General features: G+C 38.8%; 1 protein-coding gene across 9 annotated transcripts; it reads right to left on the reverse strand.

Moving 5' to 3' along the window:
- Window positions 1-6801: 6801 nt before the first annotated feature.
- Window positions 6802-45737, reverse strand: PLEKHA1 (pleckstrin homology domain containing A1). 9 transcript variants are annotated; one of them, XM_042787207.1, is made up of 13 exons: window positions 45635-45720; window positions 45248-45359; window positions 29992-30152; window positions 27298-27354; window positions 25775-25820; window positions 23620-23717; window positions 20843-20974; window positions 19065-19208; window positions 17905-17973; window positions 14862-14926; window positions 13955-14018; window positions 12642-12731; window positions 6802-9293 (listed from the first exon to the last, which is right to left on the reverse strand). In XM_042787207.1, the coding sequence occupies exons 3-13, from the start codon at window positions 30130-30132 to the stop codon at window positions 8964-8966; spliced, it is 1236 nt and encodes a 411-aa protein (XP_042643141.1). In that variant the 5' UTR covers window positions 30133-30152; window positions 45248-45359; window positions 45635-45720; the 3' UTR covers window positions 6802-8963. The 9 variants fall into 9 exon arrangements, with proteins under 9 accessions (XP_042643141.1, XP_032844597.1, XP_032844596.1 ...); XM_032988706.2 differs by lacking the exon at window positions 45635-45720 and adding an exon at window positions 11466-11540 and having other exon boundaries at window positions 45248-45623; XM_032988705.2 differs by lacking the exon at window positions 45635-45720 and adding an exon at window positions 11466-11506 and having other exon boundaries at window positions 45248-45621.
- Window positions 45738-57522: the final 11785 nt, after the last annotated feature.

Below are 57522 nucleotides of genomic sequence, written 5' to 3' on the forward strand. Positions count from 1 at the left end.
GAACAGCCCGGTGCCCCCCCCCCAACAACGGCCGGTGCTCCCCAAGAACAGCCCGGTGCTCCCCAAGAACAGCCCGGTGCCCCCCGAACCGCCCCCGGGGTACCCGAAGGCAGCGGGCAGGAGAGGAATGCAGCTCCCGGGGCGATACTAGCAATTAAGCAGAAGGTTAATCAACCCAAATTTTGAAAAGAAAAAAAAAAAAAAAAAAAAAAACAAAACACCAACCAAAAAACAAACAAACAAACAAAACAATCAAACAAAACAAAACAAAACAAGCTACATACATAAGTTTTCCACATCCCACAAGCGGGCTGACCCAATTTATCTGGCAGCTGTGCAGCCGCCAGACCCCGCGGCCAGAGGCCTCGGCGCCATATGCTCCTCTCTTAGGGCATACGAGGCGGTTTGAAAGGCAGCTTGCTCACACACGAACACCTTCTGAGGGAAAAGACATAATTTCCAAAGCTAGCAGGGAAAGGCATAACAGGAACCAGTATCAGGAAATTGAGCACAGTCAATTTTTTAAATGTGAGCCGAATGAACTTTTGAACAGACTACCAATATGTAATTATTTATGTGTATATTGATCAGACACCCGATAACCAAGGGCCTAATGAACTTTACAAACCGTTACACAAGGTGAAATGCTACCAACTGTTAGATGAGCTGCGAGTAAAAAATGGTGAACGCCAGCAACTGCATCGGTACAGAAGAATATGAAGTCTTTTCTCCTACAAAAAACTGAATTATCTTTAGCAGCCAGCCACCTGCTCAGGTGGTAGCAGCATCCCAAGTGTTAGAATTCAAACCTAATTGTTCCAGGAAACATTATACAATCTTATCAAACTGTGACCACAAACCCACAAATGTGTAAAGCTTACTTAAGTGCTTTGCTAGTACCTGAAGGTAGGAAACCACATAGACTCCAACATTCCCATTAAAGCACCAATACAAACACCTTACACCTCCTGCTTTCCAAGAACTTCTACGCTGTGCAGAAAGAGACATTTCTGGAGAATTACTTGATTTCAGAAGCGATTAAAGTAGTCAAGTAGTAACCTGGAACAATTTACAGCAAAACTTCCTTAGTATTAAAATGATTACAGTGTTAAAAAGGCTAAGAAAAAGTTTGAAAGTGTTTAAAAGTTTAAATTTTTTAAAATTATGTATATATATATAAAAATATATAATATGGATAGAAGGGTAAATTATTTCCAAAGTATTGTTTATCCATTGCTTATTGGCTACTTTCAATAAGTGTTGGGGTTTGTTTTATGGTTTGTTGGTGTTTTGGTTTCGGTTTTTGTTTGGTTTTGTTTTTTTGGGGTGGGTTATTTTTTGTTTTGTTTTTAATAAAACCTGTTCATCTTTCCTTAAAGCCTTGTCTTTATTTAAATGTAAAGGGAAAAAACCCAAACCATACTACAACAACCAAAAAAACAAACCAAACAAACAAAACGCCCAAACATACAAGTTTAGAAAAGATCTTACAAGCTCCTATTTGGAAGCAGGAGCAAAATATTCCAAGACCAGTGAATTACTGTGGGCGTTAGCCCTCCCCTGCCCAGGAGGGCTATCTGCTTTTGTATCCCATTGCCTCTGTCAGATAACTTACTGCTTGAAGCCACTGGAGCCTTATCTCGGTAGGTAGGAAAAAATTGCATGCAGTGGGAAAGCAGCTTGTTCAGCCATCCTTTCTCCGTGGATGTTTTGTCCTTTTTAGCTCGGTATCCTTTGATAGCGGTCGTTCTAGGAGCAAAGGCAAGGCGTGAGCTGAGGCTCAAAATACATTAACAAAAGCCCCATTGACAGAAAGCCCCTTGGAATAGTTATAACTCAGTAAGTCAATCCCCTAGTTCAAAACCAAAGCAAAGCGAATGCAACCTTGCCTCAAGAAAGGAGCAATTAATCAATGAAAGTATAAAGCGTTTACTTAACTGTTCAGCTTAGAAAGTTTGCAAATCTTAAGCTAAATATTTAACTACTTCAAGAACTATTGCAAGTTCGCACAAAAAAGTTTGAAACATCAGTTGAGTATATTTATCTTTTCTGTGATGCATGATTTTTTTTATTTTTTTTTTTTGCACAATTCAGGCAGCACTAGCAGCTTCAATCTTTTTTACAGACTACTAAAGACCTATAATACACTGGCCATTTTTTGTTGTTTCTAAATAAATAGCACAGAAAAGGGACCTACATTTGTTGATAGTTAAACACTGCAAAGGAAATATATCCCAAGGCCTTATGTGAAAATCATTAATTAGCAATTTGCTTCCAAATAAGTGGACTAGTATTGAGGACCTACATGTCGTTTTGTTTTTTATTTCTTAAACCAGGTAAGGATGTGAATGTTAATGAGTGTTAAAATCTCAATTTTTTCATAATATGAATTTATAGGTTTCACATGGGCGCACACACAACTGAAAATAAACATCTCACTTCCCAGAATAACTGAGATAAGGCTTTGGGGGTTTAATAACTTACTTTACTGACCAATATGTTAATTACCCATCTAATCTGTGTAGAAGTGCCTGACACCTGAAAGGCACTATAAACCCAGGAGTTATTTTCTCCCCCATCGTAACATCAACACTCAGAGGGGCTGAAAACATGGTCTGAAAAACACTTGAGAGATTTACTAGTAAATCATTTCATCTCCCACTTTCCAAATGGAACTGGGTGACAGGAGGCTCCATCTAGAGATGGCATGCTAGAAGTTCTTCTAAAGGTAAGAAAGTTTGGGTACAGCTTGGGGGTGGGGGGGGATCCAGAATTTGCCAGATGTTCAGCCCCAGCCTCGCTCTCCACAGGGGCTAGGGCAGGAGGGGTCGGCCTTTCCTTTCCTGTGTTTTGTATTGCCTAATATGAAAGCACGTTTTCCTGGATGCCCGTGAAGAAATTGGATCATTCACTGTCTTCAAAAATCTCTGTTTTGGAAAACACCTTGCGTTCAGGGCTGCCACCTCCAGTGGTACCTCCCCGACCTTGCTGCTGAAGCACAGAGCCTGGGGAGGATGAGAAAGAGTACACTTGGCAGGAGAGAAAGGGGTTAACATCGGAGTCTGGGGCTTGAAGGGTCCAGGCCAGAAAAAAGAGGATGGGGAAAGTCTGAGATGACCAGAATGCCTATATTCTGAGCAAATTTAAACAGCTTGGACTTCGCAGAAAGCTTTTATGACTGTGTTATCATTTCGCTTTGTTCACTAATGGCTTTCTCCCAGATGTTCTATGGGAAAATTTATGCTGTCCTAAGTATTTCAGGCCAGAATGTAACACCCTTACCCCCAAAATTACTTTGTAGGACTTCTCTATTTTGTTAAAACAAATATTTACTTTTTTAATTAAAAAAAAAATTAAAAAGCATATGCTGGATTAATTTCTACATACAGAAAAAAATGCCATTACTTTGGAAGAGAATGGCTGCAAACCAGCGAGTTTAAAACCACATGTTCTTTTCCAGATGTGAATTCAGCCCTGGTGCTTGACAAGCATAGCTGTTGGCATCATTTACAAAATAAATGAATGATCAGGGTGTCTTTTGTAAAGAACCAAGCAACTTCCCTGAGAAACGATTGCCAATCTGAACAAATAAAATATGTATTTGTGTACACGTTTGGTTTTTTTTTTTTTTTTTTTTCTTGATGTCAGAGGGCAATGCTACAACTAGGAGTACCAGTATTACACTACAGGCAGGGACTGTAAAGCAAGTGTTGAAGCTTCAAAAATTACTTAATTTACAGAAGACAAACGCACTGCTATGAAAACATGCAGTTGACACCCACGGGTTGAGAACAGCCGTTGCACCTCGGTGTGCTGATGTGCTCAGTTTTCATTAGGAGATTGGGGGCAATAGGAATGTAGCGCAACAGAGTGGTTCAAATTCTTAAACCATGTGCTCACTATGCATATTGATATGCAAAATTACAGTCATTTTAAATGTAAATCCCTAATTACAGTGTCAAAGGCACCACTTTGAAGAGCAATATTCAACTACTACACCACCATTACATAGTGCCTGTACAAATAAGTACCAGTTTCTTCTTCTCGGAGAGGCTGCACAGAAAATCTGAAGTGAAAAAACAAGGCAGATATTTGGGACATGATTCAGAACAGGACTCACACTTAAAATTTTCCAGTGTAGCCTTTGTTACTTCCATGGAAGATCTCACAAGTACTTTAGCAGCTTACTGGCTTGGAGCATCCATAGTTATATACATTGTGGTCCAAAATATAGATGAGTATTAAGACATTAAATAAAACTGATAAAAGGTAAAACTATATACAACAGAGGGCTTTTTAAAAAGTATCTTAAACTTTTAGACTAAAAATGCCCCGTCCACATTTCTCCTTCTTTCATTTATTCCCCCTCTCCCACCTCAAATTACTATGGAATCTTTGTAACAGCAGCAATATTTCTGTCCCACACCTTCAGAGTGCACCTTTTTGGCACGCTCACCAGTTTCACCATCCATTATAATATAGACTTCCTATAAACCCTAAAAATATTAGCCTTTGAGTATCAACATTTTCTACTAACACAGCCATTTCTATGACAGGAGACAGTCAGTGATGTCGTGGGCACTTCTAACTCATATCTGTATAGAATTGTGACTTCTGAAACTACACATGCAATTGCAAAACCTCAGAGTCAAAAAGTACAATTATTAAAGCGGCAGCTCAGTTAGTAAAGAATGAAGTTTCAAACCGGTTTGGTCTCCTCCTCCAATCTGTAGGCCCAATCACCCTGGTCAACCTCCAAACTCGTATTTTTGTGCTGCACTGCTTTGCCTACCAAAAGCAGCAGAGATGCTTCCTTTCCAGTCCAGTAGTGGAAGAGACTGTTCTTGGACAACACATTTTCAAGGTCCTCCTGACCAGCTGCGTCACTCTAGATAAGCACTTTCCCAGGTGCATTCCAGAAATTTAAAACTGCAGTAATTGAAAGTCAACCAGCTCAGCTCATGGCCTCTTAGTACAGAAAGCTACTGCCTTACACTGCTGGACATACGCAAGTCTTTCAAGCCCCACACTTCCATTATTCACTGGACAAGTTAACAGATTACTCACTTTTTCCCTATAACATCACAGCTTCCTCAGGAGTAAACTAGTATTGTAAATAAAAGCAGCAGGGAAAACAGAATGTTTTGTCTTGTATTCAACCAATTTTCTACCATTGCAATTCAAAGTTCACACGGATCAAGATTTAAAACAAACAAACAAACCAAAACAAAAACAACCAACTTTAAGTAGTCCAGTGACTTAACAACTGCAGTGTCAAGATGGATTTTTAAGATTCAGAAACACACTTAGAAAGTAAATGCCTGACATGAATAATTTTTAAAGCTAGAGCATGACCTCTAGGTGGTGCTGACATCCTGTTATTCCATGAGGTTAATACGCCAGCTTATTAAACTATATTCTGGACCATTGCCCTTTGGCAGTTACCTTCAGGCACGTGGACTGCAGATCTAACAGTTACAATTTCTGTAAATTTCTCATTGTAACACAGTAGGTTTAAATCCATAAAGAGTAATTCCGTTCTTCAGTAAAGGGGCAGCAGCAAGTACACAGCAAATGAAAACATGCAAGATAGCACGTAGAAAGACAGAGCATCCAAGTCATCTCAGGGACAACAGTTCAGGTCTCAATGGGCTGTGAAAAGTAAATAAGACTTATGAAAATAATTAGAAGATTAAAAGTTGAAAGCTAAACAGCAGAGATTCATGCGAGAAGAGAGACGAGCTGTAAATGGCATTTTCAGTTCCTTCAAATGAGTTTGAGTTGCAGCCAGTAATTGCATTTTATTCTGACATTTATCACTAGGAAGAATAAGCTGCATTACTGTATACAGATTAGTATCTAACTTCGTATACCAAGGACTGAAACATCGGCTCCACACTGCTGCAACCACGCTGCATTCAGAACTTCGTGATGTTATGATAAAGCTGAAAACGTCTGGTTTCAATGGAGGTGGGCTACCAAAGGTACAATTACATACACATTTCATACCAACTCTGGCCTGTGGGGCGGCTGGTTACCATGGACAGTGACTGCTCCAGAAGCCGTATGTTAATGGAGTGAGATGCTGGGGGCAATAGCGTGAACATTTTGGTGCTACTGTAACCACAGATGTGTACGTGCCTGGAGTAATTCAGTCAGATGATGTCACAGTCAAACTGGAATTTAGGTAACTGTGTACAGCCTATATAAAAGACGTTATTCAATTACTATTCTTTACCTGAAGCTTGCCTACTGTTGCGACAGAGAGATTAAGTGTGTCATTTTACCAAAGGGAAAAATGGACTTGAGAAATGCAGTCAGTCAAGCCTGATGCTATTGTACTGTCTGCTGCACAGTGAGGTCCTTCCAGGTATCACACGCGTGCCGTTATTTCAGGAAAGCATTTTTGAGAGCGAATCTCTCTTATGCAACAGTATAAAGCCAGAAAAAAGCATGTCACATTTTGTTCTCCCTCCCCTTTCAGACAGTGCCCAAGTGTTTCCAAACGGTTAACCTGACATTGCTATCCATCATCTTTGCCTTCCCATTGATGCAAAAGAAACCTGACCCATTTCCCTTGTATAACGTGCAAAAATTTCATAAAATGAACTGAGAACAGTAAAAGAAAACCAGCTCATTCTGTTCAATCTCTTTCTTAGGCTGCACAGCCTGATCAGACTTGAAGAATTAAAAAGACATTATAGCCGGATAAAAGATAATCTGACCTCTTATACGCCATAAAGGAGTATACTGCTCTGATAAAACATTTAACATGGTGCAAGGAAACTCAGTCAGATCTTATTTTAAGTTACCCAAACTGATTTATTGACAATTTAAATGTGACATATTTACAGCACTGTTTCTAAAATAATTTAACAATTTTCATAGATTTATAAAAGTACTGATAAATAGGAGACCCTGACAGTTACCAACCACAAATATTTCCCTATGCTACTGAACTACAACAGTAGTTCGCTTTTTTCCTTCCCCCCCACCCCCCCTCTTTTTATAAGTCCCAAAATGGAGCTGCTTTACCTCCACCCAATGTGTAAAATTGCCGATACCAAAATATAATAAAATGAACATGCAGTGTGAAAGCTGTACCAGAGCAAGTGATTTCAGATGACAGACTACAGTAAAAATATTTCAATGCAAAGTGTCTTCCACACAGAATGTACTTATGAAAAAATAAGGTTTTTAAGAGCTATTGTTTTATAGAAGTTAAAACCTACAATACTAGTACAGACATTTACAGTAACTTCCAATTCTGTGGTAGTTTTCACATATACCTAGAGTCAAATAAAACCAGTAATTTACAAACACCGCTGTCTTAAGACAGTGGTTAGTTAGCTTATGGATAAAAAAAATGAAGGTGCTGATATAATTTAAGCTCTTGAAGTTAATTAGATTTCATTCTTATATGACACCAATTATTCTATCCTTGGATCAACAAATTCTTGTGGTAAAGCCATCCATATCTCTCAAGCAGGAAGTCAGTTTGGAAGTTGGAGAGACGATGGACTTGTATGATATGTATCCTAGGTTCCAGTAGACAAGAAAAAAAAGTATCGCAAAGCTGGACAATCTGAATCACAATAAGCAGCAGCATGAGATATTTGTGGGGTTTTGATTAAAGCAAACATTTTTCAGAACGACGAAAAGTACACAGTCAGTCCAATCCTTGAAATGTAAAGGTTCTTTTCATTTGCATCACTGAAGCCCCGTAACACAGTGTACACAAACAAATACTCATTTTTTAAAAACATATATTGCACAGCTAGTAGGTGCAATACCAGAACACTGGTATCCCTGGCGTAGTCTATTTTAAATAGCTGTTTTGAACTATGCTATTCAGAACAACTCTAAGCCAACGTTCAAAACCATTAAGAATGGTTTGTGTACATAACTAATCCAAAAGTGTTTCAACAGTGTGAGAAAAAACACAGGCACTTAAGATTATTAGTGCACCAAAAGTTATAGGCCACCACTGCATGACTATGAACAGTTCAGTACCAATAACGACAAAACTAAACGAGGAGGTTTTCCACTGATCCATATAGAAACAAGAACTGTTCACAAAGCACTGACAAGAATCAGTAATCTCAAAACAGTAATCAAATGATACATTTAGACATTTAAGAAAAATAACTGCTGCAAAGCCTAATGTAACACAATATAAACCCTTCTTTGTTCAAATGATCTAAAGTGTCCAAATTCAAAAGTCCAGTTTCTCTTCTCCCCCCTCCAAAACACCATTACACGCGGTCCGTTAAATCCAAATGTGCAAAAAGTTATAACACACTTTTAGGAGTGCATCAAAAATAGGCTGACTATTCAAAATATTATTTTAGTGGAAATTTTACAGCACCATAATTAGAATTCCAAGGGACTTCAGAATTCTTGTTCTGATAACAAATCAGTTGACACTGTTGATCCTAAAGAACAGAAGAAACATTTTGTGCATTTCCTGGTATCTGAAAGTCATGGAGAGAAACAATTCTCATCTACTGCTAAAATCTTACTGTAGTTAAAAATGAAATTAAGTAGTCACATTTGTTGGCAATAAGTTCTTCCCAATGTAGCATTAGTTGTAAATTTAGTAGATTTGCCAGATTAGGAATGAAAAGTTGCTGGTACCTTGCTTACTTGCAGAAGTACTTTTTTGTTTTTGTCTTCACCCCCCCCCCCCCCCCCCCCCTTCTACATTGTGCAGTTTGGCCCCTCCCTAGTACGTGATCTACTATCAGGCTTTGAGAAAATGCGAGAGGCCCGCTTCTGACCCCCCGCTGAAAGGCAATATACAAACACATTATATATACACACATGTGTGCACAGAAACACACATACATATATATAAAAATCAGTGTTCCTGTTCTCATTTCCTATAATTCTCTTTGGTTACAAGTCCAAGCAAGGAAATTAGAGGACCGAACAAATGGATCGTTCTCCAAACGCTTCCATCGCTACACATCGCTCACTGGAAGGCTTGCATCATCCAGATCCACAAGGCCAGGATCCTGTTCCTGAGTGCCATTTTTACTTTGAGGTTCCGAGAGGCCCCGTTCAGTCACTTTGGAAGCTGATTCTCTTGGAGCGACAACCTGGATCTTGCAGCTCCCTGGCTTGGCCTTGGTAAAAGATTCGTGAAATCCTCGCTTCTCCAAGGCAGGGTATTTGGCGTGAGGGTTTGGGACCAGAGGGCTGCTGTGAGTGGCGGTGGAATGTGAGGTGGCTGGGGCTGGGGTGGCAGAACGGAGAGCATGGTTGGGTTCGGAAGGAGACTCGGTATGCTCCTGGAAAAGAAGAGCACGTGTCAGATGAAGTCACTGACGTCATGTTGAAAAGATGCAGTTTCAGATTTCACTCTCAGAAAAAACAAAACAAAACAAAAAAAAAAAAAAGCAAAAACAAAAATCCAGACAGAAAATACACAAAGCGAAGCATCAGCCACAGCAGCAGGAGGCAGGTGCTCTCTCAAGGCAACGTATAATTAAATGTGAGCTTACAGCAGTATGTGACAGCAACATCAGTTTCTTCATTTGAGGAAATTAAATTTCTCAAATCAAGCTCAGCAGCTCCTCAGACTTTATAATACAGCCTAGCAAATTGAAACTGCTCATTTTACTAAGGTGTTAAGTAATCTTTTGAAGATACACGCTTTAAAGGCCACTGAAAGGAACGTCTTTTCAAGAGCAAAATGTATTCAAACGTATTCGTATGTATCAGGCACTTATATCTTAAATCCTGAAGTAATGCACATTTTACTGTTCCCTCTTCTTGGGCTACCAATCTCCACAATTTTTAACAGGGACCAAACGAAAACAGTATTTTATGCCATCAAGACTGTGTAGCAGTTTCCAAAGTTAATGGACCTAGAAAGGAAACTGATCTTTAAGCTATTACTTCTAACTGTCAAGTTATTTACTTGTGTTTATTGTGAGCTGCCATTCTGATGACCTTTACACAACTCTCTTCGATTGATACTGTGAAAATAATCTTCCACCATTTACTTACTGACAGAAACAAGTTCCCAGACTACCGAGGAATGATTTAGATGCCTAAAGCAAAAGCGCAGGGTGCCATTTTAGACATCCTAAGATATCCCTGGCTGACCTACAGCTCTATCTCCAGACCAAAAAGTTCTTCGGATTCTGCATCGTATCTGTCAGTTCTGTAAGGATGCCTCCAACACCGAGGGAGGTCTACAACAGCGCTGGATACAGTGTATGAAGATATGATCAAAATGCTGCGCGATGATGCAGCGCAAACTTCCCTCCGCGCGCTTGAGGAGCTGCAGCTGCTGCCACTTCTGCCACCGCCACTGTTAGTACATCAACTAAAGAAATCTGTGAGCCCGTGTGTGGACACAAGTCCCTTTTCAAGCACATTTGTTAGCAAAAAAACCCATCACAGATGTGTGTCCAAGATGCACATATACCGCCTAAATGAAATACTTTTTCACAGCAGTTTTCCAAGTTTCTTTTAGAATGCTACGACAAGAATTCATAAACTTAATCACAATGGAATCTGCCAAGTACTACTGTACTTCTTTTTATCAATTAACTAATATTATTGGGTGAAGGAGCTGTGCAACTTTTTTTGGACTTCAGTTCTATGTTCAATTGCAGTGAAGTATTTCACATTACTCACACTGCCTTATTTCATACCTGACTCAATACTCCACTTTAAAAAACCCCCTTTGCTTTAGGAAAACATACGATACAGTGATTCACCTACTATTCTTACCATTTTTAGTTCAACAAATAGGACAAAAGGAATATCTGGACAAGACCTCTATAATAAACTTTTTGCGAAGTTGAACTGAAGGATACTCAGATTTTACTACCCACACTGACTGTAATTTCACAGTTAAGAGCCTGTGCTGCTGTTTTACTCCCAAGGTGTACCGCTTTGAACAGTGTACCGATTATACGTTATAATGCTTCTACGTTTGAACTATTAATTTCATGCAGAGACTTATAAGCCATGCAAATCAGGCTACAATATTATCCTTCCAATTACTAGAGTTATGACGTGCATTTTTTGTGTGCACGCATCTGTATTAGTTTGTGGGTAGCTTAAATTGAATTTTGCTTTTGCGCAGTTTCAAAAAAAATGTAAAGTAAAACGGAAATATGAACTCTCATGCAAATTAGCTTTAATACTTTCCTATTAAAATGACACCACATAACCTATGTTTAAATATATATAGTATGCTTTGAACTATAAATACGTTTCTGCCATTTTTAATTTCCAATTGTTTTAAAAGTAAGAAAAAACAGTGCAAACCTGTAAGTGAACGATATAATTTATGAGTTAGTTTTCAGTAATGATAATGACAACAGGTAGCATTATTTTTAGTTTTTTATAGTGCAAATTAGTCTCTAGACCCAGCCCTCTGTTAAGAAGGCAAGTTTACATGAGAGCCCACATACGTGCTGCATTCACCAGTTCTTGATGTATACCTCTGTATACAAGGATTCGACAGCCTTCTGGCCTGCCGCATCTGGAACACAGTGCAAAGCTAAGATTAGAGTAACCTATACTTGGGGAAAGAAGAGAAGAGAGGGAAAAAGAAAGAAGTGATGCAGACAGTAACAGCTAAATTGCTCGGTTAGCCCCACAAAAAAAAGCATACACAAAGAAGAGTTATCTGCATATTTTCCTTCCCCCAAAAAGAAACAGAATTTAGCAAGGAAGTTTTATTTAAAAGCATGAAGCAGCTCCCAGCTGCAAAAAATAATTGAGAGCTTAGATTAACAGAAATGCAATATCAATGCAAACGGGTAGTCAAAAGCCAGATTTAAATTGTTAGATTTCAGACTGTGGGGGTAATGATATATTCAGCTTATTACAAAATATCCCATAGCCAGAAAGTGAAAACCATAGCTTGCAACATCTGAACTACGAAGTATTCCATTTGTTAAATCTGGACATACTTGGAGACACTGTGACACTACAGTAACCTTCACTATTCACAAGTTACTGTACTTTGTACTGATCACCTAATACAGTTTAAATGCAAGCGTGTATGATATGTTGGCATCCACATGGTTTCACAAATATTAAGATTTGTACCAGTGCCTCAGTTCAGTAAAGCTAGATGGTGTTCACACTACGTTTCCAACAGCAAAAATTAATTCATGCGAGCAGAGATCTCGTAAAGAAGTTACTTTAAATTTGAACCCGTATCTGCACATGTAATAAACTATCAACAACAGAAAATGACAATTTGGTAGAGTTGTCAAAACCAAATTAGGATATCGTAATTTGATTGCAAAATTCAGCAATTAGCAGAAACACCTCGCAGGAATTAGAAAGTTTCAATTTTACTTCCAAACTAGTAGCAGCATAGTGACAAAGATCATACTGAACTGAGAAGAATTTTTCTGGGTTAGCATTTGCATTATCTACTTGCTCAAGACAATACAACGCACGCAAAATTATATACATGTAAGACTAAGGTCAGTGTTCAATTAAAAACGCAAAGTATTTTATGCCAGTCTGTATGAAGGTTCATGCAAAGATGCCATGTTACTACAGGACAGGATAGAGGACAGGCAAAAGGAAGAAACTACAACTTCATGTGCACAAATGAACATCAACTAATCACGTTTTCTCTGAGGTTCAGAATAACATACGGAAGCTGCTGATCTTCCAGGTCCCCGCTGTGCTACAATGGCCCCAGATATTGCTTTTATCCAACTGTGCATGTCTTCTGGACTGTCCGCCTGGATCAAACAATATGCATTACATTTAACATTATCAACTCTCAACTTCCCCAGCACCCTGACCATCTGCATTAAAATGGGAGCCCTACCCTACTTTAGTAGTCTGTTATTTAAAGCCATAAGGACTTCCATTTCTTAACACAGATATTTCTTAAAGTCTCACCCTGCATTTACTATTATAACTACATGCATATAATAAGCAAGAAATCAGCGTTTTTATACTATTTGCATACTCTAGACTCAAACTTTTATTTTTCAGCAAACAAAAAAATAAAAGCTCCCACAAATTCTTACAGGAGATCTGCTGACTCCTCTTAGCAGACTTTGGCCAATGACATAACTTCTGTACTTTTCAGTCACTGTTGCACTGTACTTCTAGAGGTATTTACTGAAGAGTTACAGTAAAATAAAAATCAGTCTCTGTTGGGGGTCAGCTGTACAGCTACTTAGAACAACAGTCCAACAAAAATGCAATAGATTAACACCAAGGGTGTACATATCTGGGATACAGACAGATAAAAAGCTAAAGCTATCTGCTAATTAGGTTGCAGCTTTATTAAACTAGCACATCCACCCAGCAAGAAACATCTGCAACATGTCACTTAATTATGTTCAGCCACAGGACAGCTCATAACTCAGAATCTGGCACTACTGTCTGTATTAGACTATACAGGCCTTCATGATCCTACCTGAAAAACTCAAAAATTATTTTCAGTACTATAAGCTCCACATTAACAGAGCTGGAAAAAGCAAGTCTTTGTGATTTTCATTATATTCAAACATTTAAAAGGTAACATGGAGTGAATAAATCCATATGGATACGTATTACCAACTAGGTACTGAAATCTAAACATTTCTGTGCTTTGGTAGATATTTGAATGTGGCAACTAATTTGAATCTGAGAACTCAATTACTATACATAAAAATTCATTACTTCAAAATGTAAGATTTAAAATACTGAGCTGATTCTACAGAATTTGAAGACCCAAATGCCAACTAAATCACATTAGGATTGATTGTTTATTGCTTTCGCACACTACCAACATAACAGTTGCTGTTATGTGGAATATTTCTTGTATGTATCCTTCTGAAAGGTAGTGAAGATCACATTCCCTCTGAAAATCATGGCAGTTAAATACAACCAAGAAAGCAAAACTGCCCTGCTTCTTTGCTTTGACTATGGCAGTCTCAGAGTTTTGCCCAAAGGTTAAAATAGAAATTACCTGTACATAAAATGTTCGAGAGGTTGTTACAATTTCAAAGAGATTGTCTCTCATCATTATATCACTGTAAATGAAGCACACAAAAAATACTTCAACAGCATGTACAACTTTATTTTAAAAAGGCTCTAGGATCTGCAGAGAACCAGAACATTTGTTGTCTGAAGACCTTTGCATTTCTTTATCAAGCTACTGTGTTTTTTTTGGTAAATACTAAGTAGAAAAAGAAAACCAGCATCTCTTACTCATTTTAGTCCTAAAACTCTTTAGTTTCAGTGGCATGTGTGCTACTATATATACAGATTTTCAACTGGAACATTCTATACCATATCATGTTAAGCTTAAACATATTTATTGTTCTTGTCAACCTTCTGTAAAATTTCACATTTATATTTTGTTATGTCTTTGCAAAATATTAGTCCTAAGCAGTAGTCTGCTAAAAAAAAGAAAACTACTACAAAGATGATTAATTCCTTAGTATATTGCCATTCGGTGGGAGGGAAAGAGCAGGAGAAAGTGTTCTCATCTAAGTTCAGACATTTAACATAAGGTAATGTCCTCCAAAGGTTTAAAGATTAAATAAGCAGAATAGACACTCCTAAAATTGCTGCCTCAAATCAGACAGCACCCATGCATCTCTAACTCAGGATTGCATGATACTCCTTTGTTCCGCCCTTGCCCAATGCATTTACATTCTACTGAATGTTCCAAGTTTGAAACGCACGCTAGTGTGGAACCCTCAAAACCAGTTTTATGCACAAAACTACTTGCTGTCCTGTAAAGAGAGCATCACACATGCATACATCAACTGAAGTAATTAAAAAGATCTCCACTGTTTCAGTGAGCAGTCTAGCCATGACGAGGCAGTGTACTACATCCCATGTAACCACAGCAGTGCTTCCCTCCTCACCTTTGTTTGCATTCCTGAACTTTATGGACCTCCTTAAGTGGTATAACCCTGAGAGGTTCCTTTTCCTGAAAAAAGAAGGCAAAAGTATTTCAGCGGAGCATGTCTAACAACTAGAATACGTTCAAAAAGCCAGAGGTCAGGACAGTTGACAGCAGCAGCCTTATGGTAAATGTGACTTTCACGGCAGCCACCTACACTAAAGGTGATGTCAACCAAAATTTAATTTGCTTTTGTAACTATTAAACCAGCCATGGCACTTGCACCGAAGAGGAGGCAAAAACAAGAACTAAAAAAAACCCAAACCACATTCATTCACCTTACCATAATGGAGACAAGCACCCCTGTCCCCTTCCCCTAAGTAGATCAGAAAACTGAATCTGGCCTCAAGCAGCTTATTTCAGTAAAACCATGGTTATATTAATTTGCTATGAAATGCTACAATATGAGATGCTTTGTTAATTGTACTGCGTAACATGACTTTAAACAAGATTGTATCCTACTTTCAATAGAATAAAAATAAAGAAATCAGTCATACCAAAACCTGTAAAAGAGCAAGTATTCTTAAAGCATATGAAAATTCTGTTACCGTAACAAAAATAAGTGTTACAATTCTGTCAAAGTTTCACACAACAGGAAAAAAAGTGAGAAAATTCAACAGAAAGACTTTCACTTTTGCCATGGCAACATAATGTCACACATACTAGTATCTTCCTGTGGTTGTTGCAGTAAAACACAAACAAACAACTTATTTTACCTCCTGATGTGTTTTCTTTAAGCAATGTTACAATGGACTACTGCAGTTGGCTTCAGCTTATAGACAAAACAAAAGCTGCCAGCTCTGGAATGACTACTTTCCCTACAATTTCTATTACATATACTTAAGAGATTTATGTTGTTACAGTAAACAGCTAACATCATCCAAATGTAACCATCCTCAAATGTCAGTTTTTACGAGATCACTTGTGTCCATAGCAGATCAAATGTATTGAGTTTAAAACTCAATGTTTTCAGTTATTTTGTCCCTCTTCCCACCCTGTTCTTCCTAGGTTCCCTCAACCATTACAACAGAGTTCTCAAATACATCAAATGTGAACTGTAGGATCCTCCTTGGAGCAGACACCTGTTGCAGGGAAGACCTCAGCTCAGAGATTCTAATTTTCTGAGTCTGATATTGCCTGGATTCCACTATGCTCCACTTGAAGACTGACATAGGCTTTTCCTCAAACTGGAAAGGGGAGATCATTAAGAGGTGGGGGGAGACATGGACACATGACAACACCAAACAACCTTAACAAAAAAAATCCCCAGAATCTCCACATTTTTCAATCAACAAAAAGAAAAAAACCCAACACTTTTTCGCATTTTTGAGAGCTGAACACTCAGATATCTTTCTACAGATGTAAAACAACAGCACCTCAAGATATCCAGTCTGAGTCATTTGAGGTACTGGTGAAGAGGCTGGCTGTCAAGGCAAACTAATTTAAACAAAGAGCCATACTTGACTGAAGACTGCAGCTACTGGGAGGAATTGAAGTCCAACAGAAAGAAGTTTTCCAGAATTAGAAGTCTGATGCTACGCTAGCTGAACACGACCTCCATGCCATGGCCTTCTTAACCACAAAGACAAATAACTGCTATTGAACTTCTTTCTTATCTTTGTATTACTCTCATTAGGAACAGGAGATCCCACACATTACTGACAAGGCAGATCCTAATTGTTTAAAAAACTATATGAAACATGATTATCACAACTAGGTTTCCTAACCGTGGAATTCTTCGATTATCTTCTGTAGCTCAATTAAGGACACTACATTCTCTATCTACTCAGTACTTACTTCCCTGAAGAGGGATGACTCTTAAAATGTAAAAAAACCCTAATTTCAGTAAAAATTGTGAAGCGGTATCTACTTCCCTGTTATCTGACAGCTGGTCAGACAGCTTCCTCAAACAGCATCAAGGGGATACTAGCCTGAAGAATAGAGGACACTACAAGATCTTATTTTGTTCAAAACAGTGACGTTGGAAAGGAGCATGATGAAACACTAAATGCATATGCATTTCTACCATCTTTCTAGTATACTCTCACACAGTACAATTCTTCACTGAGAATTCGCTTGTGAGCAATCTGTACTCAGATTTTTTTTTTTTAACAAAAATAGAGCATTTATTATAGGCAATGAGTCAGAACCGTGTTATGCTGACAGTTTAACAAAGACAGTGATCCAACATCAAACTGCTGCTGCTGTTGTATACTCCCTCATTAAAAGTAAAGAAGTTCTCCTCAGAAATAGCCTGAAATTTGGGTTCTTGGCATTTTACATCTTACAGTTGGCCTGTAAACTCGATTTTCCTTAATTTACAATACTCTACAACTCAGACTTCTCTCCTTCGGTACAGATTTTCTCATGTTTAGTAAGTGTGAGATTCTTTTTTGAGGAGAACAGACTGTCTCCAGTACCAGCCACTTCATTTTTAAATGAAGCCTGAAGGCACTTAACATTTGGTTAAAATTGGTCAAAATGTTGAAGAGTGATGAGTGGAGAAAAAAAGGTCATGAAACCAAAACAGAAACTCTGTAAGCCTTGCTTCTGAGCAGCTGAGTTTTTTGCCTGTCTTGGCTGCCCTAGTGAAAGAAGTGTGTGGGAAAAGATCCCATCACTTGTATGATAAAACACCCCATAATTCTAACTTTAAGAATTGCAAGATTACAGTTTTATCTCTCCACATAATGATCAGCTGTTTCAAGAACACAATTATTTATGTGTGAGTACAGTGACATAAGGTACTAATAAAAAAATCAGGGTGATTGTACAGTATCTCATTACTGTTCTCCAGTGCCCTACAGAAGGATTCCCAAAGAGAAGACTGCAGTCTGAGTTAACAGTTACCCTATTCTTTTTTTGTTCTTCCCAATCATGAAAAATTATTACAGTACAGAGTTAAGAGTTGCAGGAGCAGCACAGTACATTTTTCAAATATAAGCATATTTCTTTATATTTTCTTGCAACTATCACTGGAAAATAATACATGTTTGGAAACTCACCAGTTCAGACTTGAAATATCCTATTGTGTTTTCATCTAACTGAAAGTATCTTCTCTTCCAGTTCTTCATCTATTAAAGGAAAACAAATAGATATTTATATATTTTAAATATAAAATGCAAATATACTTACATGTTATTCATATATTTGTAGTTCAACTTCATAGTGTATAGTTCATTTATAATTATTCATCTATAATTTTTGTATAAAACATTTATTTCTATGTGTGTTGGATATATATACGGTGCCCCCAAAATAATTTGGGCAGACTTGCACATTTTTTTTTTTTTTTAAACTGCAAAGATTAAAAATTCTGGAAGATACCATTTTCTATTATATGACTTTTTCAACAATCTCCACTAAAACTGTAGCAACTCAGCAGCACAAATACTCCGTAAGCAATGTTAAAAGGCAGTGCATTAAAGGTCTCTAGTTTATTTTTAACTAAAAATAAATGTTACAAAAAGAAGTTTCACAATCCAAGATAAAAATGAGTCTGAGAACTCACGAAGCATGCATATCCCGCTTAATCCGAATTATCTGTTGCTTCTTTTAGCAAGGCATGATATGAATAGTTCCACTCGTGTTAATCAGTCTGACAAGTTGTACAATTCTTCCTCTGAACTGAAAAAATTAGCTTTTTCTAAACATTTTAGTGGTTTAAAAAGCATGAAGACATTGGACTTCTGCCTTAATTTAGATGCTTCTACCAAGTGAAATAAGGATCTCTACATAACTGTAGAACAGAATTCCTAGCTGCACGCACTAACCATAATGTGGAAATCTCCGTGCACACAACTTTTCCTCTCCAAAACATCTCCAACAACATACACTGAAGAAAGTAATGAAAACAAGTAATACAGACATAAATTACATGCTATTGGAGAAGTAGTTTTATCTTTAGCCATCCTTAATATTATCAGTAGTGCTAAATTCACTGGTAAACACATTTTTTCTTTTTTTTTTTTTTTTTGTTTGGTTGGTTGGTTGTTTTTTGGCTGTTTGTTTGGTTTGGGTTTTTTTTGTTTGTTTGTTTTGTTTTTGTGGTTTTTTTGTTTTTGTTTTTGGTTTTTTTTTTGTAAGCGTCTACTTGGTAAGTATAACTACCACCTTCAGACCCGTGGTTCTTGATTAATAAAACACATTGATCTCAAATACTTACCACTGCTCCTTGTTTTACACAGTAGCCAGCTTTGATAATAGCGCTATCTGGGGGATGCTTAGCAGTAAAATAAGGAAGATGACTTTGTGATCGTTTCAAATAATTCCTATCACCCCCTTCACCGCACTCACTAGTTTCTTCTTTCTAGAAAAAAAGCAGGAAAATTCAGAATACTGTCATTTTTTTCCTAAAGGTCAAAAAATAGCTGTACTAGCTATAATAGGAAATAACTATATCATCCCATGCTCACAAATCTCATTTCCAATTTGTTTGAAAGGATAAAATATTTCAACTGATTTCTAGAGACAACTAATAAGACTCTCTAAGGGCTCTGGTTCAGTACTTGCAAGCTCCCTTTAGAAACTAAAACTGCTGAGTGTTCTCAAACAATATTGACAAACAGTCAATGAACAATGTTACAGGCCTAAACCCAAGATATATGCATGTTTCCAGTGCAAACTCATAACATGACTTTAAAGGGCAAAACACTAGAGGTGGTTACAGCAAAGGAAAAGCTATTTCTAGGATCACAGGACACAGTATTCACCAACTTTCCAAACGCAGTTCAGGTATGTCATTTCCATGGTATTAATCTACTCTGTATTTTCAGCTCAGGGAACTTCCAGAAACAGGTAGAGGTCTGTATCTTCAACAGTGCTTCCATGAGCTTGTCCAGTCTCTCAAACTGAGGAAAGTTTTTTGCATCCATGCCACATTTTGGCAAGGAACACCTTAGGTATTATTACTCACTGAAAGAACTCCTTCCCTTTATTTCACCTGGTTACACCATTAGCTTTATTTAAAAGCCCATAGCTGTCATATTGGAAAAGACAGCTTACACCATCCACTCCTGCCAATCATGATTTTGTAAAGCTCTTGCATCCTCATTTCGTTATTTCTTTTGCACATGGAAGAGTACTAGCCTACTCAATTGTTCCTCATATGGAGATCATTCCACATGGACTAATCACCCTTGAAATCTTTCTCTGAACCTTTCCAGTTATAGTTTTTAAGCTGAGAACAAAACTGGAAACGGTAATCAAGGTCTGGTCAAAGAGCAAAGATGTTTTCTGATCAAAGCAAAGATGTTTTCTGTTTTGCTCCTTACTCTTTTTCTAGTAACTCCTAATATTCGTGGCGTTTTTCCTCCACTGTAACTGATCATCAAGATGATGTTGTCATAGTGTGACTGTAACTCTTGCCTCTCACTCAAGTGGAAATGGTTATTTTACAGCCTAGTATTTTCTATAAAAACTAGGATTGTTTTTCCCAGGGTACCTTACATCATTTATTTTCACTGAATTTCACTTGCTATCTTCTTTGTCCACACATGCCATTTCATAAGGCCTTTCTGCAATAGTTTAATCTGCTGTCATCCTTACTACCTCTAATAACATAGTGTGTATATATAATCAGCTGACTTCATCACCTCCTTTTTTGCCTACTTTTCCTGGAAGTTAAAGACGGAACTTTGGCATTGTTAACAATTTATGTCACACACAAAGATGTTTTCAGCATACTAGCCAGTATCTGTGAGCAAAAATCAATACTTAAGTAATTCTCTATAGTCTTGTATAATTCTCTATAATCTTGTATAAAAGGAATAAAAATCTCAAAACACCCCCGTCAGTATCAATAAAAGGTGTACATCAAAAGTAGGAGTCCTCTGAGCAGGGGGAGAAGCTGACAGCTATATTGTCACACAGAACCTATTCTCACCTGTCAAACAACAAAGCCTCCTCTACCAAATAACAGCCCACTTGCTTTATGGGTATTACCTGGGTAGGTGTAATGATAGGAACACCGCCCACAATTTCTGTCCTGTAAGAGACTTGCTTCTTTCCACCTGGGCTTTCAGCTTGACGATTTGCATTATCCATTTGACACAGAGGATCGGACTGCTTTGGTACCTGAGTGGAATATGACAATTAGCATACAAGTGTCAGAAAGACATTAAAAAAAAAAAAAAAAGCCCTAATCATTATTCAAGCATTTTTAATTTATCTTCAGCAGCATTTAACAAATTTTCTCCAACTGTAAAAGGCTAAAAATAGTTTATACGAAAATTTGTTGGCTATGCTTTAGTTCTCAGAAGAAAACTGGTGCCAATAAAGACATTTCACCAGGTGTCCTGGAATCTAAAAATCAATTCCCAGCTTTGCCGTAAGTGCTATCTTCGAGAAACACTGCTGATTTGTAGAACTACTTCTTTATTTTTCACTTGCTTTCAGATTTAGTAATAAGTGCTTTTCCCTGAAGATGCCCCAGGGCCTGGAGAGCTAGCCCAGTGAGGCCAGAAACACAGGGCTACAGCATTGAGACTTTTGTCAGATAGGATGCCTGACCAGTATGACACTTGCACTCACGTTCCAATACCTGGCATGAAGACTGTGTACTGCCTCCATTAATCCTACATATATTGCTAAATTCTGTCCAAAACGACCCTAACTACCTATTTCTAACTCTGATTAACTACTAGGCAATGCACTGAAGTGTGGAACTGAAGCAATCAAAACACCACAGCAATTTAATTTCCCCAATAAGTGTTCTGATCTAAAACATTTACTCAAAGTCCTGAGTTTGTACAAGCAGTAAATATCTGTAACCGAAGAAATGCACTAACTTGCTACCTAAGACATTTTCATTTATAATCTCCTGTCACCCCTAATATTAATACAGTAAATTTGAAGTGACTTTAATAAGATATCAAGAGTCTCACATCAAAATATCCTAGCAAGCGACCTACTGGATCATTACATCGGACATCTACATTTCTTCAGAGAAGGAACATGCAAATTGTCTTTATACAGTGAATTATCACACAAGACTGGCACTTTCAAAACTTGGAAAAAAAAATTCAAAAAAAACTTTCAAAATTGAACTTATCTAGACAAAAACAAAGCTACTTTATAGTCTGCTGTGATTCTAGTTCCTATGCCCAGAACTGCTTATTTTACAAAAAAAACAGCCTGCAAATTACAAACACTCCTGAGAGCACGAGGGTCAGCCTAGGACAGGTTCCTCCTGGCCAAGCGGAGGTGGCACTCATCAGCTCGCTCAGCTCTGGCATCAGGTTCCTTCTCTCACTTCCACCGTCCCCTCAGTCTTGCACAACGCCCAGCTGTGCCAGCACAGGCAAAAGGTGACTCCAGTCACAGCCAAGCCTGGCGCTGAGGGGATGAGACATTCTCCTAGTGCACACAGATCACGGGTCTCAGCCTTTCAGGGGCTACAGCTTTACGGGTAAGTGCTTCAGCTGCCACAAACTCCTACTTAAAAAGTTACAGGCCAAACGCACAACCACCTACTCATCCGAAAGCATTTTCAAACAGTACTCAAATAGGTACACAACATGCTAGACTGCAAAGGTTCATAGTTATTTTGAAACTATCAGCATTCAGAGTACTAAAACCCACGACTCTTGAAGGATTACAATCTAGAGCAAGTAACGCTCATATGAAAATTAATAACTGAATGATCTTAACTATTTGACTAAATAATTGGCCATATTAAAGAACCTCTGAACAGAAAAACAGTTCAAAGGCTTGCTCCTTCAAAGACAAAAATACTAATGATTTCACCAGCCATTTAGAATGCAAATTAAACAAATGATAAACAGCTTTGAGACTAAACTCTAATTTGATACAATTAATTCTTTATTCACTCTATTTCTTGAGCTGGAAACAATTCAAGCCTTGTTGTAGTGTGTCCTCTTTATAAAAGACCCAAGTGGGAAGGTGTTGTTTCTGGGTTTTTTTTGTTTGTTTGAGTGGTTTTTTTTTTTTAATTATTATTTTTATTTTTTTATTTATTATTAGTAGTAGTATTTTTATAACTCCAAACAAAGGGCTACGTTAAAACAATGCAAACATTAAAACATCCTTAGATAACTTAAAAATGAGAAATCTACCAACAACAAATACAAATGTATGCACCCATGCTCAGAACCCCTTCTTTGTAAGGGTATGCTCTCAAGACAGTTCATGTCATCACAACCCCAAAACTGGAGAGCAAACAAAACCGTAACTTCTGCCCCTTGAAAAGCCTGGAGTAATATGTGCGGGTCCTGGTACAAACCAGAAAAGTAATTTAACACTAACCAGAAGAATGCATTAATGTTTCTTTGAATGGACGTTGCTTGAAAACAGAAGAGAGCATTTGGAACATGGCATGATGTGTTTGCTCGTTATTTTAGTGACACTAAGAAACACAAACTTTCTACACCAGGCAAATATATGTGTATCTTTGCTTGCAAGTGTCTTCTGGATACTGTGATTATATGTGTATGGCTAATTTTAAATTATTAGAAACCATCATATGAGGTAATGAAAAGGTTAATGACGTTTTTGTCCAATATCCAAAGCAAAAAGCAAAATAAACTTAAGTTTAGGGGGAGTTCTGTACAGTTTCTCCAAGTCTTGGAAAGTCAAGCCAAGACTTGTTTGTAGAGATAAAAGACTACTCTAGCAAAAAAACTGAAGGCAAAGGTTACGTTTCAGCACCTTGAGACAGTCACCATTTGAAAGCGTTGCTAAATATCAACTAAACCACTTACTGTGATTTTGGTAGCTTTGTTCAGAACATTTACCCATTCAACTAGGTCCTGCTGATCATTGGCTTGTAGAAAGTATTTTCTCATCCCTGCATTCATAACTGTCAAAAATCATTATGAGAAGTTAACAACACTGAAAATTAAGAGCAAACTTAACACCATCATAGTAAAATTGATTTGATTTCAGATGGAAAAATCCAGTTGATGTATTCAAGCTCCCTGCTGCATTTCTTTTTAGAAAGTCACCTTAAGATACATACATCCACTTAACAGGCTTGCTTTATTCTAAAAAACCCTATCTTTAAAATTTTAAGCTCTCTTTTTAAACAGCATCATGTAGAATTTGTCAAATATTTTTTATTACAAGGAAAAAGCCTTTAATTTTATCAGAATTTTCTACAGCTCCATTTCCCTTTTCTCAATTTCCCTAAGCAACAAAGTGTTATACTTGGGCAGTTCTATAATTTCTCCTTTTAATCCTCCAATGAGTATCTGTTATCCTTTGCAACAAACTCATTAACATGACTGTGATCACTGATATTTTATTTTTTTTTTTTATTTTTGTGTAAAAATCAGTATTGATTACTAGGTATATGATGGTCAGGACCAAATAGCTTTAAAATAGCCAGAACACAAAACTTTGTTTTACTTCTGTGACTTGGCAGAGAAAGCATATTTTTAGTAAGTTTATAAATCTACCTGGCAACACCTAGCATATCTTTATCCAAAAAAGACAAACATATTTCTGTGTAATAGTAAAAATCCATGGCTAGTTTTCTCACAAATTCTAAGACCTTATCTTGAAATCAGTTTTAAGGTGAACAGTGATTAAAATCTCGACAGAACTCTGAAGCATTGCAGCTAAAGCCTGAACAGATTTTGCTGCTCTACCTACGATGTAACAGTTCTTGAAGTTATTGCTAACAGCAAATACGCCAGAAAGATACTTTTTACTCTTCTACCATCTTTCTCCCTGAAGTGGATGGTTTGAAGCAAAGATTATTAGATGCAAATATAAATTCAAACTACAGAACTGTATAATGAGTTGACTGAAACAACAACTCCCAGTATTTAAATAAAAAGACAATAAATATAAGTTTTTCCTCTAAAAAGTATTAACAACGCTTTAATAGATCAGAAATATTAGAAGCTTGCATCATGAAGGCTTTCCAGAGCTGGCCCTCTGACAAAAGCAACTTTACAACTGATGGAGACAAACACCTCTACACGTGCATGTGCAGAGGAATCTGTAGATGGCACTGAACTGACACGCTCGGTACTAGTCTAGAATCCCTGAAACCTTACACACACACACAGGGGCGATTTACCAAGTGTTGCATGAGCTCCAACAGAGAGACTGCACAAATTCAATGCAGCTGCCTTCTCCGGGCCTGTACAACACTGCACATGGCAAAGGACACCTTAACTAATTGTCATAAAACCTTCAGGCATTCTCAGTACCTTCATCTGAGTTAAAACTCTTACGTGAATGCAGCCATAAAGAATTGTTACTCATAAACTGAGCAGAGGCTGATTCCAGTCCCTACACACACTTTTGTGAATGCCAATTGCTTGTCAAAAAGATCTGGAATTATGGTAAATTCTGGACAAATTACTTACAGAAAAATCTAAAAGCAGACCTTAAGGGGCTTTCATGATTATCTAAAGCTTTACTCAAGTTTAAGTTTAAGTATCAATAAACCAAGAAAGTACCCCAAACAAATTCTTTTTCTTTGGTGCAGCAATAGAGACTGAAATTTAATGTAAGAACACTGACTGACAGTATTTTTAGATCAATCAAATCAACTCTTCTATCAGTAATACAGATTAATACTGTTAAACTACTTGTCTTCTAGCTAACAGGCATATCGTGTTTCTGAAAACACCCATCATTTTTATTAGCTTATTAATGCCCCAAAAATTTCAAACGTCTGAAAACCAGCTCTCACCTACTCCTCATTAAGCTGCCATATGAAGCGCCACAAAAACATCTTATGAAGAAGTCAACATTTCCCTCACACTGAAGAAGAAACAGCGAATACAAACTACGTTTAAAAAATATACTACCTGCTGTATCTAGTAACAGAATTGCAGAACATTATCTTTGTTTCAAAATTCTGAAGAAAGTACCTGATGCACATCGCATGCAAGGACTTACCAAAACAGAATTCTGCCTTTGGCCTTAGCTTAGTTGCATCGCTAACCTAGTAATGAAATTAAGATATGAATATCACTGTCCATACAAAATATACAACAGATAGCACATTTTTTTATCTCTTTCAAGTGCCTAAATTTGAAGATTAGCAGCATAGCACACTTGTTAAAGACATAAAAACGTAACAAGAAATATTATATAAAATTCAGTTCAAAACATGAAACCTATGGTAAGCATATGTTCCTAGTCCTTAAATGTAAGGATTCATTACCAGACAAATGTTGAAATCTGAAAACATAAAACACTTCTACTTGCATTTGGAAGTTCTACATCTCAACTGAACTAAAAATTCAAGGACATTTCACACTGTCAAGGAAATCAGTTCTACTTTGGTTCGTTAACATAACAAGAATAATAGCCACTTCAGGAGTCTGTGAAAGGTTGCAGTGTTGGGGGAGGAGAGATGCAGCTGTCCTGTTTTGAGAGAGGCACTGACATGTCTACATTATAGAGCACTTCTTCCAAAGGTAGGGGAGAAGGCAAAGCAGTCTCTCACACCAAAGCCTTTTTTTTTTTGGCCAGAAACAAAACACACATACTACATGTCTAGAAGAATTATGGGAAGTTAGATGGAGCATCTGCACAAGAGGCACACTTGAGTTGCCTTCAAAGGCACAATCAGGTGCAAAGGCACAAGTGACCACCTCTGCTCCCATTAAGAGTGAGATACAAGATTTCAGATTTCTTAAAATACAGCTGTGAGGTTTGGGGCAAAGTAAGCCTAGAAGAAGAAAGCCAGGAAGGACATAAGGAGATCTCCACAGACATTTCTGTACTCATGATATACCAGCATCAATGACATCTTTACAAAACAAAACAAAAAACCAAAAAACAAAACACAACAAAACACAACAAGGAAGGTGAGAAGATGCAGTATGACAACAAGAAAAAGGAAGGATGAGAAATGAACAGAAGGTCAATCATTTTTCTCCACTTATTTGCAAGGCAGTATCTGCTACAAATTTAACTACAGAGACTTTCTCAGTTCACAGTTTTCTTTCTGACATATTTGGAAGTGAGTGTATACAGTGTGTCATGAAATAAGTATTTTCTGGAAATTTTTCTGTTCTATTAAAGATCACTATTGCTTGCAAACTATCACACCCAGAGGCTTATCTTCCACTTCCTAACTGGCCTGTCTTTTCTCCAAGACCAACTAGAATTCAAATACTCACAAAAAACTGAAACATACAGTTCAGAAATATTAATTATATGCAGCACAAAGAGCTGCCATTTCAAATCATGATACAAACCTAGACAACACAATAATTAGCCTGTTCTTATTTTAACCTGACACTACTGAAGTGTTTGTAACACTTCACTAAAATTCAGGAGTAGCACACAAGCAAAAAGCTTCATATGAGCTATGCAAGAGTCATTGAAAATTGTGTGAAATCGAGGCCTTCAGAAGCTGTTTTATTAGTCATCACCAAAAATTTAGCAACAAATGTCTAACATTATCTTACCTTTGAAATATAGGTAAGTTTAATGACTCCAACAGGTGGAGATCCAGAAGGAAGATTCTGAAACAAATCATACGTTACAAAGCAAAACTAGTATATTCTCCTATCACACCACAGTCAGTGTTTACACATAAAAAGCAAATAATTCCATAAACAAAAAGAAAATCCTACGTGTTTTTATAGACAATAGACAATGTATGCTTGACACAGGATCTAAACTACTTGTTTATTATACACACATCTGTTAATCAACTAAAAACAGAAAGACTGCTAGAAACAATACAAATAGTAATTGTTACAGAGGTTTATGTATTTTACTAGAGGAAAAAGGATTCTTGCAGGTCTGCATCCAGGAAATCCGGAAAGAATACTTTTTCCTTAACAGATGTTGGCATCTTATGTATTTTGACCAGGGCAGGCGGAAGGGACAAGAAGTGACATTCATCTATTATGTCAGATACTTCAAAGACCATCTCACGTATTTTCCAAAATGGATTGTAGAATCACAGTCTTATTTAATATTAAAGTTATTGCAGGGAAAGACCATAATACTTCATAAAGTTGCAGTTAAGCCTAAGTCTATTTACAATACAAAAAGGAGCCATCTGTTCCTTTTACATCCTCGTTTAGTAGACTGGTCTTAACATTTACATTACTATTCACAATCAGCTAGTAGCCTAGAAATACAACAATTTAAGAACTGAGCATCAGAAAACATGGTTAACCTTTTTATCAACTGTTTCTGATGAAACAGTCTTCCTAATTTTATTCCTTTAAATAAAGCATTGTTTTCCATATACTTTCTTCCATTACAATTTTTACTTTTAAAATGGCCCTTTATGTTACAGTATCATTCTCCCCACTACAAGCCTTCCTGGAAACCGTAAGAATGGTACTGCGTTTGCTCACTGATCCTTTCCTCAGCTGAAGTGCTCTTCATTATGCCGCAGTGCCTTATGACCTTCTACATCACAAAGAGGAGCTTAATGCTACCCACAGAGTCAGAAAGACAGACAAATAATTGGTTTATACTCCATTCATATTTCAAAGGTAGGAAGTAGGTTAGGTTTACTGTAGACTGGTAACACATTTCATAAAAAAAGTCCACCCATTCTTCCCAAATAAATAAATTTAAGTTTTACTTTATCAGTATGATTTTGATCCCAGCATACACCAGTGCTATAATCTTTATATTAGGATAATAATGTGTGATTAATGGTGGACTTAAAAACATTTCTTTGAACAGCTGAACCAATTTTCACAGATACACCTAGAGCATTTCTATCAGCAACAAAGGGTCTAGTGAAGTTCTGCACACGCCGTAAACTCATCCTATATGAAGAGTTTCATCACTTCAGGGATTATGAATGGTCTTCATACAGTGGCTTGATAAAAGCTCAGTACTTTAAAACTAAAGCAGCAGTGGAAGAAAATCCGGAAGCTTCAACTGGCCCCTTGGGAGGCACCCTTTCATTTGTGCATGAACTCTAACATTGAAAAAAACAGATAAGAAAGCCCGAACTAAAAACTTTGAGGTGTGCACTGCAAATATCCTTGGTCTTAAAACTTCTGATGAAATGCAATTTCTATGGCATTTCAAGTTTTTGCCCACATGCCCTTGTTATATCACAGAAGCAACTGAATAAAAGAACTGCTTCGTGTCACTCATTGAGATCAAACCTTTGAAGTCTCTTATTTCCAGAAATTATTTTTTTTCTTCTCAGTAAGAACTTCTGAATGCTTCAGTCACAAGTCACATTCATTGAACTACACATCATTAAATTACTTCTTTTCTGTTGGTTCCTTTGAACAGTAGACTTCTACTGCATTTTAACTGTGGTCTTCTTGCCAGAATGGTACACGAATATTCTTCTGGCAGACAGTTGTCAGCTGACCTAGATCCTACGCTTTCACTATCTCTGTACCTGAATCCTAAGCAATTATCTGTTCTCCCCAATGCTAGAAAACACATTGATGCATGTATATTGTAAAAGTAGCTTTTATATAAAGGATGTTCTCCACCACGATGGATACAAGCTTTTTGCAGTCACATACCATTCATGCTGTGTTGAAACTGCAACCATCATTAGAAACTGCTTTTCAGTGACTGATTCACTTGAAGTAACATAAAACTACTAACTGACCCATGCAACATAAAGCAAACTATGTACTTCCACATAGGATTAAAAATGATTTAAGAGACCTGAAATATTGAAGCTAGTATGTGATTCAGCTCATCCTGTTGTATTATACAGCACTACCTAGTGCCTGCAAGAACCTGCAGTGTGCTTCCAGGACACTTGATAGAAAACAAAATAAATATAGCGCATCATGATTCAAAACAAACAAGTGATTTACATGTGGTATCAAATTCAGATTCCTATCTGATCCTGTCAATACTTAAGACTTCATATATCGGCAATTCACTGATGTTTGAGCTGCTTTTAATGTTTTACTACTAGCTGCAATTGGTAATCTTTTAAACAGAAAGATGAATTGTATTTTTTCCATAAAATATTGCACATATCAGCAGAGACGAGACACTGATTTACAATGATTTTTACTTAGATAACTTTGCCCTCACCCCAGCTTCCAAGTCCATAAACTAATATTAAATTCCACTTTAAGTAAACTTGTTAAAAACCTGAAAAAGTTTAGATCTGTAGAAGCCAGATAACTCTTCCAAGAACATCTCACCTGTGGGTTATCCATGTACCACACCAGACTGTCTTCTCGTGTGTCCAGAATGAAGTACCGCCGCAGAAATTTTCCACTATTCTCATTTTCTTCAATATCTAGGAAACCACAAATGCGATTCTGACGATCCACATAAGGCATTTCTGACCCTGAACATCACACTGCAGGATGAAAAGCATAGAAATTAAGCAAAGTTCCTTGTTACTAATTTTAAAACTGTTCTGTGCCTACCCATGACATTTTGAGCAGTTTCAACTAGTAGCTTAAAGAAGTTTCTACAGCAGAGTAAGTGAAGTGTAGCTGTTTCCCCCCGTTACCATCACTGACTTTTTAGATAGGTCTTTCTTCCTTTTTTGAAGCATATACTTAGAATACCTAAAAACCCAAGCGCAAAGATACAAGTGGTAAAAAGTAAATGAACATCAATACTAGCTTTTACAAGATCACTAAAGAATAATCGAAGATTCTCCTTCACAACTTGCACAAAGTTGAGACAATGCTAGGTTTACACTTCCTTCTCTGACATTGCCTTTCATGGTCAAGAAAGGATCTTTGTCAGCAGCTCTACCGTCCAACGTTATTTTTCATATTTTGCTTAGGCAAATTCAACAGAAAGGCTTTTAGAAACACCGTTCACATTTTTCTTTTCTCATACAAGAAGGAACTTCATGCCTAACAATGTCCAAGAGAACAGCCATCTTTTCATCCTTATACATTAAACAGTCAAAATGAAGTTGTATCTGCAGTAACAGAGGTATGAACACACTTGCTAGTCCAAAACTGAAATCTGCAATATCCACGTGGTACTAAGTCAGAGGGTGGTAGGCTTTTTTATTTGGGGTTTGGGTTTTTTTCTTTTTTGCCTTTTTTTTTGTTTTGCTTTAAAAACAAAAAAAATCTGTACTGCTGACCACCTATTCCCATTTTGCCTGTTTCACCTTCTGTGGCTCTGTCTTGCTGCAGGCTATTGCATAATTTTTTTTTTGCTTCCTTTTATTTTACAGGACAGTCATTTTACCGTAAGAGCCAAAGATAAATTTGCCTACTCAACTAAAAATGGCAATAAACCAACATTTAAATATGATAAAAATCAGGTTAATGCTAATCTTTCCCAGAGCAAGAAAGAAACATCTTGGTCGTCTTTACATTTCATTAAAAACTCAGAAATAGTATGTATCCAAAATTATTAACATGGGACATAGGAGGCTGAAACTCTTCACACTTTCCATAACATCTTCCAGCCTTCACTATGTAATATAGAAGTTTCTTTTTAATATTTCTTGAAAATGTTTACCTTTGATTTAAATATATATACACACACACACACAGAGTCAGACACCTGATAGCTACATGTAGCTACCTATTGATACACCACAGTAAAACATGACATACAGTTAAGCACATTTTAAAGTGTTTATTTTGGGGAATCAGATATACAGATAAGCATACATTTATTTTGGCAAATTGGATTTACAAACATGTAGATATATGCATGTATTTACAGCCGTCATTTTATATGACTAATTAGAATACTAGTCAAATGTTGCTTCAACCACTCTGAGAAACAACTTAAAAAAAAAAAAATCTATGCTCATGATTTTGATACCATACTAGAAGAACTTCTAGTAATCAGTTTTAAGACATTTAACTCAATTTGTAAAATAACAAACCTTTTTTGTGCCCAACATCAAACTGATCCTCTGGTGCAAACTCAAGTCTGATACATTAAGTTTGGCATCAGGGACCAGATCTAACAACTGCAATTCAGTAACATTTGCAAAAAGTTGAAGAGATCGCAATGTCATAGTGATGACAGGCTATTAAAACTGTTAGTGGTTTGTTTTTGTTAATATAAGCTATTAAATTCTAAAGTTAAATGCACTTTTCTGTATAACAAACTTAACACACTTTTGTTTGAGATGCAGGACATTTCCTATATAGCTACAAGGTCATTAAATATGTATAACCCTTCCATTAAACGCCTGACTGATTTGTTTTTCTTTTTACCTCGAAAAGGTAAGAGTCTCCATATTTAAGATATGCCACAATGGTTTAAATCTTCAAAGGCATAGGTTTGTTCTTCAATAAAGTAACAAAATTTACTAAGGTAATCTAACTTCTATTGGTATGTTCCTCACAATTTAACTATCACAGATCCAAGGCAAGTCCTGTAACAAAGTTATAACTGTTGCAACAGCAAAAACAATCACTTGAGCACTCTTAAGACAATGTCATAATCATAATGAACATTCATCAGTAATTCACATGCCGGCTCTTGCAATCACTTTACACTGAAGCAACATCTCACTCTAAACACATGTGTAGCTAGGGGCAAGCTGTTCTCTAAACTATACCTCCAAGCTGGCAGAACTTGGCATCACACATTGTCTTCATTTAAATGAAAATAAAAATTGTCATTTACCAGTATTGCCCTACATTGTGCCAGGTGGTCCCTCAACAAAATACACAGCACTTCCGGGACACCGCTGCAGCTTAATATCAACAGTTTATGAAGCCCAGAAAAGCCTTGTGCCTAAAAAAAGCAAATATTGGTGGCTGGTTTCCTGTCTGAGCAGGCTTAAACTCCGTTCTCTGCAGATGTGAAGAAAATGAAACAAGGAAAACTTGTTTTTGAAACAAGATACAAATTGATTAAGAATCCTTGAATACAACCAACCGAATTTTCAAAGCACTTTTCCCTGTAAGAGAAACTATGCTTCAAAAAACCTTTTAAGAAAAATGAAAGGAGGATACTCATAATACTGCACTATGAGCATACAATTACCTAAAGTTTAACCACTCCAATACTTAATTTTTTTACCAGGGCAAAAGAAAATTCAGACTCTTGCTCTTATTTGTCAGTAAACTGATTTTCGCAGAAAATAAACCCCTAAATTCATAGATATTTTCTATTTCAAAGAACTACTAGCTAATTTCTAGCCTACAAAATTATAGTATTTGCAGTTTGTTTGTCCTCTGATGAAAATACAGGATAAACTATTATTAATTTAAAAACTTAAACTGTATAGCTGCTGTTTTCTTAAGATTAGTTAGAAATTCCTCATGGGATTACTAACATCTACCCAGCTGACACTCTTTAAGAGATAAAATACCCTTCTAACTTTATTATAAAAATTGAAATCAAACTTAAAATCATACAATTGTTTTCCAGTTTTAAAAGTCTGCTTCTACCATATTACACCTTGGCAAGATTCCACTGTAAATTAATACCAATTCTATTCAGCATTCATTAACGAACCACAATGTGTAGCACACAAAAAAAAATCAATTTGTGCCTTTCTTCCATTTACTAAAGCAACTGAACACACATGACAAAACCACCACTACGACACCCTTCCTGGCAACTCTACACAGATCAAAAAAGCAATAACGACTGAATTACCACATTACTTCTAAAGATTCATAAAAGGTATTGCAGAACTCCAACATTAAATCCTCAGAGCAGGAAATCTGGCTGGAAGACCACCCGCCTAACAACTCACCAGAACTTCAATTTAAAAGTGTCTGCAGAATACGGACCCTGTCTTACACAGATGTGATTTTTTTCATGAAATTATTATTTCAGGTGATTATAAAACAAAAATCTCCAATTCTGTGTATATCTTACAGCTCTTACTACATGCACACTTTGTTATTTTCTGCAGTGGAATCTGCAGCACAGAACAGTGTAATAACCCTTCTGCCCAGAACTAAATACTGTAAAAAAATGATGAGTTTTTAGCGAGAAAAGCTGAAGGCATCAAACCTGTAACAGATTACCTACAACTTCATTTTGCCTTCCCTCCCTGGAGTTGGAGGGGGAAGGGAGGAAGAAAGCAGGAGAGGGAGGAGACATGGGTCAATAACATAATGCTACTTCAGAAAAAATATCCCTGTGGCCCATTTCCTCTTCGTTCTCACCATAATCCATCAGAAGCTAAAATATTTTTGAAAACCCATTTTGTGGTATATATTGACACTTACATGTAAGAATTCAGAAAACTCTCAGCTCCTTAAAATACCTTCCTGGAGGGTTGTGTTATAACTCAAATGGGAAGTCTCACTTATTTTTGAAGTCTTACATCCCTCTCTCCAGTGGCGGTGTACTAATTTAAGTAGGTACATGCCTCATCAGCCCAGCTTCTCTCAGATTTCCCCTCTCACCACTCTCTTCCTCTTGGGTATTGCATATACCAACATTCCTCAACATTTGTATCACAAACTGAAGGCTGCCTGGCCTCCTGGGCACCACTATAAATAAAAATCACAGATCACCTTCTCCCAGCCTATAACTGTAACTGCATGACTGCACAACTAGAACCTGCAGAGGCACATAAGCATCTCGTTTTCACTATTTATAATGGACTGCTTAAACTCTCCTACATTAATTTCTATTTTTAGTTTCACACCAGCACCTGTTCTTGAGTTCACCTTCTATACAGTTTGGTTTCAGCCTCCACATCTTCCAGTACAAAGTCCATATAGGACTATGAAAGTGGCATACAAGGTAACGTTTCTATGGGCCAACCTCTCCTTTGACAGCTAATGCTTGATTTCCACAAGTAAGCATAAACCACGGACTGCTGGCTTACTAGAAAAAGTGGAACTTTGTATGAATAAAGAGACTGTGAAATAGGCTTTGCACTATCCACATGAAAGCTTAAAAATTACAGCAAGGTGACCACTGCTCCTTAGTACCTTTTAGCTTTATTTTACATGTGTTTTCTCCAAAGCTCTGTGTATAATTTTCTTATTATTTTTATTTCTTTAATTTAGAGTAACACTTCTACTTCCTGCTCTATTAGTGTATGGACATTTTGAACACTGGATTTAACTTACCACAGGAGATGACTTTGGGGTTCTTTTTCTATTAGCCAAGAAGATTAAGAAACATACATTACCTACTTAGTCATCTCTATGAAATGATGAACAACATTTCTAAAACTACACTTGATAAATGTAAAATGATGCCATGAGTCATGCCCATCCCTCCTCCCCACCTCCCTTTTTAAGCTCTACTATTTACGCCAGGCTCCATCACCACAAAGGGAAGGTAAGCAACAGCCCCAGCAATCTCCAGTCTTTCCTGCAGTTCCAGGGACAGCTTAATTATTGAGTGCTCTTGACTTTTGCCTAGGCAATTACTATCAGCTTCCTGCTGTAAATCAGCTACTCTCCAGTTGGTCATCTCTTTTACTGGCCATTTACTCCATTTACTGATTCCCAAGGGTAAGGGATGAGTTCAGACTGTCCTGCTTATACCCTGAAGAACACAGCAATGAAAGCTTTCCTTCTTGCATACATCCAGGACAAAAAAAGGGAAGGGGGAGGGAGGGGAACAAAAACACAAAAAACCAAAACAACCAAACAAAACCAACATGGAAACGATCAGCTCAGAACTGCCTCTGAAAACAAATCACATAAATCTTCCAGGGCAGTTGTTCAAACTTTTTCTTATTTTCGACCCCTTGAAAGCCTTCCAATAGAGGCACAACACCACAGAGATAATTTAAACTGAGAGACAACACTGCTCATCTTTCACAAACCCCTTAAAGCCACAATTTCATAAGTACCCAAAACATGACAGAAAAACACTAATCCATGAGCTGGAGTGATGACTTGGGTACAACTCTGATGGCAACCTAAGATAATTTAGGATTGACTGGTTTAAAGTGACACACTGAGCTTTTATATTTCCTGAAGATCCTTCACTGCTTCATTTTTGTTCTGGAAGGCACAACAAACAGACATTGCATGTTTGTGTTATGCAGAAAAGGTGTGACTTTGATATGCTAGAAGTGCATGAAACTATTAGCAACATTTTCACTACATCTACAAATGAGAACTGGAAGTCTCCAGGACATCATGCTCCCTAAAATTAGATTCTTTCTCTAAAGTGGGCAAGAAGGAGGAAAAAAGCAGCTGCCAAAGGCCAGTATTCACCTGGAAGAGAATTCCTGAGCATAAGAAGTTGATCTTCAAAATAAAAAAAAAAAAACCTGAAATAAGTGCCAGTAGCATTGACCTCTCCTATCCCTGATCGAACTATAAGGCATATCAAACAATACATCCCTCCCCCAGTACCTAATCCAGCTTCCAACCAGGCCACAATATGGAAGAATCATCATTTGCACCAATGAATCATCTAACAAAGACAGCGGTCTTATCTTGCACTCAAGTCTTACTCAGTGATCAACCTATCTTCAAAATGCATCTGATCTGCTGTTTTACAGGAAGACTTGTTAAATCAGGGTAAGCCAACTATTCCCTTCTTTTCCAGTGTACCTCAGCAAGTAAAATGATTATAATTTTATTCTGTACTATCTACTGCTTAAATGCTACATCATTAATCTGGGTGCTTTCAACTTCCACATATAACCAATATTCATTAAAAATATACTCTGTACAAGAGAAGTGCAAAGCATACAGTTTGCTACACCTTCTTTTATTAGACATTGAATCCAGTAAAACCTGCAACACTCCAAGACCGGTGGTATAATAATATGCCAATGAGAAACAGTTGGCTCAAACTGAAGCAAGAAACAACCGAGATGAAGTGAGCCACAAAAGATGCAAGCAATTAATGAACAGTTACCACTGTCTGCCTCCCTGCTACGTGGACAGTAAGGTTTTTCACAGCCACATCCATCCGCCTCCCAACTCCAGACCCACTGCTCCCCAGAAAGCTGCAATCATTCACCATAGACAACAACATCAATCAATGCACAAGCTCTTCATCTATAAGCTAAACTGCAGTAATGTTACCTTCGTCTCGGAAAAATTCCAGTATGTTTTAGGGGAAGATTTGGTTTTAAGAAAAATGTTCTGAAGTTACCTGAATCCATCATGTTTCAAATACTGATCTACAACTTCCACGATGGAACAGACTGGTACTTTCCCCAAAACTTTTGCGGGTATTTCTGTAAGTGATGTTTCATCCTCTTTATTTAACTCCTTTCCTCCATTTCAAGGTATCTGCAATAACAGCTAAAGGCTCTGGGATATGACAAAATGAGGAAATGCACTGCACATGATGCAAAATTCCTCTCTATCACTGATCTCTTAGGACAGCCAAAACAAAAAACCTCACCTATTAATGGTTTTTGCCTAGCTAAAGCAAGTATTTTAATTGTCCCTCTAAATGCATTGAGCTAATGCAAATAAAAGGAAGTATACTGTGCAATAAGGCCCTTATAAAGAAACTCTTGAAATTTATCATTAATAACTTGAGTGATGACTAGCCTAGAAAGCAATAAAGTAAAATAACAAAGTTAAAAGACAGTGAAAGAACATGTTCAATAGCACAAAGTTTTTACAACAGTCAGAAGTACAGTTTTCATCACTTCGTATTAAGTCTAGGTAATACAAAGTCACTGAAAATGAAATATAGCCAGAGATGAGTACAACAGAAGAAAACAAAATATAGTTACACTACTTCACTTTGACTTCTCATACAATTCTCAAAACAAATTTTTAAAAGCTTATTCATTTCAGTTACAGACTAGTTAAAATGCTTCATAATGCAGGTTCAGAGTTGACTATTATTTACAATTATATTTAACGTTATTATAGGCCTTTTCAAAATTTTAAGTAAGTGCTGTATTTAAAATTCCAAATATGACAAATTAGGTCCGTGTTCTTGAAAATGCTTACGTGCATTAATCTACAGAAATTGTTCCATTCATGACAACTAAACCAAATTAAAAATTAAGCAGAGAATAAACACATTACTTATTAGGAATACTTATTACTACTAGTTACTCATTAGTAAAAAATATTTCATTTCAGTTACTCATAACTGGTTCATCTAGGCCAACCACTCTGAGAACTCAGATTCCACACACTGACATCTACTTCAAATTCAACCCAAACTTGTCTTCAAATATGAAAGAGCAAGTCTGAAAAGCATCCTAATCACTTTGAAGCATAAAGACTAACCTCCATCAAACTACAGATTCTGATGAAGCTTATCTGATTTGAGGAAGCTCAATATAAAAAAAAGGTGAGGCTGGTTAAAAAAAGTTTGCTATTTCTGAGCCAGTGTTGCTGATTTGCACTCCAAATCCTGGGTACAAACTCACCAGCACAGACAAACAGAGCTCTTCTTCCTGTGAAGTATGCAAAAAAACAAAAGGCCAGCTGGTTAGGAAATCAGTAAGTTGAAAATATCTTCCTCAGTTTTCGCAGAGTACTCTTAATTGTTAAAGAAACAGCAGCATGTACATAAGCATGCGTTTAATTGTGAAAGTACTACTGAAAAAAAAGATATATGCCTCAGTAGCACCAAAACATTGTGCTGAAAACACTGGGTAGAATCCAAACAGAAGGAAACTTAAGGGAGAGTTGCAGTAGGAAAATATTACCTTTTACATATTGATCCAAATGCAAGTTCCAAATTTAAATGCAAGAATATCATACCCAGACTAATTCTATTAAACTGTATACATTTAAGACACTCTAAAGGCAGCTCTGAACAACTGAATGCCTGCAAACTGATTTCACATTCCATGTTTACTAGTAGCACAGCATATTATGGGCCACCTGAACACAAATTTAAGACAATTTTGTCTACAGTGAGCGCAGAACAAAGAAAGCAAAGACATTTTTTAATGCTAGTAACCAAACTGTGGAGTCTAGCAAGGATTGTAAATAACTGATTTTTCATTTCATTTAAAGTACCAAACAAGGAAAAGAACACTATCAGATGAATTAGGCTTGACCTTTTTTAAAAATGTAGGACTTAATGAAACCAAAGCACACAAAGCAAGTATCCAATTACCAAAATTTTATACATCTAATTTAGCAAATTCAATGCAGAATAAAAAAATGCAGTGGTTCATCTACATTAATATTTTGGGAAGGAAAAACTGTTGCCAATAAGACTTCACCTCACTTATTTTAATACTGTGGAACTTTATGGTACAGACCATGTTCAGTTCATTGCATAAGCCACTACAAGAGCCAAAATTCCCACTACTGCGAAGACCAGATATCTCCTCCAGAAACTGACTTATCAATCATGTTAGTACTACACAAGGATTCACAGTGATTAGGACTAATCTCAGAGCTCTTCGGTAAGTGCAGGTTTAGTGAGAGTTCTTTAGGAAGAATAAGGCTTTGTCTCATTTAAGAGCCAATGCTCATTTACAGAACACATGCCAGCTCCTGTTCACCGCGGCAGGAGGAGAAATTAAGTTCCCATCAAGTGGCAAGGTTTCCAGGTCATTACCTTCCCACACACACTTTTTTATACTTAAGAAAATGAAGTCCCACCTGACACAGAGAGAAGCCCTATAATATAAAAGCTTATCTGCAATGATAGGTTTTGTAGCACAGAGCCAGCACACTAACACTTCACTTGAAGCACATACTTCACCATAACTTCTCACACAATTCATTTCCAGCAGTCTTCTTCCTTGGAAGCAAGCTGTAAACCCAGAGAATTTTCCTCACACCAGGTACAGCCCATGTCTGGTTGCTGACCTTCTTTCCTTACATTTCTTCTTACTTGTGCAATGACTCAAATACCAGTTTACTGCACAGCTGCTGTTCTGCCCTGACACTGGTGTTTCTCAACGTGTAAATTACGATGCATATGGAGAGTAACAATGCTCCACCTACAGAGTAATCCCATCACTATCAGGAAGTCATCAGACTCCTGGCACTTTGCAGAATTGCTGCCTGACCTATACACAGCGAGACAGAAACACTCCAGCAGAATCGCAAGTCCTGTGTATGTGCAACAACATGCCTGGAAATCCTGAATTTGCCATGAGTATGAAAAGACTGGACTGCAGACTTCCCCCCAAGAAGGGAACAAAGGGACCTCCCTAAGAAATCCTGCTCCTCCACCCAAAAATCAGGTCACCAGCACAAATTAGCAAGACAATATAAATAAATTACAGCACCTACAGCGATCTTGATTTAGAGAAAAAAAAAAAAAAGCTAATGAGAAAGAAACATAACCAAAGCCTGAGTTCTTGAATAAGCAGGAACACTTGTGAAGCAAGAACATCATTTAAGCACTGCTACCTAACTCTGAAGCACTAGTGCACATGCAGGCACTGAGTTTGCTAGCTACACAAATAACTTGCCAGATGAATTATTAGTACAGCCTAAATTTCCACTTGTTATTATAAACTGGCCCTAAAGAGTTAACGAATATATTTAACAACATCTTTTGAAGTGCACTTTTAAGAGGACTGCTCACTCTTACAACAAACCCAACATGTAACTGTTTTAGTGCTTAGCAGAAGAACACTTAATTAAGTCACTAGTCTGAACAAGTTCAAACACATTTTCTTGTACATGGGATTTAAATGTGGTGGGTACCAAAGCACCCATAGAGAGCATACACACCAAAGCAATTACATATTAAACTAATGAATTTATCACCTATCTGTCAGTACAGAGACTGTTCCTGGGAGTGTTGACTCTCAATAATGCAAACACATTTGCAAAGCTTGATAATTGCTGTCTAGTCTACATTTTCAGTTTATAACAATGACAATTCCATCTTATGTCTCCACCAGAAGGATTATAAATCCAAAATACTTTTAGCTCTACAAAGTTACTAAAGACACTGCTCTTTAGCAGTGGCTGCAAATTCTTTTCCCTCCTGGGGGAGTGGGGAGGTAGAGAAGCTATCTTTCCTCAACCTCTTTCACATGAAAAGCCAAGAAATCAGGCTGGATTTAAGAGATTCTGCCTATCATGCCAGCAGAACAAATGAACAAAATTGATAGATAAAACACTTGGGTGTAACAGTTAGGTAGAATTAAAAGCATTTTCCGAAGAAGAGAACTGTTGAAAGAGGAACAGAGACAGCTTTGCTATTGTTCCCTGTGTAGCAGAATCATCATTAGAAAGGATTTGTTGGTTCATTCAGGTATGTAAAGAATTGGGTTTATATTTTGTTAAATGAACAAAGCAGTGCGGTGCTTCTTAAAATTTTAAGGACTTGGCTTCTCTGTTTTTAACTGATCCAAGAGATTTCCAGTCAAAACTTTCCCCACCTTATTTTTCTGATTTTACTCCTCCTGCCTGGAGCTTACCCCTAGCTTTTAACTTGGGCAGTCTCTTCAACCTCTCCCTCCTAGCCCCATGGAGCTATACACCCCACGTTACTGCTGCACCAGAAGACATCAAAACCTGACTGGCATACCCTTGTAATGCTTCTGCGATGCCGAGAGCTGCTACTGCTCTGTAGTTTCAGTATGAGAACAGAGGAACAGAGAAGCAGCTTGTCCCAGGCCACACAGGAAGCTTTTGGCAACACTGTGAGCTGAACCTGTTTCCCAAGTCCCAGAGCAGCAACCTCACCATTGAACCACCTTTCTTCTACATAAAATACCTGAAACTATTCAGATTTTCAAGGCAAAGGCATATGTTCAAATCTGAAAACTGTTTAAACTGTTGAATGCCACAAATGTCTACCAGACCTGCAACTCCCTACTTGTGCAGATAACATCTGTTAAAAGTGGCTCATACAGTTCTGCACCAGAAAGCTTAATAAGTTCCTTCTCCAAGATTAAAGAAACACCTACACATTCTAGATGCTTCTGCAAGTCCCTGGAGGGAGAAAATGCTGCTTAGTGCCGAGACAATGAACCAAGCTTCCTTCCTCCACAGCAACAAAACCCTGCTGCTTTACCTAGCACTAACAGGAAAGTGTTATTTATAAAAATTGAGACATATACGAATATGTATCTAAATGTTTCTCAAAGTTAGGCTGCTGCATGTATCAAGATGACATTTGACTTACAAATTTTCAAAGTCCTAATTTGAGAGATCACTAACTGTAGAAAAAAATTTTGAAACCGCTCAGCCATGTTTCCCATTCCAATTCATTTCAGTCATTCGGTGCATTAAAGTGCAACTTCAAAACCTGAACTTGAACCATACTTGTTACTCTGACCTCTTCAGCAGGCAATTTGTTAGAAGCAGCTGCATTATTTCTATATGTCAGATAAGCTCACTAGAATTTTGGTATTTGTTTCTTATATAATTTTATAAAGCACTGAGAGCAACACTGGCATTTAGGCTCAAAACCAAAAGAATACATGTACTGACTGTTGTAGTTCTTGTATCATTTGTTTCCTGGTGACACCAACAGCGCTTGTTCCACTTTGTAACAAGGTTTCATGCTAAAGCCAGTTACCTAAATTCCCACATTTTGTCACTGAAGTTATTATCCTGGATTTTCATGCAATCATACAACTGCACAAAGGTTTATTTGGCTCCAATATCTAGTAAGTATTTTCTAAGAATGTTTCTATTGTTCCTAATTATCGGGGGGGGAAAAAAAACAACCAACCAACCAAAAAAACAAAACAAAAACCAACTAACATCTTGCAAGAATGATACATGCTCTTGTATCACAAGCCATTGTTTAGACAAACAGTGACTTACAGCTGGATACAAGAAAGAGCACAACACAGCATGCAAGGAAACTTCTCACTTATAACATGCACTCACTTCCCAATCCTGCTGGCTTGCTGTATTTTGAAGGAACTGCATTTACTATGATAAGTGTCAGCTTAAATAATCAGGAACATTTAGTCATAAAGACATTGAAGGAATTCTAAATCTACTAAAATAGATTAAGAATTTTGCAGGCCTGGCAGTTTGGGCTATGTCCAACACTACACTGGAGACTGCATTACAAGTAGAGATCTGTTCACATTTCAGTAATGTCCTCAAGTTCTTTCTAATCTGTTACAGTCAATAAAAACTGACTTTTGCACTTCCTCTCTTCTCCACTCTCTGACATACGGTCAGCCTTTTTTTTTTCTGGTGATATAGCCCCCTTCTGAAATAAGCCACTGCTGCCTGTAAAAACCAAGACCTTTTCCTGCATTCAGGTCTCTTCCTCATATATATGTGCCTTTCTTACTTCCTATGCATGTGTCTTCCATCACCCAGTTACTACTCCTGAGGAAGAACAGATACAGGGAGTAAGGAGGAGGAAAAGCATGAAGATGCTTCCCATTTTCTTTATACACTGGTTCTTATTCGTCTAATCTCTAATTTATTTGAAAACATCTGCTCCTCTGAAGTATTTAAACACTGCAATATACCTGTCGGTGACCTACTGTGCATCTTCTTTATTTCTGCCACTGGAATGCATAGCTATACAGTGGAACATAAGGCCAACTGTAGTTATGAAGCACAGAAATAGCTTAAGAAAACAGATTTAATCCTTACAATTTACTAACTCAACATTAAATCTTCTACACTAACAAAATAAAATCACAAAGTTTAATGACTGCAAAAAGGACACAAGAGTCACACAAAGTTTAAGTTTTACTTTTTATGCAAAGCTGTCTCCAGCAGTCTAGTATTCAGTGGTATCTAGGATACACAAAAACCCCATATATTATCTCTTGAATTATCACTTTCTGCAGCATCAGCACTTATTTACCCCTGAATTAAAAGGCACTCCTTCAAATATCAACCAGGCTAAGAATCTCTCTACCACGAGAGATTTCAACCCACTTTTGACACTTACTCATGTGACAAACAGGAAAACAGCACTTCTACACTTCTCTGCTTTACATACCTGACAGTTTTATGTCCTGCTACCTGTGTGACTCAAGTAAAAATAACAACCAGAAATAGGAGACAAAACTGCAGGGACCTACAAGGCAAGTCCACTGTTCAGGCTTACTAGAATGCAGCAAGTGTTCTGTTAATTTATCCAGCATGAAGCTGATAAAAGTGATAAAATAAGTCTTCCTATACATAATTAGATGTATAGACCTTCTCAAGGACTACTGATTTTGCTTTAAAGTTGCACCTGTAACTCAGTTGTGAAATAAATGACACAAGACTTCATCATACTTCATAACGACTTTCAAATCAAAAGTATTAAAAAAGAAACCATCCTTACAAGTGCAGTATAGTAAATTCATTAAGATGGAGTAACTCATCACAGAGCAACCAGCCAAAGTTACCATGTACTGATCCATCTCAGTAAAGACTGTGTTTGTGCTGCATCATAATGAGCACAGCCAAGTATAAAAAGGAAGTGGACAAATCAAAGAAAAAAAAAAAAAAATCACCCAAAAACCCCAAACCCTGCTGGGCTCCACAGTGAGAAGCTATTCCTGGCACCTCATAGGTCCAAACTGTATGATCAAATATGGCTCTGTCTTCCAGTGTCACGTATGGGATTGGGTAATGGGAAGAGAACAGAAAATGTATCTTTATGGACATTATGGCCTCTTTTAGTACAGTAAGCAATTTGTCAGAAGGCAACAAAAAGCTGATGCCACTCAGCTTACTATACACACAGGGATGTTTAGCAGTCTCTTTAAAAGTGCTATGTTTTTATATGAAGGTGAAGCATGGAGAGGTCTAGCTCTTAAGAATCTAAAAAAAAAAAAAAGTAATTCTCCCTCTCAGCTTTACTCAGATAAGCAACACCATTTTGCTCATGCCTAATTCAAAATGCTCAGCCTAACAAATTAATAACTGTTTCCCTGCTTGAAGATAAATCACTCTTTTTCCTTGTTTATAAACTAAGATAGTACACTGATTAGTGAAAATTATACCTTTTTACAAAAAGGGCCTCAAAACAGAAGCCTGTTTCCCAAAGAGAAATTGTTGTCCTCTTGATGTTACTGCGCAAACATTTTATGCAGTAATATAATGCTTTTATGAAGATTATGCATTAGTTACACCTAAGGGAACTGCACAATACATACAGTATTTAAGTCTGTGTTCAGTCAGTAGCATGTCAAATGCGTATCTGCAATTTTACATGCACTAAAAACTGCAAATATGACAATATTAGTCACAGTTTAACATTCATTTATAGTCGAGTTATCCATTTAAAGACACTTTGCTTCAGTAAATAACCAGCCCAGGTTACAACTAAGCTACAACACAACTCAGAGGTGCAGGCTCGCATTGCTAGCACAGGCAACAGCTTTCCAAACAGCCCTCTTCAGAACTAGCGCCTCTGAAAGCTAAAAACAAACTAGCCACTAAATGTTAGCTGTCCCGATCACACTCAGCTCTCCTGGAAGCTGCCGCTTGAGATTTCAATACCAAGGGCGAGCAGAGCCGAGAGAGGCCCGGCTTGGCAGCCGGGGTGCTCCGGGAGCCCACACCCTCCCAGGCACCATCACTGCAGGGCTCTGCCCAGATAAGATCGCTCCTTCCCATCGTGCTCAAAGAGCGAAGTTGAGAAGAAGAGAGGAGGAAAAAAAAAAAAAAAAAAAAAAAAAGGGTAATGAGATCATCCTCTTACCTCTGGGGATGTGACAGAGCCTTGACTGCTCTAGCAGGGCAATTATGTCACGGCCTCCTATACGCTGCCCCTGAGGTGAAACCCGGGGAGAGCCCCCACGCCAAGGCGGCGGCTTCGAAGGAAAACGAAAAGGAAGAAAAGGAGAGGAAGGAGAGAAGAGAAAGGCACGGAGCGGCCACAGCCGAGGAGCTACACAAAGGCGGAGGCGTCGAGGGACGGGGGCAGTGCCCTGCCCGCTCCAACACCGGGCGAGCACGCCAGAACGAGCATCAACCAGGCGCCTTCCCCACAGGGCCGGGCCGGGCCGGGCCGGGCCGGGCCGGGCAGCGCCGCCGCCTCAGCCCCCGGCCCCGCCTCAGCGCCCCCGCCCCGGGCCGAGGCACTTACTGGAGTCCAGGGCAAGTCCGGGGGCCCCCGTGAGGAGAGCCGGGGTCCCGCCGCCTCCCCTGCCGCGCTCCCTTCCCTTCCCCTCCCGGCTCTGCTCGGCGGGCAGCCCCGTCCCCTCCCGCCCCCTTCTCCCTCCGAAGAAACTTCACCGACCGCGGCCACACTCGCCGAGGCCCCCGCCCCACCCCGCCGTGCGCATGCGCCGCCGCTCCCCCTCCCCCTCCCGGCGCCGCGGGTCTTCCTGGGAGATGTAGTGCGGGGAGGGAGCGGCGCAAGGCCTGACGGGAGCTGTAGTCCAGGCGGTGGGGCCTAGCGCAGTGCGGCCCTTTTTTTTTGTCTTTTTTTTTTTTTTTGAATGGGCGACTGCTTTGATTTTAATATTAAATTTAATGTGCTAACTCAGAGCTTTTTGCTATCGGTCACCACGGTCTCAGTGGTGAACAGCAATTTCCAGTAATGATATTTAACCGGTTGTAATGGGAAGTTACTTCTAAGCGTATACCAAATTTATACTGAAATACTTAGTGTTTTCTGAAATAGTCATAGTGAGGTTTTTTTTTTTTTTTTCTTAGCTTAAAGCAGTCACGTCTCCAAAAATAGAAATCATTTGAACTCCGCCGTTGCCTGTAAATACATCTTTGTTCCAAGCTGGCATTTAACAGCCGAACTTCACAGCGAAACAAAAGCTGTAATCAGAGCACAACAATAAAAGCTGAAGTCAGCCGCAAACAATGCTGGACCATTCCCATGGCAACTTTTTCCTATCAAACCCTGGCTAGGTCACACACTCTGCAGCTGCACAAGCCACAGGCTTTTTAATCTGGGCTCCATTCACAATTATTCGTACATTTTTTTGATGATTCTCACTTAACAGTGTTACTGGAGTTAATGTAAGACAATTAAGAGTAGCCAGCACCGTTTCCCTCCCCGGCTTAGCTCCCGAGTTGACATTTCTCATGCTGGCAGAACCATCGTGACTGTGGCAGCTTATTAAATGACCAGAGGATGTAGCCTGCCATTGCACTGCGTGTGGGAGCCCTTTGCTAAAACGATAAGCCTTTTTAGCAATCAAAAAGCTGTGCAATCAAAAGCCGCTTCATAACGAACGTGCAGAAGGTGATGGAATGAAAGCCATGGCAGTCTACAGTCTGATAGGCCTTAACTTTCAACTATTTTCCCTAGCCTCCCAAACAAGGTTTGCATAACAATGGGTGGTGATAATAGGACTCAGGAAAGGAAGAAATAAGATTACATTTCAAAGGGGGAATATATACTGGAATCAGGTAGCAAACCTCATTGTGGTTGACCATATTTTCTACCCTGGAAGACTACTGCAACCTTTCTTTTGAGACAGCCTAATTCTTCTGACATTTACAATTTAGTGAGAATAAAACAATGTATACAGAAAACTATCTGCTTAAGCAGAGATACGAACATTTAAAAATATCCAAATTCTGTTACTTGCACTGTTCACAAAAGTATATTCACGAAATATGCATATGGGGAACCAAAAGATGAAGTGCTCAGCCATTGACTACTGTGAGATGGAGAAATCAGCTGCCACCAACACCCATCCCTCTGTACCCACTGAATGGCTCTGCCCATCTCCTCTCCCCAGACATGCAGACTACTGAATGCTTTTAAAATTGGCTATAAACCTTCCATCTTTTACCCCTGTAACGTTGAAGGAGAAATATTCTGTGACTAACTGGTATACACTGGACACTTTTAAGATTCAATGGGATGGCATGTTGGGCCATCTTGTCTAGACTGTGCTTTGGCCAAGAAAGGCTGAACCACATGGTCCTTGAGGTTCCTTGCAACCTGGTATTCTGTGAGTCTATGATTTTGTGATTGAAATACATCAGTTTACAGCTGTGCCTAGAACACATGTATATCGATCTCTATGCTTGCCATAAATTCAGTAACTCTTGGTCAATAATAAAAACTCTTGAAGTCAGGCACTGTGGGTTAGATCCCTGAAACCAGTATGATCAGGCTAACTTAGAGCAGTCTTCTATCCTGCTCAGCATTTTCTTGTTTGTGAGCATTTAATTCAATGAGTACAACTGCAAAGTATCTACTGGGACTCTCTATATTCCCCTGGGAAACAAATATGAAATTTAAAAATAATAGCACAGATATCATTCCAGTGAGCATTGCTCCTGTTGACATAATCTCTGAGTTCAGTTTTTCCTCTCCCCATTGAACTAGGACCACTGCTTATTCCTTTCTACCTTTCATGGCAAGGGAGGGAGGACCTGTCCTCCATAGCCTCTGAGAGTACTGTGCAGATAAACCAGACTGATCTTGCACAAGGCTAGTAAAGGCTCAAAGTTTTTAATACCTCCTTTGACTTTTTCCTCTGTTTTCACATAATGATTTTAAAGGATGAGAAGAAGGATGAAGGCAAAGGTTTTTTTCCCCTGTGACTTACACACACAGTGCAAGTGAGCACAACAGGGTATGCCTCCACACTAAACCATTTAGGTACCAATCTTTGATGTCCAAGACTACTTTATGTGTATAGGAACATGAATATAGTAAACTCTAATGCCTTGATTTGAAACAAAACTTCCTTTTGGTAGGAGGCTGCTCATAGCTGTAGTGTTATGGTGTTGTACTGTATGCTACTGGTATGCAGGTTATTTAAAGCTCAGCTGAGCTCACTGACTTGAGGCAATTCAGTATTTTCTGTACTACTTTCTGTCAAGTGTGCATATATAACAACTGAAAGAAATTGTGGTGACAAACAGGTAAACTTTAAATCTGAAGTGATTAGATCATGCAGATACTTCCCCATTCTTCTGCAATACAAAGTAGGTGTGCAAAGATTACAAAGGACAGAATCTATTTTTTTACCTACCCTGCAATTTCTACAAATTTTCAGGGGTAAAATCTGCACTGGCTTCTGCCCCATGCAATGCCACTGGTTTCAATTTAGACATTGGCTAAGAGCCCAGTGTATTCCAGCAGAATTATGAGACAGGCACTTATTTCCTCTCCAGTTGTCTCTATTCATAGTTTTCAAAAGCTGGCAGATATTCTCACAACAGTCTTCATGCCTGGCAAAGAATATTGGCCGATCTTCTGTACCGATCCTTTACTCAGGAGCTGCTTGTGACTCTCATCACTGAAACGGGAAAGAGAGTTTGGACATCAGTTCCTACTGGGATTCCAGTTACTCAAAATACAGTCTATAATGAATAACATTTGGTGGGTCACCTGCGGCAATATGTGCCTTTAAGAACAAATGTTTATTTCACAAGGTATGGAAACTCCCAGTAGAACATATGTGTATAGCAGTAATACCCAAAGGAGTAATATGTATGTGTATATATATATATGCAAATATACAGATATAAATATGCATATCACACATACACACTCTCTATATAAATACACATCTTGCATGTCCTGGCAGTGAAGCATAAATATTCAACAATTCCAAAATATCCCAATTCTTAACTTTTCTATTTGTATTTTCATGATGGATAATTTTATCCAGCAGAGGAAGTTCACCAACTTTATACATACACAGAAATAAAGAACTATGAACAAAACCTCACTTCATTGCTCTAAAGAAATTAATGCTGCCTTAGACAAAACGGGTTTGTTAAAACTAACAGTTATATTACAGTGGAAAACAGGAAAAAGCTTGACCAGTGAATTGCTAAGTGTAGAGCAAAATGCTCTCACTATATTCTTTTTTTTTTATGGGTTCAATATTGCAAATTCCATCCACATGCAGTATGCCTCCTGTGCAGTATTTTAAGAGGGCTCTTACTGAACTCAGTGGGACTACTTTTCTTAGAGGCTATGATCAGGCAAGGTTGTTACTCTGCTGGCACCTTCAGTGTTAGCTACCAAGGAAGGCTCTTCAGTCATTAAACTTTATCCCAGCAGATAAATGTTTGAGTTTTCTGCAGTGGCATGGGATTGATTAGGTAAAATTTATTCCCCAATTAAATTAGTTGACATAATGTAGAGATAGACAAAAATTCTCCAGGGTTCCTGTCAGTATGACCTGGGGAAGAGCCACCCTTTGTACCTCAGGGTTGCCAGTTGCTGTGACTTCAAACATGTGAGCAGGACGGACTCTAAGAAACAGGGTTGTCTTCTCCACCTTGGGAGTACGCCCCTGTTCACCTCCAGGTATGGACAGATTCTGAAGCTTGAGAAGATAATGACACTGATCCCCAAGCTACCCCTAGCTAATGGGTAGTGAAGGAAAAACATCCTCTCCATCCCTGCAGGTAATTAGCTAAAGTGCTGGCAAAGGAGGTTTCCCTACTGTAATTGCCTCACAGCAAAACTGTGTGTGATGGGCACCTGGAGGGCAACACAGACAAACCTCTTCCCTCCATGCCTCCTGGGGGAGGAAAGGAGCAGAAGCATTAAAATCCCTACAAATATAAGCAGAGAATTTAATTCAAAAACTGCTTTAAAGCATATTTACAACATGCACTTTAAAGCCTCTAAGTGAGAGCCAAGACTTCATGTCTTCTGATGAAACTATGTCGACAGAGCTTGGAAATTTAGTCTCACATGGAGGTTGAATTCATTCAGCTTCAGCAGCCAGCTGTTAGGTTTTGTTATTAATTTGATACTGAGGTAGGAAAGCACCCTGATGTAACTGCTGTGTATAAGTACTGATACACAGTGATGAAGTAATTTCTCAGCCTTCTGGGTTAAGCACTCCCTTTCCCTGGAAGTCATATTTAAACATTTTAAGCACATAAGCACTAGGAGTTTAATATTCTTATGTTGCAGCTGTTTTCCTCATTCCTATGTGCATAACATTATACTAAAATACATACAATGATTCTTCAGTTTCTATGAAACAGTGCATTTTTATTTTTCTTCCATCAATTTTAGATATAAAGTTTATTACTGAAAACCAAAAAGCCCTTATTTTATTTTACCCCAAAGCCATTCCACATTAAAAAAAATGCGAATTGTCTTTAAAATATAATGTCTCTACAATAAGTTTTAAATGTTTTCTTCAGCTGGGGACTATCTCTTTCATTACAAAGTTTAAAAGATGAGAGCTTAATCTTCTTCAGAAAAGGGTGTATTCCGCACTGAAATTTATGCAAACTGCCCAGAGGGCTTTCAGCTTGCACGGTTGTTGCACTCACTTACTCATCTCAGGACGGTGCTTTGCTTCTGTCTGTCGCTGGGCTCAGCAGCAGCATACCCTAGAGAAAGCCAGCACACGATGCTTTAATGGTTTTAGGATGAAGACAGAAGGTCAGGACACGCGAGCTGGCTTTCTGGCAGTGTCACAGATGTGATGCTGTGCCTTCAGCAGATATCCTTCACCAGATGCTGGTTGGCAAGATACACCTTCTCCTGTGAAGGGTTTGAGGTCTACATATGAAAGTATACGACAATGTAACCATGATTTATTACTAGAAAAAGTGATATTCTATCGGAGCACACAGAATGTGAGACAGAGGCAATGAGATACACTATTTTTTTTTTTTTTTCACTATACACTGTATTACAGAGGTAATTTATTTTTATATTAGATAGTATAACATGGAGCAAAACCAGATGGTTGAAGCTGCTCTCCTATGTAGTTTTGCCTGGAGCTATAACATTATAGTTCACTGTTACAACTCAGAGTCACAGGGTGACAGTCTAAGTCGCAGTCCACGATGAGTGGAAGAAAGAAAGTTTTAATTCAGTTATAGCAAGATCCCAAAGTGCTTTGCAATGCCCTGCCCTTGGCATACACTTCTGACTTAACTGTGGCTAATATTTCCCGTGCTGGGGAACCCCTTGGTGATGGCACTCTGGGTTTTTCCATCTGGCTGTGCCAAGTCGAGGTGGTGTGCCAGAGTCCCACTGATGGTGCCACCAGCCCTCGACACCTCTCGTCACTGCCCACTCATGGATGTGCTCCTCCAGCAAGGAGCAGCCCCCGCTGGGATGGCCACATAAGCGGCAGAGCCTTAGCCCAAGACTTTCCATAGGAAGAACAGCTCTGCAGGTGGAGATCTGAGCAACAGCATCTAAAAATGTACTGCTTAACATTAGAGGAATAACTACAGGGGATCCAAGTACAGGGTCAAAAACACCTCAGCCTCGTGACATACAGCCCAGCACCCGCACAAGCTCAGTTGATGATTTCAGACGGGGTCAACATTTTTCCCAGCTTATTTTTGTCCTGGCAGGCGCTGTGCCAGATCAGGTACCCCCCAGCACTCTGCACCTGGCACGGAGGCGGCGTGAAAGCCGAAAGCTGAAGCAGGCTCCAGAGCACACGCCGTGGTTCAGTCAGCTGCAGATGTGGTTGCCCACACAGCCTAATCCTGACCCGGTGGGGGATGTGGAGCTCAGCCTCAGGAGCGCCTCTCCAGTGGGGTTTGGTCCCGCTTTTGGGGCAGCTGGAGAGGAACCCCTCTCTAACATCCTTAGTCTGGGATGGGTACGTGGGTCACCTCTGCATGTACCCAAATAAACCTTAGCCCTGCTCAGGAAGCAGCAAGGGTCAAGAGAAAGGCTGGTCTGGCTTCTTGCACCGGGTCAGGTCAAGGCAGTGCAGGAGCCGTTCTCCTTTGGGAGCAAAATTCAGCTTTGCAGAGGAAACAACCCTTTCTGGCCCAAGACTGATGGGCTAGTTTTGCAAACCTTAAGGATATATGCTCAAAATGTGTTTCACTTTATAAAAGCAAAGAGCTTGTTTGTTTTCTGTATATCAGGGAACAATTTGTAGGGCTGGGAAGTTACTGACGCTGGTGGCCATTAAAAAATGGACAAGAATCGAAGTGTACAGAGACCCTGGTTAGCAACTAACATTGTACATTTTAAGCTTGTAAAATAAAATGAAAGAAGCAATTATTAAATATTTATTAAAATATAGGGACATCTCTATAAAATCCACTGTATTACATTACACAACTTCAGATAGATAACAAAAATAACAACTCTCTGCCTAAATTTAAAAAGGAAAATAGAAATACTAGTTACCATTTCAGAGTATCTAGAAGGAATGCAAAAATCTTTGATTGTTCAGATTTAGAAAATATGTGAAATTATGAGTTTCTGGCGACATTCCCAAATTCAATTTTTTTAGCTCATTAGTGTCCCATTCCCAAGTTGTTCCTTGAGTGCTGTTTTACATCTCTTTCAGAAAAATTATTTTGTAATGTCAGGTTGCTTTCTGAGCAGAAGATGCCTGACATCCTTCTAGGACAATCCCCATTATGTCATTGCTTCTGAGGAATCTCCCAGTAACTCACAGCATGATTTATTTTTTATATCTCCCTTCGTGTCATCCTGCAAACTCTGCTGCCTTCAGTAATGTCACTTTTTATTTACATTGGAGGAAAGATTAAAATTGACCATTGGGATTAAAGCAGCTAGAAATTTGGTCCCAAACTTGACCAAATTTCAGTGTTTGTAAATTCCAACTGCTCTAATTTCTAATATCAGAAAGTGTTTGCAAATTGTGCACATTAAACAATGGTTTATTGATGTAAACTGATTGTGAATATTTTGTCATCAAAAACTGCCCCACTTGAGTTTTACCAATTTAAAATACTTGTGTCTTTATTCCTTTCTCTCTAGGATTTACACTTTTTTTGAAGTCAGTACAGGCATAAGGCTTTTTTAGTATGTTCTTACATTAACGGATGCAGTTATGACACTGTCTGTAAAATGCCTCGTTGCCAATGGTACCTGTACAGAATCCACCCTGACCTGATAACTGCTGATGGGGGAGAGACCCAGAGCCAGAGCCAGCTCCAGCCCCGCCGAGGTGGGGAACGGGGTTTTGCGCCGAGGTAGCAGCCCCTGTGCCTGGGGCACAGCGAGTACCTGCCACGGGGTACAGAGGCAATCATGGCTTCTCCTTCTTGGCCCCCAAGGATGCCTTAGGAGATAACAATTTTCCTCTGGGGACCTTTTTCTAAGCCCTGTTGCCATCAACGAGAACACCCAAGGCTGAACATGGATGAAATTCAACCGCTGTTGAAAATTATTTAACTGACGATGTGCCCAGCACTGCTCCAGTTATTGCTGTAGCTTGTCTGGCTTTTCAGCATTTCCTTTCTCTCCACAGATTTTCCACTCTTGCTAAAACCAGCTCCACTGGTTGTGTAAACCCTTCAAGGGGTTGTGTAAACAGCAGCATTGCCAGGTCATCTGCACCTCTGCTCAGCCGGTGGCAATGCTGGCGTCTCTGCTCCCTGCAGTCTGTCATCCAAAAGGAGGCAGATGTTGACAGCTGTCCTCATGCCAAATGCTACCTTTGCCATCAAGCTACCACGCTCATCCAGCCAAATTTTATCTAATCTAACCAGGTGGCTTTATATTTCAAAGATAGAGACCCTATTTCCATGGTAAGCGGACTGGATTTTTTGTTTCTGCTAATATCTGGAATGGCAACTTTTCTAGATGTATTGGGCTGCTCTGTGACATTTTAGGATTTTTTATTATTATTCTGTAGGCAGCTGGGCTATGAAATGCATGAATCTTTTTTTTATGACTGAGTGCAATTCTGATACTAGTGATGAAAAGAAGACCGGTTCTGTCAATCCTGTTTTGTCTTGGGGAAAATAAAACAGAAATAACTGATACTTTGGATCATTTGGTAGACTCATTGCACCTTAGAAACGTTTCAAAGTAACTGTAATGGCATGGGCCATGTATCTGACTAGGAAGGACTTCACTACTATGAAAATACCTCTGTAAATATTAAATGTCTTATGAACCACTAACACAACAGTGAATTAAGATTAGAAAGGAGTAAGGTAGAGCCAATGCAGGGGAAAAAAATTATAAATGTTTGATGGCAATTAAAATACATATCTTTCTTTTTACAGAGATTAACTGAGTTATAGTTTTGTTAAAAGCATCTTTCAGTTTTGCTAAAAGCAGTAAGAACCCAACAGAAGTATCTTATGGCTCATTTTGAATTAATTATTAATCAACAGGTGTAATCAAAATCATTAAATAAATTTGACACTCTCAGTTGAAAGCATAGCAGCATGCTTCATCATGGCAGACCATGGACAGATCTGACATTTCTAAGGAAAAAAAGGGTGGGCAAAATAGAGCAGCTGGTTTTTGCAGCACGTGCTGGGAGAGAGCAGAGGTGAACCTGTGCTGGGGGGCAGCCCCGAGCCACGCTGGGGCACAAACCTGCCCCTTAGGGAACAGCCCACAGGGTTGCCTTATGTAGTTGCAAGTAATGGCATGCTTATCTACCAACTTCAAGAGTCTGTAAATTGTTTTACAGTTTGAGAGCAGCAGATAAAAAAGCGTCCCATTCACTTAACAGCAAAAAGTTCCCTTGTTTGGAGTTATACTGTAATTTATTCCTTTTGTGCCTCTTTCATGTGAGATATCGTCAACTATTGCTGCCAGCAAATGGGGAATTTCAGTGTTGCTTCTCCTGGGCGAAGGGTGGGAGCATGGTATGGAGCTGGCTCTTCGATCTGAGGGAATGGTGGTACTCGCAGTGATGGGCACCAGTCTGGACCAAGTGCCTGTCTGCTGGGGAAGCATCCTCTTCCTTTGAGGTCAGGGATCTGTCTAAGCACCAACCACCTCTAGCTCCTATGGCCTTAATTTGAGTTGTCTAAATTAAGAGTCTTCCGCGAATGATATAAAACTGCAGCTTAAAGAGAAATTAAGGACCAGCGTGCTGTGATAGGAAGCCAATTTAGTCCACAAAATGCAAGAGCCGCGATAAGGAAGAACAAAGGACAAAGGAAAAAAAGGCAGAAATCATGGCTAACAATTATATGACTAACCCACTCACTCCTCTGCAGCGATTAAACATTAAACTCCCACAGGCTAAGTAAACAACAAAAAAAAATACCCTCTGAGTTCCTCCAAGGCTTTGTCTTTGTTGCAAGGTCTGAACTTGAGGGATGAGTGCAGCCGCATCCTCCACCCAGCTCCCCCTCTGCCCTGGAGGTGCTGTCTGTAATGGGGGTGTCTGTAGCGGGGGTGTCTCTAGCCAGGCTGGCCTCAGCTCGGGGTGCCAAACACACTGTGTATAGCTCCCATACCACCCCTATGGATGCAGCAGGGTGTCAGGAGCTCTATCCCTCTGCAGAACAAGGGGCTCCACCTTATCTGCATGGGTTCTAGCCCAAGGAGGCAAAATGGTACCTCTTTTTTATCCTACAAAGGAATACCTCTCCTTAGCTGTTACAACCCCAATAGTTTGTCCTCCTTTGGCTTCATTTTATTCATCGGGCAGATCCCAGTCACATGCAGACTGCCTGTAGCCTGAAATCTGGCTTTTGCTACTTTATCGCCTCCCCTGTTTGCCAGCACTTTAATTATCCTGCCTAACTTCAAAAACGCAGGAGATTTTAAATCATCCCAGATTACAAAGCAAGGAACTGAATTTACTTTTACAGAGCAGCCTTGCCAAAGCAAAGACCGCAGAAGTGGTTCTCTCATAGGTGGACTCAACCACCACTTTATCAAAGAAAGGAACGGAGCAGCCGGCTTCCCACGCGGCTCCCGTCCCGGCTCCAGCTCCCGTCCCCGCAGGAACCCAGCTTCTCTCGGGAATGCAGCGCAAGCACGCACAGGCATGCCAGAGCGAGCAGCACACAAACAGATCTTCCTTTCCAGGGTCCCACAATGTGCTTGCTTAACGAAAAGCTCGGCTTTCCACCTCCGCTTTGGTCTGCCGCCTGTGTTTGTGTTGCAGGCTGTAAACGGGGTCGGCAGCAGTGGCTGAGATTGTGATTCAGTTTTTTTCCTATGGACAGCAATGAGTCACTGCAAGGAGGGTAGGGGGTGGATTGCTGGCAGGGAAGGCTCTGAGGTGGTGTTATCCCAGAGGCAGGTGTCTGGGGCAGCTGGGGAAAGGGGATTGAAAGTCTTCAGTTGCTGGCAATGAAGACTTTCCCACTGGAGCATCTCCACTGCTGTCTGAGCAGCGGTGCAGCGGTCAGGTCCCCAGGAAGGCCTGGGACCACAGTGAGACTCTGTGAAAGAGCTATGGTATGATTCCAAGTCACCACTTTTAGGCATGTAGAACAGGTAAACAAAGATGCCCTGGCTGCACACTTTTTCACAAATACACTGACTTTGTTAAATCGACGTGACAAATCCAGACACACAAAAGGTCAGATGTGAAAAAGAGGATTTCTGTTTGCAAAATTTGAAAATATCCCACTCCTGAAGGTAATCTCTGAATACCATCCCTTGGAAGGGAACGAGGCATCCAAAATCAAAATTAGAAATATGTTGTCATAAATGTTTATTTCTTCAATCCTGTGGCCAAACCCATGTGGCACTTACAGTCTCTGCCTGGCTGATACAAATGGGTCTGTAGCATAATGGGACCATTCCTCAGCAGAATTGAAGATATGGCTAGGCGATTGCAACTGGTCAAGTTATCATGTCTAATAAATTAATTCAGCCACGTGAAAGGCTAGCTTAAAATATCTATTTTTATGTTTGCTATATGTTATAAGCCTGTTTGCAGAGAGGGACTATAATTCAGTGAATGAGAAGTGGCATATTAAGCACAACAGTTTGAACAAATGTGTGTGGAAATAACAGTAGTAGATTAAGGACTTTGTTTTACGGAGTAAAAATGTAGACCTCTATGGGAGTTAGGGAGCTGAACAGAGGAAAAGTAAATGGAAATGGCCAAACAGGAGAGGAAGGGAAGAGAACAGGGAGAAGTAAAATAAAATAAAGAAAATTATGGAGCAGACATAAAACCAGAGTAGATTACCAGGAAGAAAACAAAAACAAACGAAGTCTGGGTTGTCCCCTTTCAGATGGTGATGGTGAAATGAAAAAACCTTATTGGAACCTAAAGCAGTCACTTTAGTTCAGCTCCCCTGGAGAGCCTTGCAAAACTAGCACGATGTACCCAAAGATATGGAAAACAGTGAGTA

This window comes from Tyto alba, unplaced genomic scaffold (assembly GCF_018691265.1).
Source record: "Tyto alba isolate M040663 unplaced genomic scaffold, T.alba_DEE_v4.0 Super-Scaffold_1, whole genome shotgun sequence".
Lineage (NCBI taxonomy): Eukaryota > Metazoa > Chordata > Aves > Strigiformes > Tytonidae > Tyto > Tyto alba.

What these genes read in the sequence shown, in the direction of transcription:
- PLEKHA1 (XM_032988706.2), bottom strand. Translation starts at nt 30,132, where the DNA reads ATGCCTTATGTGGATCGTCAGAATCGCATTTGTGGTTTCCTAGATATT. An exon ending in CTATCATTACACCTACCCAG is followed by an intron (nt 19,209 to 20,842) that starts GTAATACCCATA and finishes CTTTTTTTCTAG; the next exon opens with AAAGAAGAAACTAGTGAGTG. An exon ending in CTCGAACATTTTATGTACAG is followed by an intron (nt 12,732 to 13,954) that starts GTAATTTCTATT and finishes TGTTTGATCCAG; the next exon opens with GCGGACAGTCCAGAAGACAT.